Below are 65,550 nucleotides of genomic sequence, written 5' to 3' on the forward strand. Positions count from 1 at the left end.
AGAATCAATCTGTGGCAAACTTCATTTCTTTTAAGAAAAGGCCACAGCCATCCACATCAAGACAGGATCCTCCACCAGCAAAAGTCCAGCTCACTGAAGGCTCAGATGATAGTTAGCATTTTTTAAGGTATGTACATTGTTTTTTGAGACCTAATGCTATTGCACACTTAAGGCTTCAGTATAAAGTACACATAACTCTTATAGACACAGAGAAATAAACTCAGCTGACTCACTGAACTGTGGTATTTGCTTTATTGCACTGATCTGGAACTGAACCTGCAAATCTCCAAGGTACGCCTGTGTTTGCATCTGTAAGATTCACTTACTACTCCAACCAAAACATGGGTTTTTATAATAGGCTTTAATTTTCCTTAAAATATAGCTTCCTTACTAAACTAAAACTAAGCATCTTTCATACCATTTTGATTCTTCATAGTTTGAATGATGGAATCTCTGTTACTTGATCATTTTAAAGAGTTGTTTATGTGGACCAAGTCACGCTGTTTACCATGATTCAAACCTTCTGAGAAGTTCAGGAGCAGCCTAGGACTTTGCAGGTGTTTTTGAAGGCTGGAATTGTCCTGCTTCAAATTTTTCTTTGAACTTTAAGTAGTCTCTTCTTTTATCAAAATATTTTATCTGTTGAGAAAAAAGTGTTTGAAATAAGGGCAAGTTTTACAGCTTAAACGAAGGCACAGATTTAAATGTAACAAATTATTCAATATAAGTTGAGTAAGTGGCCTAAGTGATTTGTATTCTAGAATCATTCTGAATCAATCATACAATGTATGAGAGTCTCCAAAGATGGTGTAGACCAGTGAGCCCTAACCTGTTCTGGGTTAAAGAGCCTATGGAGAATTCAAGTAATCCATGAACCTTCTCCTCGAGAAAGATTCCTGTGCTTGGACGTGTGAACGTTGCCGTGTGGGCTCAGAGTTCGTAGGCCATAAAACTTCATGATTTAAAGACACTGTACAAGTTTTTCTTATCGACTGTTAAGTTCAATAAGTTTTGTAGTTCATCAGCTATGATCAAGTTTATCTCATCCAGAAACACACATTTGTGACAGATGGTTAAAAATTATATTTATAAACTATGAATGAGTGGATAAAACTTGAGTAAATTAAAGACTTCATCTTATTTATATCCTTCTCTTGCCATAGGGAATCTGAAGTATCTTAAAGCCCCATATTCTGAAACAGTAAAAGTACAGTAGAAAATCAAGGTCACAAACAAAACTGTCAAGTGTCTATATAGGTGCTGCTTTGCAGACAAGGCAAAGGCAGAACACCACACATTTTCACTGTCAGGAGAAAAAAAACACTAGTTTTGTTAAAAGCTTTTCTTAGGATTTAATTCTTAAATTAGTCAGTGGAGCCTAAGTGAAAATTAGACTGAGCACGTACACTTGCATCTGCAGCTGGCATGAGAGACAGATAAGCCGGCTGCAGAGCTAACACTTCTCCCAGGGATACGACAGCCATGGAAGGTCCTCACGGTCCCCTCTGAGGGACTAGGGCTTTCATACTGACCAAGAACCCTTGTGCTCAAACCACAGACTATCGGAAATTTGCTCTTGGAGGTTACAGCAATAAAAATGAAACATCCTACCTTTGCCTGGAGGATCCCAGGCAACCTAACACAAAGAAGCAGCCTTGATTTACAGCCCAGGAGCAGGATCTCAAATATCTTTAAGAAAATAGGACCCCGGGGCCCTTCTCAGTCCAGAGCTGACAATGACCTGTTTATTGCAGCCCTGCTTTGAACTTCTCGAAGCACGGCTTCATTTCACTTTTACGTACTTCCACCCCACCCCTAAATCCTGAGGACTCCTTTCCTGTGCCCGGTGAGATGCCCACAGCTCCCCTGGTGTGTGGTCTCCATGGTACCAGACTACAGATTTACCCCGGTGGCTGGGATGGGTGTTCTGCATACAAGGTGCCACAGGAAGAAGTGGACGGCGTCCGGATCTTTGTGACAGATCCTGTCACATCTCCCAACTGCCTGACCGACAATTCCGTGTAGATGTCCTACCAGCACATTGGCCCCAGCTCGGCCCGAACCAAGCTCCTCTTCAAACGCGTTTCTCCTCTAATACTCCTTTCAGTGAACGCACCACTGTCCACCTAAACCCTTCGATCCCACTCCCTCTTCCCTACAGGCCCTCATTTCTCACTCGGATTATCGTAACAGGACTTGAACTCATTTCTCTCCCCTCCTGAATCCATCGGTCACACCACTGCCAAGTGGGATCTTTTCAAAACACAAATCTGATCGTGTCCATTGCTGGAGGGTCTTTCTGGGCATCCCTACAGACTGTAAGATCAACATCCAAACTCCTCAGCAAGACAAACAAGGCCATTCATGGCTTAATCTCTGCCCACCTGTCCGTCCGTTCTGAATCTGCCACCGGCCCTGGAAATGCTGGCCATCCAGAGCTGCTCCGGGGCCCGGATGGGCTGCTTTCTCGTGCGTCATGCTTCCCTGCCTCTGCGGGGACCGCACTCCACCTGAACCGCTCCCCACCCCAGCCCTCCCTCCTCAGTTAGCAGGCAGGGATCCTCAGCACGGGGGCCCGCGCTCTCCCTCTCCGGGCTCACGAGCCAACGGGCACGTGCGGAGCACGGTGTACGTGGGATGCTAGCATCCTCCACGCGCTTACAGGAGATGCAAGACAGTAGTACTGCGAACGCCAAAACGCTGGGGTTTCTGAAATTGATACTGGGATCAAGTCTCTTGGATGATGCTGGAATGATTGATGGATCTCAACCCTGCTCCCTCCTCAGCAATGAACCAACAGGAGACTTTTCAGTCGGCCTGTCACATAGGTTAGGCTGATGAGCGCCATAAAAGCAGCAAAGCGTCGGAGAAGAGTAATTCGTTCTGGTGACACCCAGCATTTTAGTTTGTATGTAACAAAGCTGTACTTGCTGCTTAGCTGACCTTGAACAAGTCACTTCACCTGAGCCTTGGTTCCTACTGTGTAAAACGGACACAAAAGTACTCAGAAGATAGAATGAAAATTAAAGCTAATAAAAAATGCCTCACACAGAACAGACCCAAGGGATACTTCCTTTTCTGACCCCCTTCCCCCATGGGCTTCCCCACCTTCTCACACGGCTCTGGAAAAATCTTTCCGTTTCTCGTCTCTGGCTACCGGGGAAGACGTCAACAGGCAATCCCTGAGCAGAGCACACAGGTGGGGAGGGAGCAGGCTGAGCGCGAACAGCCCTGCCGAGGAACACAAGGGTTGGCAACACAACACCGTCAGATGCTGAAGTCAACTGGAAGAGTCCGCTACGCCACCCCCCTCCCTCCTCTGGTGGGGTCGGCTAGCGCTCGGCAGCCTGTGCCCCCTTCTCCACCAGTACTCCTGTCCTAAAGCCTGGGTGGCTGTCCACGCGGTCAGGCCTCTCGGCTCCCTGGCCTCTTCAGTGGTCTCGTCCTCCGACCTGTCTCGCTCCCAGGATCAAAGCGTCGGCCGTGGCCTTCCCGATGAATACAGCTTTTCCGTAATCCCAATTCTGAGCAGCCACCTCTTCCCTCGCCCTGTAGGACCCTGTTGCTGACAGCCTGAGCCCACCACGTATTCACAGACTCCCTCTGTATCCTCGCAGCTCTCCTTCCTGTGGAACTCAAAACTCTCCAGTGGCTTCCTGTAGCACTCAGAGTAAACGCCACCGCGCCTGGCCTCCCATCCCTCTCTGACCCGGACGTCCGCCCCCCTCTCCTCGCTGTTCCTTAAACACACTGGACCTGCCGCCACTGGAGGGCTGTTGTGTTGTCCCACTTCCCTGCTGAGGATGCTCATCAAGCAAGCCCCGCAAGGAAGGCTGAGGCCCTGGGCTCTGGGGCTGTGTTTGTGCTGGTGTCTTTCACTGAGTAATGGGAGGAGAGGCCTGCTGGGTACGGGATGGGGAAGAGTTCAGACTTGTATATGCAGAGGTCAAGGTTGGTCCTGTGAACATCTAAACCTGTTGAGACAGCTCAACAGGTGCCTCTGGAGTTGGAGAAAGGGCCAGGCTGGAGCTGCGGACGGGGCATCAACACCTGAGACCAGAATGCCTTGGGAGCGCGAACAGCACAGCAGACCATTGGCATGAACAGCCGCACAGGACAGCTCTGTACCAGGCGTGGCCGCTAGCCGAGCAGGAGGAAACTAGGGCAGGGACTCAGAGGCACCCAAGGAGATCGGGCTTCTGTATTTAAATAGACTACACTTAGGACTAAGTTTCTAGGACACCATGAGGCTTGTGCAGGCTATTTTCATGGATCCTGTTCTTGCATGACAGGCACAGGAAGGAGAATGTGGAGAAGGGAAAAGCATGGGGTCTGGACTCAACGCTCCCGAGCTCAAATCCAGCTTCTCCGCTTACAGGTGACTTAGTTTCAATGCGCCCATGTCCTTGTCTGCAAAACTAGGTGCCCGAGAAGAGCGGAGGTGGAGGGCACATGTGAAGTGCCCGGAGCACATACTCAGTAAATGAGCTGCGGGCAGGACACAGTAACCTGGAGAGTGGGCTGGCCCTCAGCCAGGCTCCCAGTGGGAGGGACAGAGAAGAAAGCAGCAGCCCCTTAGGACGCCGAGAACAGAAGCTGCGCCGAAAGAAGGGGAGTGGGAGGGGCTGCTAATCACCAGGCTGGAGCGAAAGCAGTGGCTTTCCGAGGAGAGGGGTGGGGGGGGGGATAAAAACAGGACGGAAGCGTGACTTTCCAAAGGGGCTAAGACGGGGGTTCCCAGCCACGGTTATCGGGGTCACCTGTAGAGTCAGAGCTGTTTCCAAAGCTCGGGTTCTATCTCCAGACATTCAGTCAATCTGAGGTGAGGTCTGGGACACAGCTCTTTAAAAAAATCTCCACCTGATTATCACATGTCACCTGAGTGGAAAATCAAAAACCATGATTTTCCTGTCAAAAAAAAAAAAAAACCAGGTCTCACAGGGACAAAATTCTCCTGAGAAAATGCGGGGGTAGGGTGAGAACAGACCCCACCAACACGCAGGCCCCCAGAGTTCCTGCCCTGTTCTCGGTGACCACAGGGCCAGAGAGCCCAGTGAGAAGGGGACACCACAGGCAGGAAAGGTAGCAGGACCCTAACGGACCCAGGTCTGAGGCAGCCCAAGCTCCCACATTCTCCACCTACTTCTTAAACCAAGAGTTACTCTTGGTGCATCAGTCCTCACGGGAAAACCAGGGATGTATAATATTTTTTGCCTAAATCATTACACAATCCAATCACAAAACCCCACATTGATCATGTTTCTATTTATATGTCAAGTTAGACACGGAGTCTTCACAGGAATCCCACGCGATAGGTTGCATTCTGCTGGTTTGACAGGTGAAGAGTTCATCTAAAGCACGTTCTCCCGACCGCATTCACTCCCAGCCCAGCCCTCCTGCTGTGAGCCCACCCTTCTAGTGCGGTCTCCTGCACACCTCCGGCTCCTCATCTAAAAATGGGGGGTGTGACAGGGAAGACCCTAAACCACGTCCTCTCTAAGATGAGCTGTTCTCACAGCTGTCTGGTATACTTGCAGCAGCATGATGGAGTGGGAAAGCACAAATTCAGGTTCAGAGCTTCCATCAGCCAGCTGAGCCTGACTTAGAATGACAGTTCTGCCACTTACTGACCAATACTGAGCAAGTTATTTCAATGCCCTGACCTGAAGATGCCTCCTCCAGAAACTGCGAGCAAACCACCCATCTGAAAGGATACTGATATAGGAGGGTCAGGCACTTAAGACAGGACAATTTACTGAGCTCAACGTTCCTTTCCTTTTCCAGCCCACTCCCAGACTAGGGCCAGGCAGCACACGGCAGGAAAACTGTCAGGGAGGCATCTGGGGCAGCTGGTGACTGAACCCATCACCCGAACATCCTCCTACTTCCTGAACTATTCTCATATTTTGAGTAAATGACCATATGATTTTGGGTGGGCAACAGGGAATGCTTTAATTCTGATAGCAGCTCTAGGCCAATGAGTTTGCCAACTCTTGCCCAAGATTAAATAGTGTTCTTAAGATCCTGGAGAAATCGACCAACTTAGCGGGTTGGAATTGTTGGGTTACTTACAGGTTTCCAGTGATCTTTAAAGCATCAGGTGACATTTCCCAAATGTCTGCCTGATAGAAGAACATAAAACAAAGTCGGATTACCAGGCAGGGGTTTCTCTGCTGCTCACACAAGCTAGATCTGGGGTGCCCCCCACGCCGGTGCTTCATCTCCCAGCCTACGACGCACACTGTAAGCTCTATGCATTTGAACAGCGAACAGAAACCCATCCGAGCGTGCCTTACCCACTGCTGGGGACAACTGGATTCAAATGAGCTTCTTAACTTCTTGCACTGAGAAGCGTCCTCTGTGTTCTCATCTAAACACTTCCAGTATTCATCCCGGGCTCCCCAGCAAGCCTGTCTTTCTTTCATAGACGGGGCTGCCATTCCTAGTGGGCTCAAGCTGTCGGCCAAAACAACAGTTGATGTTAACGAGGCACTTGTCGTTTCAGAGAAGGCAAGGCACTAACACTCTCGTTCCTTCCCATCCCCCCTTTCTCACAAGTTCTACCGCGGGATTTTAACGACGCAGTTGAAATCCATCAGTTCTAAGTTAACGACACCTTGAGACCACTCGTCTCCTACACTGTGAAACTGGGCCCCCAGCCTGGCGGCGGCTTGGTCTCACGAAGCCCGGGCTAGAACTACGGCTCCCTCACAGTCCTGTCACTCGGAGCAGCTCCTTCATCCTCTCGAGCTTGTCTCCCCACCCGTAAAACGGGGGTAAGCAGGGCCCATTTTACAAGGTTGCCGTTCGAACCAAACTGCTCTACAAATAAGTACACGGGGTCAAAGTGACCCAGCAGGGCCAGGAGTGCTACCCAGGTGTGCAGAAGAGGAGCGCGAGGCGCGCGGAGTCGGCGACCGCCCGGGGCCACATTGCACCACGCACGCCCGCCGGGCCCCACCGGCAAGCCGACCGCTCGCCCTCGCCCGCCCGGCACCAGGTTCCCCGCGGCGCCCGCGGGAGGAAAGGGTCACGAAACCCAACAAACTGGGGGCGGGGGCGGGGGCGGGGCGGAGGGCCCGGTGCCGAGTCCTGGCGCCCGGAGGCTCGCCTCGCCCGCGGGGGATCAAGCAGCGTAGAACTCACCACCCCAAGGAGGCACTTCACGCAGCGAATCAGCCCGCCTGCTCGGAGTGACCCTTACGCGAGCCCGTTCACCCTTCACGGGGGGGGGGGGGGCGGGACTTCCGGCTCCGCTCTCTCTCCTATTGCAGCGACTTCCTGCTGGGCGGGCGAGGGAGGCGGTGCCTGGGGGCGTGGAGGTGGAGAGTGGGTGGGGCTCTGTCGCGGCTCTGAGCCGCCTCAACCTTACCGGTGGGGCCATGCCTCTATCCCCGAGGCTTTTAACAACCGCGAGGGACTGTGCTCCTTTCGTGAATCTAAATTTCTATGTGTATCTCACCCAGCGCCGCCTGGAAGGCTTGACTTTCGAGTCCTGCCGGACAAGGCGGTTTGGGGTGGAAATTTGCACCCGAGGGATGAGCGCTAGACGGAGTGGTTAAAGGTGACAGCTGAATCGCAAGCTTCCTAGATAGAGATATGTAGAGAGGGAGAGGAAGAAAGATGGGGAGAGGGGGCGAGATGGGGGGAGGGAGGGAGGGAGAATGGGAGGTAGAGGGAGGAGGGAGGGAGACACACACGACCCAGGAGATTTGGCAAGTAAGTGAACCAAGCTGCAAACCCGAGGCCTTTGAGCTCCTAGTCCCCTGGTTGAGATTTCGTCCTGGTACATTTCTCAACATCATCACCTTACCTTGAACCCTTGCTGCTTGCTTCTGTGGATGGAAAATGTCCTTTTAGTTGGTATTTGGAGACATCTAGTGAAAGAGAATGTGAAAGCAAAGTTCCATTCTGCTGAGATGTGATAGTTAAAATATGATCCTGGTTAGAGTTTACAGATAGGATCTGTGGACTTGGATCTGAAGCTGTGGAAGGTAATTCAAATTAGTCAGGAGAATGGAGAAAATAAATATTCGCATTTTTGTTTTAATCTTACTCGTGGGTTTTTTTACTCCCCAAACACCAAGGTGTTCCCTCACAGTCCTGTCACTTGGAGCAGCTCATTTATCCTCTCGAGCTTGTCTCCCCATCTGTAAAACGGGGGTAGCAGGGCCCATTTTACAAGGTTGCCGTTTTAAGGAATTTTTTTTAAAAAAGGAATGAAAAGAGCTGCTCCAGGTATTTTGAAAGGATGCTATTTCTAATACATAAGCAAGTTAATATGTCTGAGTAGAATCTTTAAAAGCACGTTTGTGGATAAAGATCAGTCAGTCATCTCGTGTCTGGTTCTCTTAACAGATTCCATGTGCATCATCTAGTCCTGTTGAAGTTCTAAAGTGCTTATAAAACTGAAGAGCACCCTACAGCTCTGCAGTCAGTGCTGGTGTTTGATCCTTTCCAAATTAAATATATGCAGATTTTCAGAGTGGCTATGTGAAGCTAAGTACCACCAAACATATGTTCTACAACATGAAAAGTATTCCTGTAAGTTAGTGGACTCTATAAGATAGTAGAATGCTTTATCTTTAGCAGAGGTGCTCATTTCTTTTACACTATGTCTACCAAGGGCAGTTTATATAAAGATAATGTCTTCTAAATGAAGGGGAGTAAGTCGGAGGGGGAGACGAACCATGAGAGACGATGGACTCTGAGAAACAAACTGAGGGTTCTAGAGGGGAGGGGGGGTGGGGGGTTGGGTTAGCCTGGTGATGGGTATTAAAGAGGGCACATTCCGCGTGGAGCACTGGGTGTTATGCACAAACAACGAATCATGGAACACTACATCAAAAACTAATGATGTTATGTATGGTGATTAACATAATAAAAAATTATTTAAAAAAAAAGATAATGTCTTCTAGGTATGACCAATGAGATATAAAAAGGATGAAAAGAAAGAGTCTTGGATGACTTCAGAGTTGAAAAAAGAAATACATTTAAAATTTTAAGTTTATATGTACTAAACGATAAATATATAAAATAAAGTGAAACTTGACTGAATTACAAAGCAAAAAGTATAGTCATATTAGGTTACTTTAATAAGCCTTTCTCAGTGGTTTTTAAAACAAAAGAAAAATCAATAAGGATATAGAAAATGTGACTAACATTAATAAACTTGACCTAATGAATATACACAGAGCATAACCAAAATTAGAATGTACATTTTTTTGAAAGCAAACAGGGCACCATCCCCAAATCAACTGCATACTTACCTGTAAAGCAACTCTCAACAAATTTTAAAGATTGAAATCATTCAGCACATGTTTTTTGACAATTATGCAAATAAGCTAGAAATCAATAAAGAATTATAACAAATCCATATAAACCCTAGTTAGAGGAGTCATAATGATAATGAGAATATATTTTGAGCTGAACAAGAAAATACAATAGCAATGACTGTGGGATGCAGCTAAAATAGGACTTTAGAGGAAAATTCATAGCCCAAAGTATATTAGAAAAGAGGCTAAAAAGCCTTTAGCTAAACATCCCTTTTCAAGAAGTCAGAAAGAGAGAACAAAATTAAAGAAAGTAAAATGAGAGAAATAATATTAAGAGCAGGAATGAATGAAATGGGAAACAAAAGTAATGTGCCAGAGACCGTCTGTACTGGTACAGGAGAGCAAATTGTGCATACCTCTCCCCTACTCCATGGCCACTAACATCAAATTAGTGGCTTGAAATTGTCCATGACAATTATATTATATCATGTCCATGAATTATATTATTCACTCCAAGGAAATCAACAAACAGGCTGGTGTTTTGTTTTATGTTCGGAGCCAATCTACTAGCAGACCACTGCATACAATGGATTAAAAATCCAAAAGTTGATTCTTTAGAAAACACTAATAAAATTGTTAGTATTGAACAATACAAGGAGAGATGTTAACCTGTATCAGTAATGAAAACCATAGACATCAAAAAAGTTAGGACATCTTATGAACAATTTAATGCCAATAAAATTTAGGTAAATGCACAAATTTCAAGAAGAACACAACTGGCTGACTCAAGAGTAGAAAATAGGAGTCTTCCTAAGCCATAATTTAAATCAGTAGTAAAGAATCTGCACATGCAAATTCCAGGTCCACGGCTCCACCACTAAGTTCCTTTAAACTTTGAAATAATTCCATCCTTATGTATGAGGCTGCCATAACTTCTGTACTAATTATAAAATCCCCATACTTCTGAAACACCAAATTCTTTGGAACTCATTAGGTGAAAAATGTGATTCAGTGACATGAAGCTCTTTCTAGTCATTATTTATATATTACTTAGGTGACTACATGTGTTTTGCTGCAGAAATAGTCATGTTTGAATGTTGGTTTTTGAGTAGAGGTGCTCTTCCAGTTCTTGTTGAAAGTGTTACATAAATATGCTGTATGTGTTCCCTAGTACTTTTCCAATGTCCAAAAAAGTCTGTATTCCAAAACACATCTGGCTCCAAGAATTTCAGATAAAATGCGTGGACCTACAGAAGAATGTTTCGTGACTTTGGGGCCAAGAAGAATTTTTTTCTTTTTAGCCATAAAGAAAAAGTTCAATGAATTCAACTACGTTAAAATTAAGGACTTTTGTTTACCAAACAATACCATAACTCGAATGGAAAAGACAAAACCACAATGTGGGAGAAGTTTGTAAAACAAAGAATTGGTACCCAGGATATATAAAGAACACTTAACGAATCAATAAGAAAGAGAAAATGTATTTTTTAAAATAGGCAAAAGGCTTAAATAGACACAGCACCAAAGAGGAAATACAAATGAGCAATGTAAGAAAGTACCACAGACATGAACATTCAAATCATAGTGCAACACTGTTAGACACCAACCAGACCCAAGAATAATTAAAAAGTCTGACAGTAATGAAAAGATACAGAGGGACAGAGAGAATCTCAAACAGACTCCCTGCAGAGCGTGGAGCCCGACATGGGGTGGATCCCACGACCCTAAGATCATGACCTGAGTGGAAACCAAGAGTCTGATGCTCAACCATCTGCGCCACCCAGGCGCCCCTATACGTCACGATTGTTAAACAGAGTAATTGTTTAGTCTGGAAAAGGTCTTTAGTACACAGAAAGGTAAAAATGATCATACAGACCATTTATAAGGCGATCACTAAATTTTTAACAGATTTAACATTTTATGTGCTCTAAGTCAAAACTCAATAGTCGTCCATGCTGTCACCCGTACAATTAAGCACTTCCTACTGGTCAGCGGTACACCTAAGGCGCAGACACTGAAGAATTACTGAAGAGGTTTGAAACAGAGCAAGAATGGTCCCCACCCTTACCTCCAAGGAGGTCCGGGGTGCACCGAGAAACACGGGTGTATCCAACAGCGCAAAAACAACCAAGGAAAGGGAAATTTTGAGATGTCGATTAGGCAAACAAACCCAAAATAAGGCAGTCTAAGACCTGCAAAGGCCAGATTCCCCCTCTAAAATCTAAAAGACTGTGGGCAAGTAAAAGAAAGCGGTGCCACAAGAGGATTTAAAATGCGCGTCTTGACGCAAAGGGAGTGTAGTCTCCCAGCCTGTCTGGAGGAGAGAGAAGGCGCGGAGAAGTCAGTGTGAGCAGGTGGGAACAGTGCGGCGCCGCCCCCCCCTCCCCGGAGGAAACTTCCTGTGGGTGGATCTCTAGTCAGAACTGAGCAGATCCCCAAACCACTGCTGGGCGGGCCGGACAGACCCAGGAGCACCGCATGTAGATGTTGTTTTTCTGTTGCTGCCCACAGACCTTTATTTATAATCTGTACTGTTTTACAAAACAGTGTCACCGACGCCTACGCGGGGACCAAAACAGGAGAAAGATACCCTGGCTTCAGCGTTGGCTGTAGAGATCCTTCCGAATTTCCTTTAGAGCTCGGTGCGAGCTCCTGGTCTTCTTCCTCCCTTGAACTCTAGTTATGCTCCAAGGGGCTGTCTTTCTCCCTTTATTTTTTTTCTTCTCTTGCATTTTATAATTATGATCTCATTTCATCTTTATAACAGCCCACTGAAGTCGGCGCTCGATTCTCCCCATTTTATAGAGCTGCATTATCCAACAGAAGTATAAGGCAAGCTACGCATGCAATTTTACAGTTTCTGGTAGCTACATTAACAAAGTACAACTTGGGTGAAACTAACTGTAGTAATATATTTCCTTTAACCCAATATATTGTAAAATATTATCATCGGGGTGCCTGGGTGGCTCAGTCGGTTGGGCCTCTGCCTTTGGCTTGGGTCATGATCCTGGGGTCCTGGCATGGAGGCCCCCATCTGGCTCCCTGCTCAGCGGGAAGCCTGCTTCTCCCTCTGCCTGTCGCTCCTTCTGCCTGTGCTCCGACAAATAAATAAAATCTTTAAAATAAAAAAACCCCACATCTTAACTTGGACTAGTCATATTTCAAGTGCTCAATAGCCACCCGCGGCTAGCAGCTCCCCTACTGGACAGCGCAGGTACCGACGACAGACGTAAACTACGAGGCACATTAAGGATGTGGCAGAGTGGAGACTCCGGCTCAGACCTTGTCAGAAGGTTGTGCTCCTAACCTGTACCCTAAGTGAGGGAAGAACCTTCCAGGCAGAGCGGGAGATGATAGAAATGTCCAGAGTTGGGGCGCAGCAGGTCTCTTAAAACCATAAATGGCTGACTTTGGTTGAGACCTAGGATGTGGGGGTTCCCTCTATCACTTGAGCCTACTGTTCTGTGGTTGGAAACAATATCCAACCTTTTTTTTCTCCCCCTTTAAATTCTGACTCTTTTGTTCGCCTCACTCACATAGGGGCAGACATCTGTTTGGCCTCTGCCACCAGGTTGCCGCCAAGCCCCGTGGGGCCTCAGGTCTTGGGTAATGGATCCTGTGCGGTTTGAGCTCCATGTTTTCTCTCCCACCTACCCCACCCTGCAGCCTGCATCATGTGGCTCCATTCCCTGAGAACAAACAGCAAACAGCTATGTGGTCTCTGGGCCTCACTTTCGGGATGTTGGGGGAGGTCTCTGTGACTCGACCCCCAGCCTCCCTGGGCTGACTCCTCTCTGCTCTTTCAGTCAGGCCCCTCATGGCCCTGGTTATACGACTTCTTACCTCTGCCTCACCCTGATGCCCTTCTCCTCCCTGCTCAGCAGCCAATCCCATACATTCTGCCAGACTTAGCTGACCGAGATCCTTCCAGAAGCCTCAAGGATTAGAGACCACATCCATTTTGTGCTTTCCTCTCAGAGCTGTTAATTAACCCTCTCCACTCATTTCACATCCATATTGATCCTCTCAGATCTACCAAGAGCCGGGGTTGATAATTTCCCAATTATTCCCCATGGTACAGAGACATGGAAGACGCCTAGGAACCCACCTGACATTTGCATGAAAGACAGGAAACAAGTAGTGAAAAGAGGAATCGCATTGTTTAATACAGAACATCTCTCATTTGACCCACAAACGCTTACTGAGTGTCTTCGGTACCGAGCCTGACCTACTGGGAAGCAGAGCTAAGTCCTTGCTTTCCATTTGTTCATAGTTGGGTGGCAGGAGTCAGGCATGAAAACCAAAAGCCACAATGTGATAAACATGAATACTGAGCTATGGGCCAAGTGCCGCCAGCATGAAGGACAGAGTAACACCTTCTTCCTGGGAGAACCAGGGACCTTCACTGAGGATGAACTCTGAGCTCACCTCGAAGGTTAAGTGGACATTTTCCAGCTCTGGAGGGGGAAGAGGGTGTTTCAAGCAGAGGGACGCACACGTGAAGGGCCTGGCACTGTCAAAGGGACTTAGGGGTTGCCTCACTGTTCTTCAAACTCACTAAGCCCTTGCCTACTTTAGAGCCTCGTGCTGGCTGGTCCCTCGGGTCCTTCTGCCTGGAACATTTCCTCTCAACCACCTGTTCCCTTCCAAGTCACCCCTCACCAAATCCTAGTCAGATCTCCCTATTTAAGTGGAAATCTGCCCCCACCTCCTTCATTCCCATTATCCCAAGACCGGTTTGAACATTCCATTCTTGCTGCATTGATTTAAGATCTCATATTAATCCATAGGTGTTTGTAATATTTATAGCTCCCCTGGGTAAATCAGTATGCATAAAATGTACCGATTTGTGTTTCTATGAATCTATCACTCATCTAGACACCTAAGCTTATACTGGGTTATTCGCTCAAACCCTATACATTTCTGTTGTTATTGAATTATTTGTTGATTACTCAGAGAGGCATATTAAAATACTCTACGTATGTGCCTATTTCTCTTTTATATTTGTAAATCATTATAATAGCTTACAGCTGTCTTGTTAGGTGTAGAAAATTATATCTTCTACCAATATAAGGTCCCTATCTACTCATTTAATATTTCTGGCCTTGAATTATATTACATTATCTGATATTATCTCATCTACTTTCTTTTTTGTGGCATTTCCTCCGTACATATATTTTTCAATCCTTTACTTTTAACCTTTTTTTCCTGTCATTTGTTTTCATTTTACCTACTATACACAGCATACAGTGACATTTTAACATCTCCGCTGAGAATCTGTTTTTAAATGGGTGACTGTAATATATTTTCATTCACAAGGATTATGAAGATGTTTCAAATTATTCCAGCCTATCCTGGCCTGTTTCTAGTAATTCGGGACAAATGGGGGGAGCCCATGTTCCATATGGCTTGTAAAAGTTATGAATTAAGCTAAAAACAAAATATGTTCGATCCTTTACCTTGACAAATGTAGCTTTGTAGTGGCAACATTACGAAATATGTTTGAACGTATAATTTTTATATGACTAAAGGTGCAAAAATGTCAAAGAAGCCTGAATTAAATTATTACGTATCTGGAGGTCCTGTGGATGGGGGTCTGTTTGGGCTGCTATAACAAAATACCACAGGCTGGGTGGCTGATAAACTACAGAAATTTTTTCTCACAGTTGTGGAGCCTGGAAGTCTGAGATCAGGGTGCCAGCAAGGGCAGATAAGGGTTCTCTTTTGGGTCACAGACTTCTTCTATATCTGCACTTGGCAGAAGGGGTAGGAGCTCTGCGTGATCTCTTTGATAAGGGCACTAATTATATTCATGAGGGCTCCACCCTTGTGACCTAATCACCTCCCAAAGGCCTCAACTTCTGAGGGGTTAGGATTTCAACATATGAGTTTGCCGGGAGTGGCGAGGGGTGGGGGGGAGGAGACACACAAACATTTCAGTGATATTTAATTTATCCAGAAGTATATATTGATTTTACAAAAGGCATTTTCCTTGCCATTATTTCAGCAAAATTACGTTGCCAAATAAGTATTTTCCCAAGAGACAGAGGAGGACGGCGGAGGAGGAGAATCCTGAGCTCATCTCATCCCAGACACACCGAGCCAACAGCCACATTTGTGCGACAAACTGAAAAATGACCCAAGGGCTCCGGCAGAACCGATATTCCATGGTTAATCATCGAGATGAGGCCACATTGAAAAGGGTAACGGGGGCGAAGATGTAGCTGGGAACTAGCTCCCAGGTGACACAGGACAGGCACAGAGAACCCGAAAAGAGGACCAGATACCACCCCGGGCACCCCACGCACCAGAGATCCACACTGGGAAGATGAGTCCCCATAACTCTGGCTTTGGAAACCAGGGGGGCTTAACTTCAGGAGCTTTTAAAATCAGCAGGGCTTACCTCTGGATATTTTAAAAATCAGCAGGCTTAACTCCAAGGGAGCCAGAGTGAGATAGGAAATGGAGTCCATGCTCTTAAGAGCCAACATAATAAATAACCTGGCCTGAGACACGGAACAGAAGCAGCAGTTTGAGAAGCTCCTGGCGTATGCCTAAAGGAGCCTTATTTACTCATCTCAGAACATGTGCTGGAGGGACAGGGATCTTCAGGAGACTTCTCCAAGAACAAAAATGCCGGTAGGCGCATTTTCTCTTCCCCTCCCTGAGCCTCGGTAGCAAGACACTTGCGGACACCAGCCCTAATGCTCCCCACCTAGCTTGCTAGCACCACGTGACCTGCCCCTGGATTCCCCCTGTGGACCCACCCCATCCAACCCACCTAGGCCGGCATCCATCCAAAGCAGCTCCCGCCCTGCCACACCCTGCAGGCAACCCCGGGACTAGTGCTACTCCAAAGCCAGAGGGAGAGGCAGAGATAACCAGACACACCAGGGGATCTGCAGTTCCAGCAGCTGAGCCTTTGAGTGGGCCATGCAAGAGAGAGCCTGGCTGTGGGGTGCACCTATAGTTGCAGCAGAAAGGCTAATTGCAGACCCTTACAACTGCTGACCCCACCCATGGAGGAGCTCACAGAGGCCTCAGACAGACCTCTCAACACTGCAAGGACCAGCCCCTGCCTGGTGGGCCCCAAACAGGCAAAGCAAGTCATTCCGGCAGACTGGGCTGAATGCAAATGTGGCTCAGCCACAACAGTAGAATGCATGCAGCCTAAATAGGAGACCTCCCTGGGCATCTGGTCCTGGGGACCAGGAGGCATTGTGCTACAGGGCACCACAGGAGCTCTCCTACACAAGGCCACTACTTTCAAGACCAGGAGGCAAGGCTGACCTCCCGAATACATAGAAACAGACACAGAGAGTTAGATAAAATGAGGAGATAGAGAAATATGTCCCAAATGAAAGAACAGGACGATATCACAGCAAATAGCTAAGTGAAAGAAAGGTAAGTGATATGTTTGATAGAGAATTCAAAGTAACAGTCATAAAGATATTTACTGGACTTGAGAAAAGAGTGCAAGATCTCAGCGAGACTTCAACAAAAAGACAGAAAATATAAAACAGAACCAGCCAGACATGAAGAGTTCAATAACTAGGCAGTCACCCATCTCCTCTTTCAACATGACAGATACGGCTGTGTCCTTGGTCAAGGACCTCCTGGTGGGTGGAGTAGCCATGGCCATCTCCAAGGCCACAGTAGCACCCATCGAGTGGGACAAGCTGCTGCTGCAGGTGCAGCATGCCAGCAAGCAAATCACCGCAGATGAGCAATACAGGGGCATTAGAGGCTGTGTGGTTCACATCCCCAAGGAGCAGGGAGTCCTGTCCTTCTGGCACGGTAACCTGGCCAATGTCATCAGATACTTCCCCACTCAGGCTCTCAACTTTGCCTTTAAAGAAACACAAGCATATCTTCCTGGGTGGTGTGGACAAGGGAACCCAGTATTGGTTCTACTTTTCAGGGAATCTGGCATCAGGTGGTGCTACTGGTCACATCCTTGTTTTGTGTATTCTCTTAATTTTGCCTGAACCCATCTAGCAGCAGATGTGGGCAAAGCTGGAGCTGAAAGGGAATTCCGAGGCCTCAGTGACTGCCTGGTTAAGATCTACAAATCTGCTGGGATGAAGGGTCTGTGCCAAGGCTTTAATGTGTCTCTACAGAGTATTATCATCTACCAAGCTATAGTTTGGTATGTATGACACTACAAAGGAATGCTTCCAGAGCCCAAGAATACTCATATCTTCATCAGCTGGATGATATCACAGTGGTTGCTGGGTCGAGTTCCTATGCATTTGGCGCTGCTCAGCACCATATGGTGATGCAGTCAGGATACAAAGGAACTGACATCATGTACACAGGCATGCTTGACTGCTGAAGGAAGATTGCTTGTGGTGAAAGAGCCAAAGCTTTTTTCAAGGGTGCATGGTCCAATGTTCTCAGAGGCATGGTGGTGCTTTTGTGCTTGTCTTGTATGATGAAATCAAGAAGTTCACATAAGTTATTTCCTAGTCCCCCTCTCCCCCCCACCCCGTGAACAGGCATGTTGTATTATATAACATATCTTGAGCATTCTTGACACACTGTTGATTATTTATCAACAGCAACTATTTACTGGTTGAAAATGGGAAACAATAATATTCATCTGACCAGTTTTCTCATAAAGCCATTTCCATGATGATGGGTCTCAATTATATTTTTTGTCACCCTGATAAATTTGAAGAAATAAAAAATATCTGAAAAAAGGACTAACTAAAATTAAAAAAACAAAAACACTGGAGGGAATCCATAGCAGTTTAGAGGAGGCAGAAGAACAGTCAGTGATCTGGAAGACAGGGTAATGGGCAGCAACTAAGCTGAACAGCAAAAAGAAAAAAGAATAAAAAATGAGAATAGGTTAAGGGAACTCAATGACATCATCAAGCACAATAACATTCACATTAAAAGGATCCCAGAAGGAGAAGGGAAAGAGAAGAGGGACAGAAAATTTATCTGAAGAAATAGTGGCTGAAAACTTCTCTAAACTAGTGAGGGAAACAGACATCCCATCCAGGAATCACAGAGAGCCTCTACCAAGATTAATCCAAGGAGCTCCACACCAGGACACATGATAATTAAAATGGCAAAAAGTAATGATAAAGAGAGAATTTTTAAAGCAGCAAGAGAAAAGAAAACCGTTACACACAAAGGAAACCCCATAAGGATATCAGCTGATTTTTCAGCAGAAACTTTGTAGGCCAGGAGAGAATGGCATAATATATTCAAAGGGCTAAAAGGAAAAAACTTGCAACCAAGAATACTCTACCCAGGAAGATTACCATTCAGAATAGAAGGAGAGATAAAGAGTTTCCCAGGGATGACTGACTGGTTCAGTCAGAAGAGCATGTGACTCTTGATCACAGGGTCATGAGTTAGAGACCACGTATGGATCTCTAACTCTAAGCATAAAAAATAAAAAAACTTAAAAAAAAAAAAGTTTCCCAAAGTTAAACCAGCCTTATAAGAAATGTTAAAGAGAACTGATTTCAAATTAATGAAAGTAAAAAAATTCATAGGTAAAAGCAAACATAAAGGTAGATTAATCACTTATAAAGCCAGTATGGAGGTTAAAACACAAAGTAGTAAAATCAATTACATCTACAAAAATTAATCAAGGGATACACAAAATAAAAATATGTAAAACATGACATAATATACATAAATGTTGAGGGGGGTGTAAAAATGTAGCACTTTTAGAATGTCTTGAAAATTAAGTAATCATCAACTTAATATGTACTGCTATACACATAAGATTTTATATATAAACCTAACAGTAACGACAAATTTAAAAATCTATATTAGATACACAAAAAAAATAAAGAGAAAGGTATCCAAACATAACACTAAACAAAGCCATCAAACAAGGGAAGAAAGCAAGAGAGAATAAAGGAACAGAGAACTACAGAAACAACTGGAAAACAATAAAATAGCAATAAATATATACCTATCAACAGTTACTTTAAATGTAAATGAACTAAATGCTCCAAAACAAAAAACAAAACAAAAACACAGGATGACTCATCTATGTGCTGCTTAGAAGATACTCACTTTAGACCTAAAGACATGTCCATGCTGAAAATGAGGGGCTAGAAAAAACACATATCATGCAAATGGAAGTGAAAAAGAAGCTGGGGTGGCAATACCTATATCAGACAAAACAGACTTTAAAACAAAGACTGTAGTAAGAGACAAAGAAGAGTACTACATAATGATAAAAGGAACAATTCAACAAGAGGATATAACAATTGTAAATATCTATGCACCCAACATAGGAGCGCCGAAACACATAAAGCAGTTATTAGCAGACATAAAGGGAGAAACTGAGAGTAATACAATAATAGTAGAGAAGTCAACACCTCCCTTACATCAATGGATAGATTATCCAGATATAAAATCAAGAAGGAAACAGTGGCTTTGAATGACACATTAAACCAGACGGACCTAAGAGATACTTATAGAACACTTTATCCAAAAGAGAACACACATTCTTTATTTGTGTATGTGAAACATTCTCCAAGATAGATCACATGTTAGGCTACAAAAAAATTCTCAACAAATTTATGAAAATTGAAATCATATCAAATTTCGTTTCTGACTACAACAGTATGAAACTAGGAAGCAATTACAAGAAAAAAATCTGGAAAGAACACAAATACATGGAGGCTTAACAATATGCTAATAAACAATGAATGGGCCAACCAAGAAATCAAAGAGGAAATTTAAAAATAAATGGAGACAAATAAAAATGAAAACACAATGGTCCAAAATCTTCGGGATGCATCAACAGTTTTTTTTTTCTTTAAGATTTTATTTATTTGATAGAGAGAGATAGCGAGAGAGGGTACACAAGCATGGGGGAGCCAGAGAGGGAGAAGTAAGCTGGAGAGGGAGAAGCAGGCTTCCCACTGAGCAGGGAGCCTAATGTGGGGCTTGATCCCAGGACGCTGGGATCATGACCTGAGCCGAAGGCAGACGCTTAACGACTGAGCCACCCAGGCATCCCTAGCAAAAGCGGTTCTAAGAGGGAGGTTTACACCAATACAGGCCTACCTCAAGAGACAAGAAAAATCTCAAATAAACAACCTAATATTACAATTAAAAGAACTAGAGAATGAACAAAGCCCAAAGCTAACAAAAGGAAGGAAATAATAAAGATTAAAACAGAAATAAATAAAATAGAGGTTAAAAAAACAATAGAAAAGATCTATGAAGCCATGATGTTTTTTTTTTTTTAAAAGAGTAACAAAATTGATAAATTTTTAGCCAGACTCTAGAGAGAGGACTCAAATAGATAAATGAAAAAGATGAAGTAACAACCAATATCACAAAAATAAAGGGGATTATAAGACACTATCACAAAAAAATTATATGCCAACAAATTGGAAAATTTAGAAGGAATGGATAAATTCCTAGAAACACAATCTCCCAAGACTGAATAAAAGAGAAACAGCAAATCCAAACAGACTTACTACTGGTAATGAAATGAATTGGTAATAAAAGAACTCCCAACAAACAAAAGTCCAAGACTAGATGGCTTCACAGGTGAATTCTACCAAACATTTAAAGAAGAGTTAATGCCTGTCCTTCTCAAATTATTCCAAAAAATACAAGATGAAGGAAAACTTCCAAATCCATTCTATGAGGTCATCATTACCCTGATACCAAAACCATAAAGACACCACAAAAAACAAAAACAAAAGCATTTACAGGTCAATATCCCTGATGAACATAGATGCAAAAATCCCCAACAAAATATTAGCAAGCTGAATTCAACAATACATTAAAAAGATCACTCACCATGATCAAGTGGGATTTATTCCAGGGATGCAAGAACAGTTCAATATCATCAATCAACATGCTACACCACATTAACAAAATGAAAGATAAAAACTATATGATTATCCTCAATAGATGCAGAAAAGGCATTTGACAAAATTCAACATCTGTTCATGATAAAAACTCTCAATAAAGTGGATTTAGAGATAACATACTATATGACAAATCCACAGCTGACATCATACTCAATTGCAAAAAGCTGAAAGTTTTTCCTCTAAGATCTGGACCAAGACAAGGATGTCCACTCTCATCACTTTTATTCAGCATAGTACTGGAGGTCTACCCTTAGCAGACAAGAAAAAAATAATAGACATCCAGACTGGTAAGGAAGAAGGAAAACTGTCACTATTTGCAGATGACATGATACTATATAGAAAATCCTAAAGACTCCACTAAAAACCTATTAGAATGGATACATGAATTCCATAAAGTTGCAGGATACAAAATAAGATATAAAAATCTGTTGTGTTTCTATACACTAATAATGAAATAGCAGAGAAATTAAGAAAATAATCCCATTTACAGTGGTATCAAGAAGAGTAAAATACCTAGGAATAAATTTAGCCAAGGAAGTGAAAGACTCTGAAAACTCTAAGATATTAATTAAAGAAATTTAAGACAACATAAACAAATGAAAAGATAGTCCATGTTCATGGATTATAATAATTCATATTTTTAAAATGTCCAGACCGTTGGGAGGAAGGGAAAAGATGGCAGAGGAGTAGGGGACCCTATTCCACCTGGTCCCCGGAATTGAGCTGGATATCTACCAGACCACCCTGAGCACCCACAAAACCAGCCTGAGATGTAAGAAGATCTGGATCTCTACAAACAGAATATTGCAGGCGGTTGGTTTTGAGGTATGAAGCGGGGAGCCGTGATTCCACAGGCAGATATCAGAGGATAAACGGCAGAGGGAGGGTGCCTGGCCGTGGGGATCCTACACCACCAGTGAGCGACAGCCTCACGCGCTGGGGATGGGGCAGAGACTCGCAGACCAGTAGCAGCGGGGAAAGGACATTAGGGCAGCCCCCCAGATTGAAACTAGGAGCAGTGGGGTCGCAGGTGTGAACTGAGAGCGGCTGGCAGTTTTAGAAGCACAAAGGGCAGAGACGAGCCCCAACCTGGAGGCAGGACTGGGGGCGCTGTGGAGGGGTGCACAACCCAGGACGCTGCAGTTTATAGCAACACAGATAGAAACGGAGACAGTGTGGCCTGGAGAGTTCACTGAAGAACAGACTGCAGTCTCTCTGCTCTGAGGCAGAGGGTTGGAAATGGTCTCTTCTGCTCTGACTCGTGGAAGAGACACGGAAAGCTGCCAGAGAACAAAAGCCCCAAAAACTGGTTCCCACTGAGCCCATCCCCTGCCACAGGGGGGCAGGGCAACTGCCCAAACAGGGTTGCCTGAGTAACAGCATGGCAAGCCCCTCCCCCAGAAGACAGGCTGGGAGAACAAGAGGCCAGCAACCCTAAGGTCCCTAGAAAACAGGTGCATCTTTCCAGGGTTCTGGTCAATAATTTGGACACTATACATTCCCTCAACCACCCCTCAACAGAATGACTAGGAGGAGGAACCCCCAAAACAGGAAAGACTCAGAGACTGACTTCTGCCACAGATTTACAAATGGATTCAGATATAACCAAGATGTTGGAGACAGAATTCAGGCTAGCGATTGTGAAGACAATAGCTAGAATGGAGAAATCAATTAATGGCAACATAAAGTCTCTAAGGGCAGAAACAAAAGCTGAATTGGCAGAACTTAAAAATGTTAATCAATGAGATCTAATCTAATCTAGATAATCTAACAGCTAGGGAAAGTGAGGCAGAAGAACGAATAAGCGACCTGGAAGACAAATTGATAGAAAAGAAGGGAAAAGAGGAGGCCAGGGAAAAACAACTCAGAATCCATGAAAATAGAATCAGAGAAATAAGTGACACCATGAAGCATTCCAATGTCAGAATAATTGGAATCCCGGAGGGAGTGGAGAGAGAGAGAGGACTAGAAGATATATTTGAGCAAATCATAGCTGAGAATTTCCCTAATCTGGGGAATGAAACAAACAAACATTCATGTCCTAGAGGCAGAGAGGACCCCTCCCAAGATCAAGGAAAACAAGCCAACACCCCAGCATGTAATAGTAAAACTCGCAAATCTTAGAACCAAGGAAACCATCTTAAGAGTAGTTAGGGGGAAGAGATTCCTTACATACAGAGGGAGGAACATCAGAATAACATCAGACCTATCCACAGAGACCTGGCAAGCCAGAAAGGCCTGGAAAGACATATTCAGGGTACTAAATGAAAAGAACATGCAGCCAAGAATACTTTATCTGGCAAGGCTGCTATTTAGAATGGATGGAGAGATGCAGCTTCCAAGACCAGCAGAAACTGAATATGTGACCACTAGGCTGGCCCTGCAAGAAATATTAAGGGGGGGTTCTATAAAAGGAGAAAGACCCCAAGAGTGATATACAAGAGAAATTTACAGGAACAATCTATAAAAACAAGGTCTTCACAGGCAACATGATGATGATAAATTCATATCTTTCAATAATCACTCTCGACGTGAATGGCCTAAATGCTCCCATAAAATGGCACAGGGTTGCAGATTGGATAAAAAGACAGGACCCATCCATATGCTGTGTACAAGAGACTCATTTTGAACTTAAAGTTACATCCAGACTGAAAGTGAAGGGCTGGAGATCCATCTTCCATGCCAGCGGACCTCAAAAGAAAGCTGGGGTAGCAATTCTTACATCAAATTAGATTTTAAGCTAAAGACTGTAGTTAGAGACACAGAAGGACACTATATCATTCTTAAAGGTTCTATCCAACAGAAGATCTAACAATTGTAAATATCTATGCCCCCAACATGGGAGCAGCCACCTACATAAGCCAACTGTTAACCAAAATAAAGAGTCGTATTGATAACAATAAATTATAGGAGACCTCAATACTCCCCTCTCAGCAATGGACACATCATCTAAGCAGAAACTGAACAAGGAAACAAGGGCTTTGAATGACACACTGGACCAGATGGACCTCATAGATATATACAGAACATTCCACCCTAAAACAACAGAATACTCATTCTTCTTGAGCGCGCATGGAACTTTCTCCAGAATAGACCACACTCTGGGTCACAGATCAGGTCTCAACCGATACCAAAAGATTGAGATTATTCCCTGCATATTCTCAGACCATAATGCTTTAACACTGGAACTCAATCACAAGAAAAAACTTGGAAGAAGTTCAAACACTTGGAAGCTGAAGACCACTCTGCTCAAGAATGTTTGGGTCAACCAGGAAATCAAAGAAGAACTTAAACAATTCATGGAAACCAATGAGAACAAAAACACATCAGTCCAAAACCTATGGGATACTGCAAAGGCGGTCCTAAGGGGGAAATACATAGCCATCCAAGCCTCACTCAAAAAATTAGAAAAATCCCAAACTCACCAACTAACTTTACACCTTAAAGAACTAGAGAAAAAGGAACAAATGATGTCTAAGCCACACATTAGAAGAGAAATAATTAAGATTAGAGCCGAGATCAGGGGGAAGAAAAGATGACGGAGGAGTAGGGGACCCTATTCCAACTGGTCCCCGGAATTGAGCTGGATATCTACCAGACCACTCTGAGCACCCACGAAACCAGCCTGAGATGTAAGAAGATCTGGATCTCTACAAACAGAATATTGCAGGTGGTTGGTTTTGAGGTATGAAGCGGGGAGCCCTGATTCCGTGGGCAGATATCGGAGGATAAATGGCAGCAGGAGGGTGCCTAGCCGTGGGGATCCTACACCGCCGGTGAGTGACAGCCTCGCGCGCTGGGGACGGGGCACAGACTTGCCGACCGGTAGTGGCGGGGAAAGGACGTTAGGGCAGCCCCCTGGACTGAAACCAGGAGCGGCGGGGTCGTGCATGCGATCTGGGGGCGGCTGGTGGTTTTAGAAGCACAAAGGGCAGAGACGAGCCCCGATCTGGAGGCAGGACTGGGGGCGCTGCGGAGGGGCACACAACCCAGGCTGCGGCAGTTTATAGCAGCATGGACAGAAATGGAGATAGTGTGGCCTGGAGAGCTCACTGAAGAACAGACTGAGGTCTCTCTGCTCTGAGGCAGAGGGTGGGAAACGGTCTCTTCTGCTCGGACTCGTGGAAGAGACGCGAAAGGCCGCCAGGGAAAGCCGCCAGAGAACAAAAGCCCCCAAAACTGGTTCCCACTGAGCCCATCCCCTGCCACAGGGGGGCAGGGCAACTCCGCCCAAACAGGGTTGCCTGAGTAACAGCGCGGCAGGCCCCTCCCCCAGAAGACAGACTGGGAGAACAAGAGGCCAGCAACCCTAAGGTCCCTAGAAAACAGGTGCATCTTGCTTGGGTTCTGGTCAATAATTTGGACTCTATACACTCCCTTAACCACCCATCAACAGAATGACTAGGAGGAGGAACCCCCAAAATAGAAAAGACTCAGAGATTATTACTTATGCTACAGATTTACAAATGGATGCAGATATAACCAAGATGTCAGAGATGGAATTCAGGCTAGCAATTGTGAAGACAATAGCCAGAATGGAGAAATCAATTAATGGCAACATAGAGTCTCTAAGGGCAGAAATGAAAGCTGAATTGGCAGAACTTAAAAATGCTATCAATGAGATCCAATCCAATTTAGATAATCTAACAGCTAGGGTAACTGAGGCAGAAGAACGAATAAGCGACCTGGAAGACAATATAATAGATAAAAAGGGAAAAGAGGAGGCCAGGGAAAAACAACTCAGAATCCATGAAAATAGAATCAGAGAAATAAGTGACACCATGAAGCGTTCCAATGTCAGAATAATTGGAATCCTGGAGGGAGTGGGGAGGGAGGGAGGGAGGGAGGGAGAGGGAGGGAGGGAGAGAGAGAGAGAGAGAGAGAGAGAGAGAGAGAGAGAGAGAGAGAGAGAGAGAGAGAGAGGACTAGAAGATGTATTGAGCAAATTGTAGCTGAGAACTTCCCTAATCTGGGGAATGAAACAAACATTCGCATCCTAGAGGCAGAGAGGACCCCTCCCAAGATCAAGGAAAATGGGCCAACACCCCGCATGTAATAGTAAAACTTGCAAATCTTAGAACCAAGGAAACCATCTTAAGGGCAGTTAGGGGGAAGAGATTCCTTACGTACAGAGGGAGGAACATCAGAATAACGTCAGACCTATCCACAGAGACCTGGCAAGCCAGAAAGGCCTGGCAAGACATATTCAGGGTAGTAAATGAGAAGGACATGCAGCCAAGAATACTTTATCTGGCAAGGCTGCCATTTAGAATGGATGGAGAGATGCAGAGCTTCCAAGACCAGCAGAAACTGAAAGAATATGTGACCACAAAGCCGGCCCTGCAAGAAATATTAAGGGGAGTTCTATAAAAGGAGAAAGCCCCCAAGAATGATATACAACAGAAATTTACAGGAACAATCTATAAAAACAAGGTCTTCACAAGCAACATGATGACAATTAATTCATATCTTTCAATAATCACTCTCAACGTGAATGGTCTAAATGCTCCCATAAAACGGCACAGGGTTGCAGATTGGATAAAAAGACAGGACCCATCCATATGCTGTCTAGAGAGACAAGAGACTCATTTTGAACTTAAAGATACATCCAGACTGAAAATGAGACAAGAGACTCATTTGACTCATTTTGAACTTAAAGATACATCCAGACTGAAAGTGAAGGGCTGGAGATCCATCTTCCATGCCAGCGGACCTCAAAAGAAAGCTGGGGTAGCAATTCTTATATCAGACAAAATAGATTTTAAGCTAAAGACTGTAGTTAGAGACACAGAAGGGTACTATGTCATTCTTAAAGGTTCTATCCAACAAGAAGATCTAACAATTGTAAATATCTACACCCCCAACATGGGAGCAGCCACCTACATAAGCCAACTGTTAACCAAAATAAAGAGTCATATTGATAACAATACGTTAATTGTAGGGGACCTCAGTACTCCACTCTCAGCAATGGACACATCATCTAAGCAGAAACTGAACAAGGAAACAAGGGCTTTGAATGACACACTGGACCAGATGGACCTCATAGATATATACAGAACATTCCACCCTAAAACAACAGAATACTCATTCTTCTTGAGCGCGCATGGAACTTTCTCCAGAATAGACCACACTCTGGGTCACAGATCAGGTCTCAACCGATACCAAAAGATTGAGATTATTCCCTGCATATTCTCAGACCATAATGCTTTAAAACTGGAACTCAATCACAAGAAAAAATTTGGAAGAAGTTCAAACACTTGGAAGCTAAAGACCACTCTGCTCAAGAATGTTTGGGTCAACCCGGAAACCAAAGAAGAACTTAAACAGTTCATGGAAATCAATGAGAACAAAAACACATCGGTCCAAAACCCGTGGGATACTGCAAAGGCGCTCCTAAGGGGGAAATACATAGCCATCCAGGCCTCACTCAAAAAAATAGAAAAATCCCGAATTCACCAACTAACTCTACACCTTAAAGAACTAGAGAAAAAGCAACAAACGATGCCTAAGCCACGCATTAGAAGAGAAATAATTAAAACTAGAGCAGAGATCAATGAATTAGAAACCAGAAACACAGTAGATCAGATCAATGAAACTAGAAGTTGGTTCTTTGAAAGAATTAATAAGATCGATAAACCACTGGCCAGACTTATCCAAAAGAAAAGAGAAAGGACACAAATTAATAAAATTATGAATGAAAGGGGAGAGATCACGACTAACACCAAGGAAATAGAAACAATTATTAGAAATTATTATCAACAACTATATGCCAATAAAGTGAGCAAGCTGGATGAAATGGAGGCCTTCCTGGAAACCTATAAGCTGCCAAGACTGAAACAGGAAGAAACTGACAACTGGAATAGGCCAATAACCAGTAACGAGATTGAAGCAGTGATCAAAAACCTCCCAAAAAACAAGAGTCCAGGGCCTGATGGATTCCCTGGGGATTTCTACCAAACATTCAAAGAAGAAATAATACTTATTCTACTGAAGCTGTTTCACAAAATAGAAACAGAAGGAGAACTTCCAAACTCATTCTATGAGGCCACATTACCTTAATCCCCAAACCAGGCAAAGACCCCATCAAAAAGGAGAATTTCAGACGGATAACCCTGATGAATATGGATACCAAAATCCTCAACAAAATCCTAGCTAATAGGATCCAACAATACATTAAAAGGATCATCCACCACGACCAAGTGGGATGCAAGGGTGGTTCAACATTCACAAATCAATCAATGTGCTAGAACACATTAATAAGAGGAGAGAGAAGAACCATATGGTCCTCTCAACTGATGTAGAAGAAGCATTTGACAAAATACAGCATTCTTTCCTGATTAAAACTCTTCAAATTATAGGAATAGAGGGAACATTCCTCAAGTTCATAAAATCCATCTATGAAAAACCCACAGCAAATATCATCCTCAATGGAGAAAAGCTGAGAGCCTTTCCCTTAAGATCAAGAACACGTCAAGGATGCCCACTCTTACCACTATTGTTCAACATAGTACTAGAAGTCCTAGCAACAGCAATCAGACAACAAAAAGAGATAAAATGTATTCAAATTGGCAAAGAAGAAGTCAAACTCTCTCTCTTCACAGAAGACATGATACTTTATGTGGAAAACCCAAAAGACTCCACCCCCAAATTACTAGAACTCATACAGCAATTCAGTAATGTGGCAGGATACAAAATCAAGGCACAGAAATCAGGTGCTTTCTTATACACTAACAATGCAACTGTAGAAAGACAAACTAGAGAAATGATTCCATTTACAATAGCACCAAAAACCATAAGATACCTCAGAATAATCCTAACCAAAGAGGTAAAGGATCTATATAGGAACTACGGAACACTCATGAAAGAAACTGAAGAAGGCACAAAAAGATGGAAAAACATTCCATGCTCATGGATCGGAAGAATAAACATTGTTTAAAAACTATGCTACCTAGAGCAATCTATACCTTCAATGCCATCCCAATCAAAATTCCAATGACATTTTTCAAAGTGCTGGAACAAACAATCCTAAAATTTGTATGGAATCAGAAGACTCCAAATCGCCAAGGAAATGTTGAAAAAGAAAAACAAAGCTGGGGGCATCATGTTGCCTTATTTCAAGCTATGTTACAAAGCTGTGATCACCAAGACAGCATGGTACTGGCACAAAAACAGACATATAGACACTGGAACAGAATAGAGAACCCAGATATGGACCCTCAACTCTATGGTCAAATAATCTTTGACAAAGCAGGAAAAAACATGCAATCAAAAAAGAGAGTCTCTTCAATAAATGGTGCTGGGAAAATTGGACAGCTATATACAGAAGAATGAAACTCGACCATTCTCTTACACCATACACAAAGATAAACTCAAAATGGATGAAAGATCTCAATGTGAGGCAGGAATCCATCAAAATCTTAGAGGAGAACATAGGCAGTAACCTCTTCAACATCGGCCACAGCAACTTCTTTCAAGATTCATCTCCAAAGGCTAGTGAAACAAAAGCAAAAATGAACTTTTGGAACTTCATCAAGATAAAAAGCTTCTGCACAGCAAAGGAAACAGTCAATGAAACAAAGAGGCAACCCACAGAATGGGAGAAGGTATTTGCAAATGACACTACAGACAAAGGGCTGGTATCCAGGATCTATAAAGAACTTCTCAAACTCAACACCCAAAAAACAAATAATCAAGTCAAAAAATGGACAGAAGACACGAACAGACACTTCTCCAAAGAAGACATACAAATGGCTAACAGACACATGAAAAAATGTTCATCATCATTAGCCATCAGGGAAATTCAAATCAAAACCACATTGAGATGCCACCTTACACCAGTTAGAATGGCAAAAATGGACAGGGAAAGAAACAACCAATGTCGGAGAGGTTGTGGAGAAAAGGGAACCCTCTTAACACTGTGGGTGGGAATGCAACTTGGTACAGCCACTTCAGAGAAAGGTGTGGAGGTGCCTCAGAAAATTAAAAATAGAGCTACCCTATGACCCAACAACTGCACTCCTGGGTATTTACCTCCAAAGACACAGATGTAGTGAGAAGAAGGGCCATATGCACCCCAATGTTCATAGCAGCAATGTCCGCAATAGGCAAACTGTGGAAAGAGTTAAGATGCCCTTCAACAGATGAATGGATAAAGAAGATGTGGTCCATATATACAATGGAATATTCCTCAGCCGTTAGAAAGGATGAATACCCAACTTTTACATCAACATGGATGGGACTGGAGGAGATTATGCTAAGTGAAATAAGTCAAGTAGAGAAAGTCAATTATCATATGGTTTCACTTATTTGTGGAACATAAGGAACAGCATGGAGGACATTAGGAGAAGGAAGGGAAACATGAAAGGGGGGAAATCAGAGGGAGAGACGAACCATGAGAGACTATGGACTCTGAGAGACAAACTGAGGGTTTTAGAGGGGAGGGGGGTGGGGGGATGGGTTAGCCCGGTGATGGGTATTAAGGAGGGCACGTATTGCAATGAGCACTGGGTGTTATACGAAAACAATGAATCGTGGATCACTATATCAAAAACTAATGACGTATTGTATGGTGACTAACATAACATAATAAAATAAAATTTTTAAAAAATGTCCAGACTGTCCAAAGGAATCAACAGATTCAAAGCAATTCCTATCAGAGTCCCAACAGTATTTTTCACAGAACTAGAACAAATAATCTTAACATTGATTTGGAACCACAAAAGACCCAGAATAGTCAAAGCAATCTGGAGAAGGAACAACAAAGGTGGAGGTATCATGATCCCAGATTTCAAGAAATACTATGAAGCTATAATAATCATATAGTAAACAGTATGGTACCAACCGCAAATACACTTAAATCAAAGGAAAAGAATAGACAACCCAAAAATAAATCCACGTTCATATGGTCAATTAATCTACAACAAAGGAGGCAAGAATACAATGAGGAAAAGACGGTCTCTTCAATAAATGATGCTGGGAAATCTGGACAGCCACAAAGAAAAGAATGCAACTAGACCACTCTCTTACACCATACACAAAAATTCAGAATGAATTAAAGACCTAAATGTGAGACCTCAAACCATAAAACTCCTAAAAGAAAACAGGCAATCTTTTAGACATCAGCCTTAGCAACATTCTTCTGGATATGTCACCTTAGGCAAAAGAAACAGAAGCTAAAATAAAATATGGGGATTAAATCAAACTGAAAAGCTTTTGCATGGCAAAGGAAACCAACAAAATGAAAAGGCAACCTACTGAGAAGTTATTTTCAAATCATATAAGGGGTTAACATCCAAAATATATAAAGAACTCATACAACTCAACACCAAAAAATCCTTAAATAATCCAATTAAAAATGGGCAGAAGACCTCAGTAGACATTTTTCCATAGATGGCCAACAGGTACATGAAAAGATGCTCAACATCACCAGGGAAACCACCAGGGAAGTGCAAATCAAAACCACAGTGACATGATACTTTATGTGGAAAACCAAAAAGACTCCACCCACAAATTACTAGAACTCATACAGCAATTCAGTAATGTGGCAGGATACAAAATCAATGCACAGGAATCAGTTGCCTTTCTATACACTAAGAGAAATTAGGCAATCAATTCCATTTACAATAGCACCAAAAACCATAAGATACATAGGAATAAACCTAACCAAAGAGGTAAAGGATCTATACTCTAGTAACTACAGAACACTTATGAAAGAAATTGAAGAAGACATAAAAAGATGGAAAAACATTCCATGCTCATGGATTGGAAGAACAAAGGTTGTGAAAATGTCTATGCTGCCCAGAGCAATCTATACTTTCAACACCATCCTGATCAAAATACCAATGACATTTTTCAAAGTGCTGGAACAAACAATCCTAAAATTTGTTTGGAACCAGAAAAGACTCTGAATCGCCAAGGAAATGTTGAAAAAGAAAAACAAAGCTGGGGGCATCACGCTGCCTGATTTCATACTATATTACAAAGCTGTGATCAGCAAGACAGTATGGTGCTGGCACCAAAACAGACACATAGGTCAGTGGAACAGAATAGAGAGCCCAGATATGGACCCTCAACTCTAGGGTCAAATAATCTTCAACAAATCAGGAAAAAAATATGCAATGGAAAAAAGACAGTCTCTTCAATAAATGGTGCTGGGGAAATTGGACAGCTATATACAGAAGAATGAAACTTGACCATTCTCTTACACCATACACAAAGATAAACTCTATGTGTATGAATGAAAGATCTCAATGTGAGACAGGAATCCATCAAAATCCTAGAGAAGAACATAGGCAGTAACCTCTTCAACGTCGGCCACAGCAAATTCTTTCAAGACATGTCTCCCAAGGCAAGGGGAAAAAAGCAAAAAGGAACTATTGGAACATCATCAAGATAAAAAGCTTCTGCACAGCCAAGGAAACAAAACTAAGAGGCAACCCACGGAATGGGAGAAGGTATTTGCAAATGACACTACAGATAAAGGGCTGGTATCCAAGATCTGTAAAGAATTTATCAAACTCAACACCCAAAAAACAAATAATCAAATCAAAAAATAGGCAGAAGACATGAACACTTTTCCAAAGAAGACATATGAATGGCTAACAGACACATGAAAAAATGTTCATCATCATTAGCCATCAGGGAAATTCAAAATCAAACCCACAATGAGATACCACCTTACATCAGTGAGAACGGCAAAAATTAACAAGGTAGGAAACAACAAATGCCGGAGAAGATATGAAGAAAGGGAAACCCTCCTACACTGTTGGTAGGAATGCAAGCTGGTACAGCCACTTTGGAAAACAGTATGGAGGTTCCTCAAAAAAATTAAAGGTTCCCTACGACCCAGCAATTGCACTACTGGGTATTTACCCCTAAGACACAGATGTAGTGAAAAGAAGGGGCACATGCACCCCAATGTTTATAGCAGCAGTGTCCACAATAGCCAAACTGTGGAAGGAGCCGAGATGCCCTTCAACAGATGAATGGATAAAGAAGATGTGGTCCATATATACAATGGAATATTACTCAGCCATAAGAAAGGATGAATACCCACCATTGGCATCGACATGGATGGGACTGGAGGGGATTATGCTAAGTGAAATAAGTCAAGCAGACAAACACGAGAATCATATGGTTTCACTCATATGTGGAACAGAAGGAACAGCATGGAGGACATTAGGAAAAGGAAGGGAAAACTGAAGGGGGGGACATCGGAGGGAGAGACGAACCATGAGAGACTTTGGACTCGGAGAAACAAACTGAGGGTTTTGGGGGGGGTGGGGGGATGGGTTAGTCCGGTGATGGGTATTAAGGAGGGTACGTACTGCAATGAACACTGGGTGTTATATGCAGATAATGAATCATGGAACAGTACATCAAAAACTAATAATGTAATGTACGGTGATTAACACAATAAAAAAAAACTAATGAAGTACAGGACTAACATAATTAAAAAACAAAACCACTGTGATATATCATCTCATACCAATCAACAAGAATGACTCATGTCAAAAAGACAAGAAATAACAAGTATGGGCAAGGATGTGGGGAAAGCAGAGCCCTCATGCATTGGAATGTAAAGCAGTGCAGCCACTATGGAAAACAGTATGGAGATTCCTCAAAAAGCTAAAAAATAGAACTACCATATGATCCAATGTTTCCAGTGCTGGGTATTTACCAAAGAAAACAAATATACTAATTCAAAAAGATATATGCACCCTCATTTATTGCAGCATTATTTACAAAAGCCAAGATATGGAGCAACCTAAGGTCCACTGATAGATGAATGGATAAGGAAGATGTTGTGTACACACACACACGTGCATGCACACAGAATATTACTCAGTCATAAAAAAGAATGAAATCTTGCCATTTGTGACAATATGAATATACCTAGAGGGTAGATGCTAAGTGAAATAAGTCAGTGAAAGAGAAAGACCATATGATTTCACTCATATGTGGAATTTAAAAAACAAATGAACAAACAAACAAAACCAGAAACAGAGTCATAAATACAATGAACAAACTAGTGTTGGCCAGAGGGGAGGGGATGGGAAGATGGGCAAAACAGGTGAAGGGGATTAAGAGGTACAAACTTCCAGTTATAAAACACATAAGTCACAGGGATGAAAAGTACAACCTAAGAAACATAGTCTATAATATTCTAATAACTTGTATGGTGACAGATGGTAACTACATTATAGATGGTAAGTTTGTATGGTGACCGACGGTGAGCATTGTGTAAATACAGAATTGTCCAATCACTATGTTGTACATCTGAAACAACTATACTTCAACTTGAAAAAGTAAATGTAATTTATTCAGAGTACACAAAATTTGAATATATATTCCCAACAGTGTAGATTGAAGTCCATGTAAAGAATTGAAAATTAAAATTATTTTTACATACATTCATAGTATGGTTATTCTAAAATATTCAAACTTTATTAAAATTTAAAAGGTAAAACAAATGATAATCAAGGGCTATGAAACAAAAAGTTGTCATTAAAAGTTAAATTGTATTTAATTTTCTGAAAATTGAATATCAAATGTTTTTATAAAACTATAGCTATTTGCAAGTTTAGTGTACAAATTTCCTCTCATTGCCAAGGTAACAAATTGGCATCACGTTTCATTCTTGTTAAATCTAGACCACTATGCATACACCTTTGATTATGAATTGCTTAACATTGAATATGTTCTTCAGTCACCAAATGCAACTGTTACGAATATCACACTAAATTGTGAGTATCTTTAAAACCGTGAATTGGAACACAAATGGGAGCTTGCCACTCCTGGGAAAAGATATATTATGTTACAGGAATTGATTACATTCATGCGACCCAATAAGAAGGATTTGACCAGTTAATTTAATTTGTTCTCTAACTTAAGCACTTCTGCTGTGCAGATCTTCCCTGGACAGCAAAGCATCTACATGCGGATATCAACAGTATTTGGATACAGTTTCAGATTATATTCGGATCTGTTTCAAGGACCTACACCCAGTCACAAGAGCTGATATTTAGGATTGAGTCCTCAAGCTGAAGACTGGATCCAGTGACTGAACAACCCGTTCTTGTTTTAGACAATCCTCTGAAAAGATAAATCATGCTTTATTTTAAAGACGTCTTATGTTCATTCAATATATTCTTTTTCTGGAAATGCATTTCTGACCTCTGGGTTCAATAGCTTCATTCAGTGTGGGGTTTGCTTCAGTGCTCGGGGAATCATCGTAGTCGATCTGTTCACGTTCATCACTGCTCAATTGTGTCTTAGTCGGAACCCCTTTTAGATTGAGGGGAAAGGATGGGAATTATAGCTGAGTGGGATTCTGTGTGCGGGAGTTCTCCCAGGCCCACGGGTAGGTCCCCTGTGTCAGAACTTCTGCAGGGAATAATCTCTGTGTGGCAGAATCAGCTGCATCATTTCTTTTCCCGATTCAACTTTTCTGGGTTGAGGGGGCCCTGTTAGCTCACCTTAGCTGCCGTCCCATCACCATCTCAACCAAATAGAGCTCTTCCCTGGCAGGTGGATCCTTCTGGTGAGCAAGCACTCTAGGATTTACCCCTAGGGGCACACATTATGACTGCCTGCCTTCCTCTGGCTTAGCTGTTTGCATTAGGATCCAGTGCCCAGCGCTGCCCCTTTATGTTTTGATCTCAGTGTGGCATTTCTCTGGAGCTATGTAAGGGCAGTAGCTTCTACTCTTGACTATACTTTCTCTGGAGTGTGTTTTAAATTGCAGTCTTATTTGCTTAGTTTTCTTTCCATAAGTAAAATCCCATCTTGTTTCTATTCCTGAGAATTCTTCAATACTCCTGACCCTCCATTTTCAGTACTTGGAATGGAAGTACGTACTTCCTCCTTCATTTCAATCTGATCTCTTTCCTTGTTTTTCCCTTCCTTGTTTAAAAAAAAATTCATTTTTTTAAGAGCAGTCTCAGGTTCTCAGCAAAATTGAGGGGAAAGCACAGAGATTTCCTATATACACCCTGCCTCCACACATGCATGCACAGCCTCTCCCCTTGTCGACATCACTAACCAGAGTGGTGCCTTGGTTACAACTGATGACACATAATGATCACTCAATGTCCAGTTTAACGTTAGGGCTCACTCTTGGGGTTATATAACCCCAACTGTTAAATCCTTCCTGGTCATGGTGCATAATTCTTTTTATACACTGTTGGATTCAATTTGCTAATACTTTGTTAAGGATGTATGAGTCAATGTTCATGAGAGATTGTGGTCTGTAGACTTCTTGTAATATCTTACCTGATTTGGGTATTAGGGTAATACTACTGACCACATAGATTGAGTTAGGAAGTATTTCCTCTACCTTTATCCTCTGAAAGAGATTTGGTATCATTTCTTTCTTAAACATTTGGTAGAATTCACTAGTGAACCCATCTGGGCCTGGTGCTGTTTTGGATGGTTATTAATTATTAATTAATTTCTTTAATATGTATAGGCATATTCAAATTCTCTTTATTCTCATGTGAGTTTTGGCTCTTGTGTCTTTCAAGGAATTAGTCCATTTTATCTAGGTTATCAAATTTGTGGGCAAAGAATTATTCATAGTATTCCTTTATTATTATTTTTTAAATTTCTATGGGATCTGTAGCAATGCACCCTCTTTTATTTCTGATATTAGTAATTTGTGTCCTCTCTCTCTCTTCCTTTTTTCTTGGTTAGCTGGCTAGAAGCTTATTGATTCATTTATCTTTTTTAAGAACCAGATTTTGGTTTTGTTGATTTTCTGTTTTCAATGTTATTGATTTCGGCTCTAATTCTTTGTTTCCTCCTGCTTCTTTTAGACGTAATTTGCTCTTCTTTTTTCTAGTTTCCTAAGGTGAAAACTTAGATTGCTGATTTTAGATCTTTCTTCTTTTCAATATATGCATTCAATACAATATCTTCTCTCTAAGCACTGCTTTTGCTACATTCCATGAATTTTGATAAGTTCTGTTTTCATTTTCATTTAGTTCAAAAATATTTTAAAATTTCTTTTGAGATGTCTTCTTTGGTCCATGTGTTATTTACAACTGTATTGTTTAATCTCCATGTATTAAGAGATTTTCCAATTATTTTTCTGTTACTGATTTCTAGTCTAATTCCGTTGTGGTCCCTGTACAGGCAGGGTATAATTTATATTCTTTTAAATTTGTTAGGGTATGTTTTATGGTCCAGAATGTGGCCTATCTCAGCAAATGTTTCATGTAAGCTTGAGAAGAATATCTATTCTGCTGTTGTTGGATGAGGTAGTCTACAGATGTCAATTATAGCCAGCTGATTGATGGTATTGTTGAGTTCAACTCTGCCCTTACTGATTTTCTGCCTGTTGGATCTGACCATTTCTTACTGTGGGTCACCTAAGCACAAGAATCACTCAACTTACTTAAAAGCAGCAAGAGAAAAATAATTTGTTATGTAAAAAGGAACCCTCAAAAGACTATGAGCAGATTTTTCAGCAGAAACTATGCAGGCAGAAGAGAGTGGCACTATATACTCAAAATGCTGAAAGAAAAATAACTTCCAACCAAGAACACTCTACCAGGCAAAATTATCATTCAGAAATGAAGGAGAGAGAGTTTCGCAGACAAGCAAAAGTGAAAGGAGCTCATCACCACTAAACCAGTCTTACAAGAAATGCCAAGCGAACTTCTTTAAGCTGTAAAGAAAGGGGGCTAATTAGTAATAAGAAAACATATGAAAGTATAAATATCACTGGTAATGGTAAATATGTAGCAAAAGTAGTGGATTGATCACTTATAAAGCTAGTATAAAGATTAAAAGACAAAAGTAGTAAAAATAACTACAATAATTAGTTAAGAGATATACAAGATAAAAAGATACAAAATGTGACATCAAAAATATAAAATGTGGGGAGAGGGAGAGTAAAAATGTAGAGCTTTAGAATGCATTAAACTTAATTTGCTATCAATTGAAAACAGACTGTTATAAACATAAGTTATTATAGGTAAGCCTCATGATAACCACAAAACAAAAGCCTATAGTAGATACACAAAAGAAAATGGGAATCTAAACATAAGAGTTAAGAAAGGCATCAAACCACAAAGGAAGAGAGCAAGAGAAGTAGAAAGAAACAGAGTAACTACAAAACAGCCAGAAAGCAATTAACGAAATGGCAATAAGTACATACCTATCAATAATTACTTTAAATGTAAATGGATTAAATTCTCTAATTAAAAGACAGTAACTGAATGGATTAAAAAAACAAGACATATCTACATGCTGCCTATAAGAGACACACACAGACTGAAAGTGAAGTTATGGAAAAAGAGATTTCATGAAAGTGGAAACCAAAAGAAAGATGGGGTAGCTATATTTATATCAAAGAGACACACAGACTGAAAGTGAAGTTAGGGAAAAAGATATTTCATGAAAGTGGAAACCAAAAGAAAGATGGGGTAGGTATATTTATATCAAAGTTGACTTTAAAACAAAGACTGTAATAACAGACAAAGAAGGGCATTACATAATGACATAGGGATCAAACAGGAGAATTTAATATATGGAGTTGTTTATGCACCCAACATAGGAGCACCTAAATATATAATACAAATATTAACACACATAAAGGGAGAAATAGACAGCAATACAGTAATAGGAGGGGACTTTAATACCACTTACATCAGTGGTAGTTAATCCAACAGAAAATCAATAAGGAAACATCAGCCATAAATGACACCTTAGAACAGATGGACTTAACCGATACATACAGAACATTCCATCCAAAAGCAACAGAATGCACATCTTCTCAAGCACATATGGGACATTTTCCAGACTAGATTATATGTAGACCATAAAATAAGTCTTCAGAAATGTAAGAAGACTGAAATCATACCAGGCCTCTTTTCTAACCACAATGGTATGAAAGTAGAAATCAATTACAGTAAGATTGGAAAACCACAAATATCTGGAGATTAAACAACATGCTACTGAGTTACCATTGGGCCAACAAATAAATCAAAAGAGGAATCAAAAAATACTTTGAGATAAATGAAAATGGAAATACAACACCAAACTTATGGGAGTTCTAAGAGGAATTTATAGTGATAAATACCTATATAAAGAATCAAAAGGGGGGAGCTTGGGAAAATGGTGGAGTAGGAGGACCCTAAGCTCACCCTGTCACGTCTCCATGACTAGATATCACTCATTTGTGGACATAAACCAGAGGGTGACCTGAAGACTGGCAGAACAAACTCCACAACTAAATGTGGAGAAGAAGCCCCATCTGACAGGTTAAGAAGGGCAGAAACAGTGGTTGGGAGCTGCCCTCAGGAAGGAGGGAACTGTGGGCATGAAGAGGGGAAAGAAATGGTCCCTCACACCAGGGAGCCCACATGGGGAACATGAATGCCTACAATGTCTAGATTTGCAAACCAGAGGGGCTGAATTCCCTGAGTGTAAATAACCAGTGGGACACGGAGCCTGGAACTTTAAAAGTCAGCTGACACAGCACTGAGCAAACCAGGAGGGTGAGTGATAGCTGGGTCTCTGCCCTTAAAAAGATTGCAGCCTGAGGAGAGGCAACCTAGAAGAGTTTGCACAACACCAGGGGCAAATGAGACAAAGATCTGTTTATACTGATTTCAGAGCATGTTGGGGGACTTTTCTGGGGACAAAGGAGCTGGCAGGCACCATTTTCCTCCCTCACCCCCCAGTATAAACACAGAGCTACCTGCAGGAGGCAGCACTGCTCAGACACTTGCTACCTACTAACCTGCTAGCAGTGCACCCCACCCATGCATTCTGAGGACTTGCCCACTCCGAGCCTGCTGGCCTGGACCCTGGGCTCAGTGCACATTTTGTTAAAGCCGTGCATGTGCCCCGTTCAGCTACCATGCACACACTGCACACCATGCCACTGCCATTCAAGGAATCTGGCATGGGACTAGCAGCTCAAGGCAAATTTTGCTAACATCACCGCCCTGCCCCCAAGCCCTGCTGCAGTCAACCCTCTTTCAGAGCTGGCCCGCCTGGGTCTCACTACCACCACAGGGAGCAAACACAACCCGCAACAGGCAGAGGAGGGTCAGTATAGACGTCTGGACTGAAAGGAAAAGTGACTCAGACACAACAGCAACACAGAGGAGACTCCCCTGAAATGCCAAGTTCTGGGACAGGGGACACTGCCCTGCAGGACAATACAGGGCTCTTCTTTATAAAGCCACTAATTTCAAGAGAAGAAGACATAGGTAACTCTCCTAACATACAGAAACAGACATAGAGAGGCAGGCAAAATGAGGAGACAGAGGAATATTCACCAAATGCAAGAACAGGACAAAATCACAGCTGGGGATCTAAGCAAAACAGAAATAAGTAATATGCCTGTTAGAAAATTTAAAGTAATGATCATAAAGATATTCACTGGACTTCAGAAAAGGGTAGAGGACATCAGCGATACCCTTGGCAAAGAGATAAAAAGTAGAAGATCAGAAATGAAGAACTCAGTAAATGAAACTTAAAATACAATAGATGGAATAAAGAGTAGGCTACAGGAAGCAGTGACCTAGAGAATAGAGTAATGGAAAGCAATCAAGCTGAACAGGTGAGAGATAAATACTGCATAATGAGAACAGACTTGGAGAACTCAGTGACTTCATCAAGCATAATATCATTCACATTATAGGGATGCCAGAAGAAGAGAGAGAAAGGGGGGCAGAAAATGTATTTGAAGAAATATTAGCTGAAAACTTTCTGAATCTGGGGAGGAGAAACAGAGATTCGGATTCTGGATGCACAGAGATTCCCCCAACAAATTCAGCCCAAGTAGGTTCACATCAACATAGTAATTAAAGTGGCCAAACATAGTGATAAAGAATTTTAAAGTTTGCAAGAGAAAAGATGAAAGTTACATACAAGGGAAACTCCATAAAGCTAGCAGGAGATTTTTCAGCAGAAATTTTGCAGGCCGGAGGAGAATGGCACAATATATTCAAAATGCTGAAAGGGAAAAATCTGAAGCCAAGAATACTCTATCCAGTAAGGCTATCATTCAGACTAGAAGGAGGGATAGTATCCCAGACAAACAAAAGTTAGAAGAATTCATGACCACTAAATCAGCCCTACAAGAAATATTAAAGAGGACTATGAGTGGAAAACAAAAATAAATAAGGAAAAAAAAAAGCAAAGAAAATATAGTATATCTGTAAAAATCAGTCAAGAAAAGCACAAAATTAAAAGTGTAAAATATGATACCAAGTATCTGAAATATGGAGGGGAGAGGAGTAAAGAATGAACTCAAAATTAAGCGACCATCAGTTTAATATAGACTGCTATATGCAGAAGATGTTATATATAAAACAAATGGTAACCACAAATCAAAAAATAATAGATATGCAAAAAATAAAGAGTAGGGAATTCAAGTATATTTCTAAAAACCAGCAAACCATGAAAGAGAAAGAGAAGAAAGGATCAGAGAAAAAACCACCACAAAACCAGTAGCAAAATGGCAATAAATACATATCTATCTATCTATCACTTTGAATGTAATGGACTAAATGCTCCAATCAAAAGACATAAGGTGACAGAGTGGGTAGAAAACCAGACCCATCTATATGCTGCCAAAAGAGACTCATTTCAGACCTAAAGACACCTGTAGATTGTGAGAGGATAGAGAAACATCAGGCACTTGGATATCAAAATAAAGCTGGGGTAGAATACTTATATAGGACAATATAGACTTTAAAGATTTTATTTTTTTATTTGAGAGAGAGAGAATGAGAGATAGAGAGCCTGAGAGGGAAGAGGGTCAGAGGGAGAAGCAGACTCCCTGCTGAGCAGGGAGCCCGATGTGGGACTCGATCCCAGGACTCCAGGATCATGACCTGAGCCGAAGGCAGTTGCTTAACCAACAGAGCCACCCAGGCGCCCGGACAATATAGACTTTAAAACAAAGTCTGTAGGGGTGCCTGGGTGGTGTAGTCAGTTGAGCACCTGACTCTTGGTTTCAACTGAGGTCATAATCTCAGGGCCGTGAGATCAAGCCCTGTGCCAGGCTTGGTGCTCAGTGCAGAGTCTGCTTCAGTTTCTCTCTCCCTCTGCCCACCCTGCCACCGTGTGTGCTCTCTCTAAAATAAATCTTTTTTTTTTTTTTTAAAAGTCTGTAAAAAGAGACAAGGACACTATATAATAATAAAGTGATATAAAAGAGGATATAACAATTGTAAATATTTACGCACCCAACATGGGAGCACCCAAATACATAAAACAGTTAATAACAAATATAAAGGAACTAACTGATGGTAATACAAAAATATTAGGGACTTTAACACCCCACTTACATTGATGGATACATCATCCAAACAGAAAATCAACAAGTAAACAATGGCTTTGAATAACACAGTGGATCAGATGGATTTAACAGATATATTCATAACATTCCAACCTAAAACAACAGAACACATATTCTTTTCCAGTGCACACAGAGCATCCTCCAGAACAGATCACATATTAGGCCACAAAAGAAGCCTCAACAAATTCAAAAAGATCTAAGTCATATCATGCATCTTTTCTGACCACAATGCTATGAAACTAGAAGTCAACCACAAGAAAAAAATCTGGAAGGAGTGCAAATACAGGGAGCTTAGATAACATGCTACTAAACAAGAATCGGTGAACCAAGAAATCAAAGAAGAAATGAAACCAAATGAAAATGAAAACACAATGGTCCAAAATTTTGGGATGCAGAAAAATGGTGCTAAGAGGGAAGTTTATAGCAATACAGGCTTACATCAAGAAACAAGAAAAATCTCAATTTAACCTTAACATAAAGGAACTAGAAAAAGAATGACAAACAAAACCCTAATCCAGCAGACAGAAGGAAATCATAAAGATTAGAGCAAAAATAAATAATATAGAAACTAAAAAAACCCAATAGAACAGACTGATGAAACTAGGAGCTGGTTCTTTGGAAAAAAAAAAAAATCAACAGAATTGGTTAACCTCTAGCCAGACTTAGAGAGAAAATGAGTGAGAGAGAGAGAGAGAGAGAGAAAGTACTCAAAATCATGAGTGAAAGAGGACAAATAACAACCAACACTACAGAAATACAAATAATTGTAAGAGAATATCATGAAAAACTATATGCCAACAAATTGGGCAACCTAGAAGAAATGAATAAGTTCCTAGAAACACGTAACCAACCAAAACTTAATCAGGAAGAAACAGAAAATTTGAACAGACCAATTATCAGCAAGGAGATTGAAACAGTAATCAAAAACTCCCCCAAAACAGGGGTGCCTGGGTGGCTCAGCCAGTTAAGCATCCAACTCTTGATTTTGGTCTCAGGATCATGAGATCGAGCCCTGCGATAGACTCTACACTGGGTGTGGGGGGAGGGAGAAAACAAAACAGTTTCCCAACAAACAATAGTCATGGACCAGATGGTTTCACAGGCAAATTCTACCAAGTATTTTAAAGAAGAGTAAATACCTATTCTTCTCAAACTATTAAAAAAAACAGGAAAAAAAAGAAAACTTCCAAATTCATTTATGATGCCAATATCGCCCCGACACAAAACCAGATAAAGACACCACAAATAAACAGAACTACAGGCCAATATCTCTAATGAACATCGATGCTAAAATCCTCCACAAAATACTGGCAAACAGAATCCAACAATATATTTAAACAATCATTCACCACGATTAAGTGGGATTTATTCCCAGGATGCAAGTGTGATTCAATATTTGCAAATCAATCAACATGATACATCACATCAATAAGAGAAAGGATAAAAAAACATGATCATTTCAATAGACACAGAAAAAGCATTTGACAATGTACAAAGGACAAAAGACAAAAGTACAAAAGGCACAGAAAAAGCACTTGACAAAGTACAACATCCATTCATGATAAAAGTCCTAAACAAAGTAGGTTTAAAACATATCTCAACATAACAAAGTCCATTCATGTAAAATACACAGTGAACATCACACTCAATGGGAAAAAACTGAGAGCTTTCCCCCTAAGCTCAGGAACAAGATGTCTACTCTTACCACTTTTATCCAACATAGTACTGGCATTCCTAGCCCCAGCCATCAAACAAAAAGAAATAAACAACATTCAAATTGGTAAGAAGTAAAACTTTCGCTATTTGCAGATGACATGAAACTCTATTTAGAAAACCTGGAACCCTCCACCAAAAAACCGCTAGAACTGATAAAAGAGTTCAATACATTTGCAGGATATGCAATCAATGTACAGAAGTCTGTTGCATTTCTATACACTAATAATGAAGCAGCAGAAAGAGAAATTAAGAAAACAATCCCATTTACAATTGCACCAAAAATAATAAGATACTTAGGAATAAACCTAACCAAAGAGGTGAAAGATCTGTACTCCGAAAATTATAAAATGTTGATGACAGAAATTGAAGATGACAGAAAGAAAGGAGGACATTCCATGCTCATGGATTGGAAGAACAAATATTGTTAAAATGTCTGTACTACCCAAAGCACTCCACACATTTAATGTAATCCCCAATTTTTTTCACAGAACTGGAACAAAGCATCTTAACATTTATATGGAAAGACAAAGACCCTGAATATTCAAAGCAGTATTGAGAAGGGCAAGCAAAGCTGGATGTACAACAATTCCAGATTTCAAGTTATATTACAAAGCTGTAGGAATCAAAACAGTATGGTACTGGCACAAAAACAGACACACAGATCAATGGAACAGAATAGAAAGCCTAGAAATAAACCTACAATTATATGGTCAATTAATCTCTGACAAAGGAAGAAAGAATATCCAATGGGAAAAAGACAGTCTCTTCAACAAATGGTGTTGTAAAAACTGGTCAGCTACACGTAAAAGAATGAACCCGGATCATTTTCTTACACCATACACAAAAATAAACTCAAAATTGGTCAAAGACCTAAATATGAGACCTGAGAAGAGAGCAGAGGCAGTAAGGTCTCTGACATTAGCCATAGCAACATTTTTTCTAGGTAGGTCTCTAAAGGCAAGGGAAACAAAAGCAACATAAACTATTGGGACTACATCAAAATAAAAAGCTTCTGCACAGTGACGAAAACAATCAACAAAACTAAAAGGCAGCCTATGGAACGGGAGAAGATATCTGCAAATGACATATTGGATAAAAGGTTAGTATCTAAAATATATAAAGAACTTATACAACTCAGCACCCAAAAACCACAAATAATCCAATTAAAAAACGGGCAGAAGACATGAACAAACATTTCTCCAAAGGAGACATCCAGATGGCCAACAGCCACCTGAAAAGATGCTCCACATCACTCATCGTCAGGGAAATACAAATCAAAACCACAATAAGATATCACCTCACACCTGTCAGAAGGGCTAAAATCAACAACACAAGGTACAGCAAGTATTGGCGAGGATGTAGAGAAAAAGGAACCCTTGTACACTGTTGATGGGAACACACACTGGGGCAGCCACCGTGGAAAATATTATTGAGGTTCCTCAAAAGTTAAAAATAGAGCTATCCTATGATCCATTAATCACACTACTGGGTATTTACCAAAAAAATACAAAAAACACGAATTCAAAGGGATACATGCACTCCTATGTATAGTGCAGTATTATTTGCAATAGCCAAATTACGGAAGCAGCCCAAGTGTCCATGGATCGATGAATGGATAAAGAAGATGTGAGATCTGTGTGTGTGTGTGTGTGTGTGTGTGTGTGTACATATATATATATATATATATATATGAATATATATATGAATATATGGATATATATGGTATATATATATATTTTCAATCTCCTTGCTGGTAATTGGTCTGTTCAAATTTTCTATTTCTTCCTGATTCAGTTTTGGTTGGTTGCGTGTTTCTAGGAATTTATCCATTTCTTCTAGGTTGTCCCAATTCAGTGGCATATAGTTTTTCATAATATTCTCTTACGATTGTTTGTATTACTGTGGTGTTGGTTGTTATTTGTTCTTTCACTCATGATTTTGAGTCCTTTCGCTCGCTCGCTCGCTCGCTCTGATGAGTTTGGCTAGAGGTTTATCAATTTTATTGATCTTTTCAAAGAACCAGCTCCTGGTTTCCTTGATCTGTTTTATATCTGTATGGTGTATCTATCTACGTCTATACTCAGCCATCAAAAAGAATGAAATCTTGCCATTTGCAATGATATGGATGGAGCTAGAGAGTATTATGCTAAGGAAATAAGTCAGTAGAGAAAGACAAATACCATATGATTTCACTCATGTGGAATTTAAGAAACAAGACACATGAGCAAAGGGAAAAAATGAGAGAGAGAGAAACCAAGAAACAGACTCTTAACTATAGAGATCAAACTGGTGGTTACCAGAGGGAGATGGAGAGGGGAAATAGGTGATGGGGATCCAGGAGGGCATGTGTCCTAGTGAGCACAGGGTGATGTATGGAATCGTTGAATCACTACATTTTATGCCTGGAACTAATATAACACTGCGTTAACTACTCTGGAATTAAGGTAAAAAAAAAAAAAACGAGAAAAATTTCAAACAACCTAATTTTACATCTCAAGAAACCAGAGAAAGAAGAACAAATGAAGCTCAAACTTAGTAAAAGGAAGGAAATAACATAGATCAGAGCAGAAATAAATAAAATAGAAGCTAAAAAGAAAATAGAAAAAGATCAGTGAAACCAAGAGCTGGTTCTTTGTAAGGATAAACAAAATTGAAGAACCTTTAGCTAGACTCACCAGGAAAAAAAAGAGGACTCAAATAAAATCAGAAGTTAAAAAGCAGATGTTAACAATACCACAGAAATACAAAGGATCATAAGAGAGTTCTAAGAACAGTTAAACATCAACAAATTGAACAATGTAGAAAAAAATGAATGAATTCCTAGAAACATACAACTTTCCAAGGTTGAATTATGAAGAAATAGAAATCTTAATAGACCAATTACTAGTAAGGAGAGCAAATGAGTCATCAAAAATGTCCCAACAAACAAAAGTCCTGGACCAGATGGCTTCACTGGTGAATTCTACCAAACATTCAAAGAAAATTAATACCCATCCTCTCTCTCCCCCTGCCACTCCCCCCCCAAAAAAAAATCAAAGAGGAGGGAATACTTCCAAACTCATTTTATGAGGCCAGCATTACCCTGATACCAAAAAATAGACAAGGCCAATATTCCTGATGAACATAGGCAAAAATTATCAACAAAATATTAGCACACTGAACTCAACAATACATGAAAAGGACCACACACCATGATCAAGTGCCATTTACTCTGGGGATGCAAAAATGGCTCAATATCTGCAAAACAACCAATGTAATACACCACATCAACAAAACGAAGGATTAAAATCACATGATCATCTCAAAAGATGCAGAGAAAGCACTTGGTAAAATTCAACACCCATTTATCTCAACAAAATGGCTATAAAGGGATTGCACCTCAACAAAGCAAAGGCCATATATGACAAACCCACAGCTAACATCATGTACAACTGTGAAAGCTGAAAGCTTTTCCTCATAAGGTCAGGAAAAAGATAAGGTTAGCCACTCTCAACATAGTATTGGAAGTCCTAGCCTGAGAAACTAGGTTCAAAAAAGAAATAAAAGGTATCCAAACTGGAAAGGAAGAAGTAAAACTGTCACTATTTGCAGATGACATGATAGAAAATATAGAAAACCCTGTAGACTCCACCAAAAAACCCAATAAATGAATTCAGTAAATTAGCAGGATATAAAATCAATATACAGAAATCTGTTGTTTCTAGACACTAATAAATGAACTATCAGAAAGAGAAAATAAAACAATCCCATTTACATTTGCATAAAGAGAATAAAATACTTAGGAATACATCCAATCAAGGAGGTGAAAGACCTGTACACCGAAAATTATAAGACCCTGGTGAAAGATGACACAAATAAATGAAGAGAAACTCCATGCTCATGGATTGGAACAATTAATATTGTTAAAATGTCCATGCCACTCAAAGCAGTCTACATATTCAATGCAATTCTATCACAATTCCGAAGGTATTTTCAGAGAAATAGAACAAAGAATTCTAAAATTTGTATGAAACCACAAAAAGTCCTGAATAGCCAAAGCAATCTTAAAGAAAGAACAAAACCGGAGGTATCACACTCCCTGATTTCAAACTATATTACAAAGCTACAGGTAACTGGAAAAGTATGGTATTGGCATTAAAACAGACATAGGTAAATGAAACAGAATAAAGAGCCCAGACATAAACCTGCATATATATGGTCAATTAATCTACAACAGAGAAGGCAAGGATATACAATGGGGGAAAGGCCAGTCTCTTCAATAAATGGTGTTGGGAAAACTGGACAGCCACATACAAAAGAATGAAACGGGACCACTTTCTTACACCATACGCAAAATTTACCTCAAAATGGACTAAAGGCTTGAATGTAAATTCCGATGCCATAAGACTCCTACAAGAAAACAGGTGGTAAGCTCCTTGACATAGGTCTTGGGGATGACTTCTTAGATTTGACACCAAAAGCAAAGGCGAAAAAGGAAAACAAACAAGTGGGACTACATCAAACTAAGAAGCGTCTGTTCAGCAAAGGAAATCATCAACAAAATGAAAAGGCAACCTACTTAATAGAAAATACTTAAAAATCATGTATCTGATGAGGGGTTAATAACAAAATATATAAAGAACTCCTACAACTCAATAGCAAAAAAGCAAACATTAAAAGTGGGCAGAGGATTTGAACAGATGTTTCCCAAAGAAGACATACAGATGACCAACAGACACATGCAAAGATGCTCAACATCACCCATCATCAGGGACATGCAAAGCAAAACCACAATGAGATATCACCTCACACCTTTTAGAATGGCTATTTTATATATATATATGTGTATACATATATATGTGATAGTATATATCGATACTATATCACGGAGTAGATATATACAAGAAATAAGTGTTGGTGAGGATGTGGAGTGCACTGCTGGTGGAAATGTAAAGTGGTGCAGCCACTATGCAAAACAGTATAGAAGCGTCTCAAAAAATTAAAAATAGAATTACGATATGATCCAGCAATTCCACTTCTGGGTATTTATCCAAAGAATACAAAAAACACTAACTCAAAAAGATATATACACCCCCATGTTCTTTGCAGCATTATTTACAATGGCCAAGATATGGAAACGAAGTAAGTGTCCATTGACAGATGAATGGATAAAGAAAATGTAGTGTGTGTGTGTGTGTGTGTGTGTGTGTGTGTGTGTGTGTACAATGGAATATTGTTCAGCCATAAACAAGAATGAATTCTTGCCCTTTGCAACAACATGGATGAACTTTGAGAGCATTATGCTAAGTGAAATAAGTCAGAGAGAGACAAATACTGTATGACCTCACTTACGTATGGAATCAAAATAACAAAAACGATCTCATAGTACAGAGAATAGATCGGTGGTTGTCAGAGGTGAAGGGTGGGGGGGTGGGCAAGTGAAAGAGGTCAAAAAGTATAAACTTCCAGTTATGACAAATAAGTCATGGCAATGTAACGTACAACGTGGTGACTATAGCAAATAATACCATAATTGTATATTCGAAAATTGCTGAGAGTAAATCTTATTTATGTATCTGAGAGAGACAGAAAGAGAGCAGAGGGACAAACAGACTCTGTGCTAAGCACAGAGTCCAATCCAGGGCTCCATCCCATGACACTGAGATCATGACCTGAGCCAAAATCAAGAATTGGAGGCTTAACCAACTGAGCCACCCAGGTGCCCCTTAGAGAGTAAATTTTAAAAGCTGTCACGACAAGGGGGCTCAGTGCAGAGTCGGTTGGAGATTAGCTCCCTCTGCTCCTCCCATGCTCATGCTCAATCTCTCTCATTCTCTCTCTAAAATAAAAATAAATGAGATCTTTAAAAAAAAGTCATGACAAGAAAAAAATTCTGTAACTCTAGGGTGATGAATGTTAAGTAGACTTACTATGGTGATCATTTTGCCGCGTATGCAAATATCGAATCATTATGTTAAAAAAATCACTCCAAACTATGCAAGCACACTTGACGTCTGCCTGTACATCACAGCTGCTCATGTCATGCATTTGGCCGAAGACGACTTGTGGCCAAGCCCAAAGTCAGTGTCACAGGGAAATATAGACTGCCCCAAGTGCACTGAGGTGGTGAGTGAACACTTGCTGAATAATACGCCAACATTTCAGTTTAGAGGTGGGAAAGGAAGAAAGAAAGTACTAAATCATGGATCCTTCCCTGAGGAAGGGTGGGCAATTATACCTATCTTGAAGGGTGACTCTGGGTAGCCGAGGGGCAGCAGAAAGGTACTTAACGTCCATAGGCCTACTCACACCGGGTATGCTCTCTGATTGCCTTGAAATGTTGCACAGAAATAAAATTATCCAATATTCACTACTGAATCAAGAGATAACTACTGCAAAAATCAGGCTCGGTTTTTGTAGCAGAAATTGCTCTAGTCACAAACTTGGCTTTAAAGAGCATTGATAGTCACGATTTCCAGATTTACAGCTCTATCCCTGACTTCGCTCCTAATTTCCAAAGTCGTGTATCTAATGGCTTAATAACATCCCCGCAGGAGAGTTATCTCACACTAACATGTCCAAAACCATACTCTCGATTTCCCCCCCAAATCTATTATTCCCATACCTTCCCCATCGTAGAAAATGCAACTCTGTTCATCTGCTTGCTCAGTCCAAAAACCTTAACAGCAATGAACAGGTTGTCAGAAAATTTAGAGTTTCCTGGAAATCACGGCAATAAGCATAGCAGGGGGTTTCTAAAGATGGCTGAAGAAATTCCATTGCTAATGAAAATTTCTTTGAAAACAGGAGAGAGGGAGAGATGGGGGTTGGGGCTGGGGGTAGAAAACAGAACAGCGTCTTGCCTGTGGTGGAGGTAAGCTCGGAAGGAAAAAGTCCCTAGATGGTCCCACCTGATCCCTCCAGCCTACGACAGCCTTTGAGGGGGAAGATGTGAAACATTTCTTTGTAAAGCAACTGCTCTATTTAGACACAGTCCATGTGAAACTGTCTCAGTAGGCTACTCTTTGATTTTCTCCTATAAGAAGCCCCTGTTTGTGAAGATAAAACAGGAAATAGCTCCTTTTCCATTAAACAGACTGAAAATAATAGACCTTCAGGCACTTCTGAGAATGAAATTCTGTGTTCTAGAAACCAGTGTTAATTAAATAGCCAGTTCTAACTCACTGCATACCTTCAGATAGGAGACCTAACGGTTTGCTTCAAATTGCACTATATAAATGGTCAGGTGACCTAGCCCTGGTGTCAATTTTCTTTCCAGGCCCTAGCATAAAGGAGGTTACTTTTCAGAAGGAACCAGTTAGTGAAAAGTTCTTACACCACGGTTAGATGCATGTTGGAAATTGACCATTTTTCTATTCTAATGTATTTATTTAGAAGAGGTAAGTCAGCAAAAGAGAAGCCCAGGTTTCATTAAGCTATGAATAGTTTTTAGTGTTTCCCGGTTTAAAGAGCACGTTCCATGTGTATTAGCTCATTTAACCTGTATTAGCCTGTGAGCTGCAAATTTTATTCTGGCTTTATTTTTTATTTATTTATATATATATTTTTATTATTCTGGCTTTAAAGAAGAGGTCCCAGAGACATTAAATAACTTGCTCATGGTTACAAGGCTGACACATGGCAGTCAAGTCTTTTGGACTCCATTTCCCCCACCCTACACCGTCTATCAACTTTTCTTCCCCAACCCCTGCCCCCACCCCCAAATGGACCCCTGACTGGGCAGCTTTCCTTAAAAAAAGGCCCAAAGGTTGTCCTCTTTAATCAGAAGGAAAGCAAAACGACGTTAGGAGTTGAAGAACATTCTCTGGTTTTCCACTTGTCTAGGAACTATAAAGAGGGGAGTGGAGGGGTAGTGGCCGAAGAGAGGGGCCTCACTGAGCAGCTGGTCCCTGGCCCTGCGAGGATCCTGAGGGTGCGGCTGGGCAGCACCAGGGTCCGGGGCGGAGGGTCGGGAGCAGCGGGGGCGGGAGCCCAGTGCAGGCCAAAGGGAGAGCATTGTCTGTAGAGTTTTCAACATCTGTAGGTCATGTGAACATTGGTAATGGAAAACTCACTAAAATGCAGTCGGGAGGATTCAGCAAGAGGGCTTTCATGCCTTACCAGTCATAGTCAATGGCAGACCCAACAGGAAGAGCCAGACTTGACCTTACAGGGACTTGCTTGTGGCTACCACTCTTCCAGCTGGAGAAAGAGACACTTTCCTTATCTCCCAGGCAACAGCTTGGCCAATGAGAAGCCCCCATACTCGGACTTCCCAGTTTACTCCAATGGATTTTTAGTTTATAACAGCCTTCCCAACTTACCCCTTTTCTCCTTAAAAAGCGTGCCTCTCTCTCTTCTGTTCCCTGGACTTGTCTGGGGGGGGGGGGTCTTGCTACAGCTTGTGTGTCCTGGATTGCAGTTCTCAGTTATTGCCGAATTAACCCATCTTTTGCTGGTAAAATACCTGGCCGTTTTTATTTTTAAGGTTAACAGTAATAACATACATATTATATGATAATATATGCATCACAACATATGTACAGATACATATATGCTTCACACCAGCACTTTCATTACTTATTCCTTTTTTTTTTTAAGATTTATTTCTTTGAGAGAGAACATGAACAGTGCGGGGAGGGGCAGAGAGAGAGAGAGAAGCTGGCTCCCCGCACTGAGCAGGGAGCCCAATGCAGGGCTCCATTCATCCGGAAGACCTGGAGATCATGACCTGAGCTGAAAGCAGTCCCTTAACCAACTGAGCCACCCAGGCGCCCCCTATTGTTCTTGAATCAACACTGTATTCTACCTGGAAGTTACTTAAGTAACTCTCAGTTACAGTCAACCTCTGACATATACAGACTGCTGTGCCCATTCGTTTCAAGAGTAAATTTGTATCAGAATCTGCTGGCTCTGGGTGGCTCAGTTGGTTAAGTGGCTGCCTTCGGCCCGGGTCGTGGTCCCGGGCTCCTTGCTCAGTGGGGAGCCTGCTTCTCCCTCTCTCTCCCTCTGCTTGTGGTCTCTCTGTCAAATAAAAAAAAAAATAATAATAAAATAAAAAAATCTTAAAAAAAAAACAAACAAACAATCGCTGGCTCTCAGCAGAGTTCCCGACCCCAACCCCTGGGCCGCTACATAGTTTTACATTTAAACAATAGGCTTGAACTAAATGACAGCCCAGGGACTATAAAGACAAAGTAACTTTGGTTCTGTCATTCTGTGTGACAGTTTGGACTTCTTGTGTTTATAATTAAGCAGGGGTACAACTGCAAAAGGTCTTGTTTTTTGTTGTTGTTTTTGTTTTTGTTGTTTTTTCTAAGTAGAAATTTTAGGCTCCACATGAAACGTTTTACAGATATTTGAATACATTTAATACTAAAATGTATCTTTTAACTGTTAATTGTCCGAAATCTACAGAAGGAATCAAGAAAATAAAACATGGGTGAGGGGCGCCTGGGTGGCTCGGTTGGGCGACTGCCTTCAGCTCGGGTCACGATCTCAGGGTCCTGGGATCGAGCCCCGCATCGGGCTCTCTGCTCGGCGGGAAGCCTGCTTCTCCCTCTGACCCTTCCCCTGCTTGTGTTCCCTCTCTCGCTGTCTCTGTCAATTAAATAAATAAATAAAATCTTTAAAAAAAAAAAGGGTGAAATAGGTGATGGGGATTCAGGTATGCATTTGTGAGCACCAGCTGATGTATGGAAATGTTGAATCACTACATTGTACACCTGAAACTAATAAAACATGGTATGTTTAAAAAAAGAAAATAAAACATTACTTCACAGGTAGAACTTAATAGTTTTTTGGTGTGAACTTTTAGAAAAGGTTAATTAGGCCCCAAAATATTTGCCAACAGCCAGATTCAGGCTTAAAAGATGGGCAATGAAACACCAACATTGTTCCCTTGAAAACTGGTGCACAAAACGTGCGGTGAAGATTAGTATCTATGTAATAACATAATGTAAGGAAAACTGAGATGCACACGGAATAATCACATTTCCGAGAGGAATACAAAGAGGAATTACAAAAGCAGCGGGGCTTACATTGCCAGAGGAAATCACAAGAGTAATGTTTGAAAACCTCTAGTATTTCCACCAAGAGCTGCTAATAATGTCAATGTTTGTTATAATTCAGTGGAATTCTCTAATTTTTGCAGAAGAAAACCTTCAGAAGTTTTAACAAATACAATAGAAATTTAAGATGGGTTTTCAGATGGAGATAGTCTAGTGGAATTCTTTCAACTGCAGAGACAGTTTGGAAGCTGCTGGAATGGAGCCCTCCAAAAACAAAAATATGGACAATATTGCCATTTCTGGAACTCACTGTGAAATGGGGTTTTTGTGAATATCTGCCAAACTTACACTTAAGACTTTCTCTAAACATTTATATATCTTCCCTTTGTATGAGGAAAATTTGAAATAAATTTAGTAATATGTGGTTTTGATCAGCTACAATTGAAGATAGGTTGACCTATCTGGCTATAACTATCTAAGGAGCATGAATATGTAAAGAAGATAAATTTTGACAAAGTCACTGAAAATTTTGCCCAAGTTAAGGCTTGAAAACATAAATAGTTATGTTGTATATTCATTACTGTGATTGTATATTCATTACTGTGACAGGTCCGTATATAGGATTACACTTGTTTTTCAAAAAATATATTCATGGAGTAAAAGCATTATCCATTTATATTTTTCTTTTTGTACTGGGATATTTATATATTACATTGGTTTTATTGATTATATATATGAAGCCCAATAAAAATGTTCACTAAATTTCTAGTCATTATCACTGTTTCATTTTATGATAATGACTGAACATAATTTTGTGTAGAGAGGAGGAGTATTTAAAAGATGATCAAGGCCAGACGCACCTGGTTGGCTCAGTCAGAAGAGCATGTGGCTCTTGATCTGAGGGTCGTGAGTTCGAGTCCCAGGTTGGGTGTAGAGATTACTTAAATAAATAATTTAAAAAATATGATCAAGTCTCGGTACGAATGTGTTAGAGATAGCTCTGGGTGAGGCACAAGGCTGAAAATGTGGTGGGGGGAATGGATGAAATTCTCAAAACAAGGATTTAGAGGCTCAACTCCCTTCCCTGATACACACAGCCCCTGCTCTCCACAGACTCACACTCACTCTGGAGTCCTGCACTACCATTCCCTCTCTCTAGAACACATTCCCACTAAGTATTTGCATGACTTGATTTCCTTTCTCCCATTAGGTCTCCCCACATCCACAAATATAACACTCTCTGTCACTCTCTATCCCCTTTATCTTATTGTATTCTTCTTAAAGTGATATATTATACATCTGTTGATTTCATTTCCTTCTATTCTCTCCAAGGAGAATCTAAGCCCATGTGATTGGGGACCTTGTCTTGTTCACTGCCTATTCTCAGCACTGTGGACAGCACTTGGCATATAGAAGCCAGTCATTCTGGAATGAATTAATGAATTCACTGAAGAAAACGATCCAGAGAAACTGTGACATGGAGGATACAATAAAAGGCAGGCACAAGGCATGGATCTATACAGGAGATAATTCAGTGAAAATCTGGCTGCTCAAGTGTGTGACCCTCAGCTCCATTCTCTAGCCCCGATTCCATAGGCTAGTGTCAGGTACAGATTTCCCACCTCTCTACTAGGCCTGAGGCAAGACAGTGAAAAATCCCATTGTAGAGAAATCAGGGGGATCCAGAGAAGAGCATTTGAGGCACTGATTCATGAAAGTTCCTCAGAAAGCCTAGCTTGCACCTCGACCATTGCATATGACAGCCCACTAGTCACTGATTCCACTCACCCAACAGAACAAGAAATCAACCATTCAGTGCCTGACTCTTCACACCCAGCCAAGAACCACCTACTGTTTCAAAAAGACTTCCAAAATGAAGAAAGAGACTAGAATAAACAAAGTGTATAAAGAGCTTGAAGTAAACAGAGGACACAGAGAGAAGAAAATAACAAAAAAGATAATTTGTCTTCTCAGAGATTAAAATGTGCATCCCAAAAAAGCAAGATAGAATGTTACATATATAGATGACAATCAGGGGCTAAGAAAAACCTCAGAAACTCAGAGCAGGATAAACATCTTTTTCAAATCAACAGAGTCTTTACCTACATGACACAAATGGTATTAACTGAAAAAAAAAATGCTAACAGACTCCACCAAAATTAAAAACTGATACTCCTTAATGACTTGCTAAGAAATGAAAAGGCAAGCCGCAGACCTGGAAAAAACATCTGTAGTACTTAAATCTAACAAAGGACTGACACAAAACATAAAAAGGCACTTGTACAAGTCAACAAGAAAAAACTCAATTTTTTTTAATTGGCAAAAGACTCAAATAGATACTTTACAAATGAATATACAGAAAGGTCCAAAAAAATAGAAAAAGGAGCTTACCATCAGTAGTCATTAGGAAAAAGGAAACTAAAACTATAACGGGATACTATTATCCTACCACCATGGCTAAAATTTAAAAATACTGACAGTATCGAGTTTTGATAAGGATGTTGAGCCTCTGATATGCTCATGATAAAATGAGCAAACTACCTCAGAAAACTGTTCAGCAATTTCTAATAAATATATACCAATTTATGACTGGCATTCCATTCTAGGTATATAGCAAGGAGAAATGAATGCAAACATTTACAAAAAGGCTTATAAAACAATGTTCATGAACCTTAACTCATAATAGCTAAAAACTGGAAACAACCTACCAGCCCATTAACAATAGCACAGAAAATTGTGTAAGACTGTTGGATCACAGATCTGTACTTCTGAAACAAATAACGCAACATATTTTAAGAAAAAAGAAAAAGAAGAAGATAGCAGGAGAGGAAGAATGAAGGGGAGTAAGTCAGAGGGGGAGACGAACCAGGAGAGATGATGGACTCTGAAAAACAAACTGAGGGTTCTAGCGGGGAGGGGGGTGGGGGGATGGGTTAGCCTGGTGATGGGTATTAAAGAGGGCACATTCTGCATGGAGCACTGGGTGTTATGCACAAACAATGAATCATGGAACACTACACCAAAACAAATGATGTAATATATGGTGATTAACATAACAATAAAAAATTAAAAAAAACAATAGCACAGAAAGATATTATTGTATATTCATACCACGCAATTTTACTAAGCAATAAAAAAAACTATCAACACATGCAATAGCATACATGAATTTCCTAAAAATCATGATGAACAAAGATGTCAGACACAAAATAGTACATATTATATAATTCCGTTTATGTAACAATTTAACAGCCCAAGCTAACCTATGTTGGTAGGAGTCAGAATAGTGATTCCTTCTTGCGGGAGGAGGGTGCTGATGGGCAAAGGGGCTAAGGCAGGTTTCTGGGGGTGGTGGATATGTTTTATATCATGATCTGGGTGATGGTCACATGTAAAGACTTTTCAAGCTGTGTGCTTGTTATTCTTTTCTATGATAGACTTCAGAGTTCAAATCCTAGATCTGCTATTTAGTGGCGACACGACTTTTACCAAGTTATTTATCTCTCTGTGCTTGTTGGCTATGAGTTGTAGCAAGGAAATCTATAATTGATGCTCTATGTCCTTGTGGATTAGCTTTTAAGGAATAGTCATCAGTGCAGTGTCAGACAAGCTTTCAGTTAACAGGTGTTCCCCAAAGATCCCCTGAACAGGGAGCAGGGCATGCTGAGAACTTGTCTATAAAACAGAAAACATATTATGAAACAGAACCCGCCCCGCTGCCCAGGTCCTTCATTATGTTCTTAAGTCCCATGTACTTAGAAGAAAGATCACAGGATCAGTCTGGCTGTGGACCCATTTGCTAATCTCACTGGTGAGAATTGGTAAGAAAAGTATTATAACTAAACTCATCACACTTAATGCAAAAGTATAAAACAACCAGGAAACAACCCATTTCTTTCTCTACAGTAAAGCTCAAAATACATGAGGAAACGAACTCTGTGGGGCACGTAATTAGGGAAACAAGACTATTAGCTATGACAATTCTTGGCACACCTAAATGTTGTTTTTCTGGTAAAAACCACCACCACTGTTAACAGATATAAGTATAAAAAGCTCACCGCTGCTACCAAGAAAGTCACGGTTAGCAATCAAGATGTGGTATTTCTTAGATGATACTCTTTTATACCATTAAAATTCAAGGCATTTCTTTGGTACAGACCCACGGGGTTTCCATGGAAACCTGTTTTATTACCTAGGCAACTAAAGGCTCATGTTAGCAGTGTTAGATTATTTTAAAATTTTCAGAAAATTCAGGTCTACTTAGATAAAAAATCATCCTTCTTGGCTAAGTTAAAACTCTATTTGACTATTCCCCTGTGCCAGATTTAAAACTTTTTATTTAGCCCCAATGAACACAAAAATGAAGTTTCTAATTGGTACTGTGAGTGCTACAACTTTATGTTAGCCAGATAGACATTAAAGGAGTTACAGTTGCCTAAAGGTTTTATGTCAAATCTATTTGCTAAAAATCCATATTTTCTTTGGAGGTTGATTGAAAATCAAGTAACGGAATGGAGTTTTAAGTGTCCAGGAAAGGAAGGACATTGTAGTTTAAAGAAATGCACAGTATCAATAGCCTTATCACATAGGGTTGGTGAAAGGTTTAAATAAGGTAATAAATGTAAATCATGTGTATTGATATAAACAGTAATATCTGCTATTATTGAGAACGGTGGACTGGATGCTTTTATACATGGGTATTACGTAGTTGAAGAGGCATAGCTCAAAAATTTGAGTAATCATCAGCCTAGAGGGAGGTCATACTTTCAGGGCTATGACCAGGGCCATACCTTTTGTACATTTTGTAGGTGAATTAGAGAAGCATATTCAAGATGCATGTCAAACCTTCAGGGGATCTGGGGCTGGAGGAGATAGCTCATAGTTTTCGTGAAAAACTCAAGATCAAAATGATCCCAAGGGACTCGGGTGATGGGCTGGAATCAACAAGATAATATGTAATCATGCTACGGTTCTATTTAATCACTTGCAGTGACTTTCTGTTGCTGACTAATGAATGACCTGCTATCTCAGCATGGCACCGAAGACCCTCTCATTGGGACTTACCCTGTTTTCTGATCTTATCACCTACCACTCTTATGCAGATGCCTAGCTCTTTTTCTGAGCTATTTGCTCTTGCCAGATCTCATCCCTAACATTCTGCCTCTCTTGCTGTTTTGTGTTCATCCAAACTGCCTTGTCATCCACCTGTTTCTGAAAAATGTTATTCGTCCTATTAGGCTCAACTCAAAAAGTTATTTCCTTCGTGAAGTGGTTCCCAATTTCTCCAGGTCAGAACAGCACAAAGTCAGACACCGAGTCAACTGTGTCACACTGCTTTGTATTAGAGGTCTTGGTGACCCTGATCAGTCTGCTTATTAATTTCTAACTTTCCAACAGACGGGAGCTGTTTCCATTACGCAGATTCCAGTTTTGAAAGTATCTATGGAACAAACACATGATAAGTGTGAAATCCTGTTTGTGTTCAAAACAAAACAATCTTGGTTGAATAGGATGGGATGAACGTCCAACTAAATCTTAGGGGTCTGAGTTGACTCTAAGTAGAAGAAGTCATAAATACTGTGGGTACCGAAAGCTAATGTAAAAACAGACTACACTGTCCAAAAGAGAGAACAACTCTTGTGTTACCAGATGTGAGGCAGTTACTCTATATGGACTCAGAGATAATTGAATGTTTAAAGGATTGCTACAAAATAAGCTTGGAGTCGGAGGGAAAGGGCTTCACCTGCAGGGTGGCGAATGATCACTTACCTTGCCGACAACAGCACGTTCCTCATTCTGGAATCTGATTAAATCTCTACACATCCTTGGACCCACAGGGACCAAGGAGCTTGAATCCTATGTCCCTGGTTACGGCTGGATAGGGGACACGCTGGCCAAAAAAGGATTGGGCTCATCTTATGTTGGGAAATAAACATATTGGGGGCGGTGAGGGACAGTCTGAGCACCATGAATCGGGATGGGAGCACCAGAGGGGTGACCTCCATGGGGGTTAGGCTGAAACCCCTTGGGTCAAACAAGAGCCATGAGGGAGGGGGCCAGGGGACGGAGGGGTGGGGGGAGCAGCCTGAAGCCTGCGGAGCCCAGCAGCCTGTCACTGAGGGATCAGAGGAGAAGCATCTCTGTTGGTGCAGTTTGTGTCTTCTGCAATCATTTCTGTTTTCCCTCACCTTGGTCTTTCTTAAAGTTTTTTTTTTTTTTTTTTGTTTTGAAAAAGTAAGGGAAGCCCTCTGGTTTTCAGGTCCGCATGGAAGGAGCTTGAAAGTCACTACCCCCTCCTCACAACAAGTAAAAAGCTAAACAGACTAAAAACAACAACAATAACAACTATTCCCGGACCTGTAAAAGAGGTAAGGACCCAGGGCAAACCACTGCCCCCAAGACTGGGGAGACCGACACATGAATACTGAGAAGACCTACCAGAGCAGCGGCTAACAAGCAGAAAGGGCCACAGGAACCAGGGCTGGGGTAGGAAATCCAGAACGGACTCGACAAATTACCAGAGGCTCAGTGCAGACAACTCAGAGGGTTAAAACCTCCAAGGGACCCCATCCTAGGGGGAGCCCCACAATACTGTGAAAACTTACCTCCAGGATCTTGACCAGGTTCTCACAATAAATATCAGAGAAAATTCTCCTCATGCTTCCGGCAGCAGGGGGGAGAAGGAGCCATTTTAAAATACACCAGGGCACTCTGTCCTTCTTAACAAGGCTGGCCCCCAGGAGAAACTAGTTTACCAGAGCCTAGCCTGCTGGGCTATTATCAGAGCCTAACTGACCAAGAGGGAGGGAAATTGTAGCCAGCTGCAGCCAATTCCCCCACATGGAAATACTCAACTCCAGCCCATGCTAGCCATCCTTTCCCACCTAAGAGAAAAAACTAAGCCTCATTCGAGAAGTCTACAGTCCAGAAGCACAGGCTCACCAAAAGACAGACACCTGATTATAGGACTACAGGATCGTCCCCCTCCCCTCACACCTCGCCATCACATCATTTAGTCATGTAAAGGGAGGTCTATTTACAGCAGTTCCTTTGATCTGGTACATCATGTCCGGCTATCAAGCAAAAAATTTACAAGACATCCCTATAAGGCAAAAACAAACAAAATACAACAAAACTCAAAGGGAGAGAGCAAGCACCAGAACCTAACATGGCAGGGATGCTGGAATTATGAGACCAGGAGTTTATAACAACTAAGATTAATATGCCAAGGGCTCTAATGGATAAAGTTGACAGCACGCAAGAACAGATGGGCAGTGTAAGCAGAGATGGAAATCCCAAGAAAGAACAAAAAAGAAATGGTAGAGATAAATCAAACAAACAACCCAACTGTAATAGAATAAAGAGTGCTTTCGATGGGCTTCTGAGTAGACTAGATACAGCTGATGTAAGAATCTCTGAGCCCGAGGATGCATCCATAGAAACCTCCCAAACTGGGAAGCAAAGAGAATACAGACTGGTAAAAATGTCCGTATATACAATGGAATATTACTCAGCCATCGGAAAGGATGAATACCCAACTTTTACCTCGACATGGACGGGACTGGAGGAGATTATGCTAAGTGAAATACGTCAAGCAGAGAAAGTCAATTATCATATGGTTTCACTTATTTGTGGAACATAAGGAACAGCAGGGAGGACATTAGGAGAAGGAAGGGAAAAATGAAGGGGGGGAAATCGGAGGGAGAGACGAACCATGAGAGACTGTGGACTCTGGGAAACAAACAGGGTTTCAGAGGGGAGGGGGGAGGGGGGATGGGTCAGCCTGGTGATGGGTGTTAAAGAGGGCACGTTCCGCGTGGAGCACTGGGTGTTATATGCAAACAATGAATCATGGAACACTACACCAAAAACTAACGATGTAATGTATGGTGATTAACATAACATAATAATAATAAAAAAGATTGGCAAAAACCAGAAGAGACTATCCAAGGACGTGGAACAACTACAAAAGGGGTAACATATCCATAATGGGAACACCAGGAGGAGAGAGAAAGGAACAGAAGAAGTATTTGGACCAATGACTGAGAATTTCCCCCACATTAATGTCGGACATCAAACCACAGATACGGACGGGAAGCTCAGAGAACATGGTGCAGGGTAAGTGCCAATAAAGCAAACACAGAACAAACAAACAGAAACTACACCTTGGAGTGTCATTTCTAAACTGTAGAAAATCAAAGATGAAGAAAAAAAAGTCCTGAAGGAAACCAAAGGAAAATCACCTTACCTTTAGAGAAACAAAGATAAGAATTACATCCCACCTCTCCTCAAAACCATGCAAACAAGGGAAGGTGTGAAACATCTGAAGTGTTAAGGGAGAAACACCCCACCAATCTGGAATTCTGTATCTCACAGAATCATCCCTCAAAAATGGAGAAATAAATAAAAATTGAGAGAATGAAAATAAGAGGTCAGAAACTTAGATCTACATAAAGAAAGGAAGACCATGGAAAAAGGAGTAAGTGAAGATAAAACAAAAACTTCTATTTGTCTTATTCCTAATTGATCTAGCAGATGATAATTTGCTCCAAATAATAACAGCAACAATGTATTTGATTGTGTATGCTTATGTATATATGTTTACATATGGGTCTCTATGGGCTTTTGTCTGCTTATATGGAAAGGACATGAATGACAGCAATGATACAAGGCATGGGGGAAGAATTAGGATTATTTTATTATTATAATGTACTCACATCACCCAGGACATAAAGTAGCGTTATTTGGAAGTAGTTGGATGGGCTGCAAATGTATATTGCAAACTCTAGGGCAATCACTAAAAAAAAGTTTTCTAAAATAAGAATAACTGATACACTAAGAAAGGAGAGAAAACGGAATCACATAAAATGCTGTTAAAAACCATAGAACCAAAACCACGAAGAACAAGGACAGCTACCTACATGGAACAGACCTGAGCATCCCAGTTAGCTGAGCCCTGCTGTCAGCCTGTTACCAAGCTAGGTCAGCGGAAGTGCAGCCACCTGCCGATCGGTGAGCACGAGCAAACACTTGCCTGTTACAGGTCACTGAGTGCGAGGTGGATTTTTCATGCAGCATTATTGTGGCAATATTTGATTAAGGGAAAAAGCCTAGCTGCCCTACATCCCATTCTTTCAGGGGCTTACTAAGTGACTTCATGGCTGGTCATTGAAACCTATTCTGGTTAAACAAATAGTCTCTGTGAGTTCAGTGGAGAGCTCATTCCAAGTACTGATTGTGAATTTCGAAAAGGCTTTTCTAGAGCTGGTGTGCTATGCCTCAAGAGAGTTACACTCCATCAGGGTTTTCCGCATCTAAAGAATCTTTCCTACTCCCCCACTCAGGGAGCTGCTCAGAGGCTCAGTAGAGACTGGATAGTAGACATTGTAGCTATTTTTACTGGGGCTGTAAAGTGGAACTCTATTGTGTACTGAATTTAACTAGTAGAAGCTCAAAAGAAATCCACTGCTGCAAAACATCATAGATGATGAAGAAATTTGGTTTCTAGTTTTTAGTATTAAATGTTTGAAACACTTCCCAGATTCCTATAGGAGAGGAACAGACTAGGACAGATGAACGGGTGGATATATGCCGAGTCCTTAACAAGCTCATTCATATAAACAGAATTTCGAGAACGGATTTCTCATAAGTGAAGTATAAAATAACCTGGCAACAGCCTAAGAGTCTTGGGATTCCCTACGGTTGAGCTGTTTGGAAATATGTAGTGTTTCCTGCAAACATCTATTATTAATTCTAACGTTAATAAAATCATCCATATAGCATACACTTCGGAGTGCCCATAAAAGTTAAAAGAGTTTCTATTTTTAGTCTTGACTTTCCTGCTTGATTGCTTTTCATCAGAAATCCACGCTGCACCCTCTCTGCCAGACCTTGGCCAGGGCGCTGAAGTGCCTTCCTTATTGATTCCCTGCTGTTTGTGCGTTTGCTGCCTGGATTGATCGGGTCACATCCCTGTATTGCAAGCAGCCCACTCTCAGTTCCATTAGCTAATTTTATGAGCGTTGGCGCCCACGTGCAGTCCTAGGTGGGATTCTAGGACCAGCCTGTGTCCACCTGTTCTGACAGTGTGAAATCACCCCTGCTTCTGCTCTTTGTAAACTGTGCAGATACATGTCTGCACCGGCTTCCTCCTGGAGTTCCATCATGGTGTTTTGTGAAGAAGGGACACCTGCCCAGTGGGGTGTTTAGCGTAAGTTCCTTTTAGCTAGAACTTCATCTGTATTTGCCAGAAAACTGTAGGTCCTTGGAGGGATTATTCATGATTTGGGATCTACCTATCTCTGCAGTCTTATCTTTTGCCACAGATATTAACGGACACACACACTTCATGCACTGTTTATATATGTGTCTATAGATGCCTCGTCTGTATTTACCTAGCTATTTATCTTACGCACTTACGTCCCCAAACTCTATCCAGCATAAGTAGTAATCTCAAAGGCCCTTCTACAGAGCCCGGGAGTAAAGGCCCGTGCAAATACACATGCAAATAGTCATGAGTAGTCTGGCTGAAGTGGGTAGCCACAAGTAGGGCTGGCTGATCTTTGCTATGAAATGCAGGCCTAATAGTGCTGGAAGTTTCTTTCAAGAAAAGGCATTCAAGGGAAATCAGAAATCCACATTTTCATGTGAAATCTCCCAATTTAAAAATGTTGGCTCAAATGCCTTCATGGTATGCAAATTAGCACAGCCACTGTGGAAAACGGTATGGGGGGGTTGGTCCTCAAAAAGTTAAAAATAGAACAACCATGTGACCCAGCTTCCACTGGATCCACTGGATTCTACTTCTGGGTAATGAAGTAGAATGAATGGGTAATGAATGAAATGAAATCACTATCTTGTACAGTATGGTGACTATAGTTGCCAATACTGCATATTTGAAAGTTGCTAAAACAGTAGATTTGAAAAGTTCTTATAACAACCAAAAAAAGTGTGTGTGAAGTGATGGCTATTAACTAAACTTATTGTGGTGATCATTTCACAATATATAAATATATCAAATCATTACATGGTACACCTTAAACTAATAATACAATGTTATGTGTCAAGATATTATATGTCAGCTATATCTCAACCAAACCAGACAAAAGAAAATAAATTCTACATGGAAAAAGGTGCAAATAAGACAACTATGTATGTCGCTATATAAAAGACACGTTGGATGTCACCAATTCTCAACTTTTGGCTATTTTTTTTTGGTTTGTTTTAGAAAGAGCAAGCAAGCGAGAGAGCGTGTGTAAACGTGCGCGTGCGTGCGAGCGAGGAGGCGGGGGCAAAGAGAGAGGGAGAGAATCTTGAGCAGGCTCCACACCCAGTGCAGAGCCTGACACAGGACTCGATCTCACAACCCTGAGACTTTAAAG

General features: G+C 41.3%; 1 protein-coding gene and 1 pseudogene across 3 annotated transcripts; one reads left to right on the plus strand and one right to left on the minus strand.

The window, feature by feature from the left end:
- Positions 1-342: 342 nt before the first annotated feature.
- LOC113923910 (cytochrome c oxidase assembly factor 6 homolog) lies at positions 343-52,349 on the minus strand. Of its 3 annotated transcripts, XR_003520454.2 has the most exons (5): positions 52,281-52,349; positions 7,814-7,985; positions 6,297-6,456; positions 3,109-3,231; positions 343-639 (listed from the first exon to the last, which is right to left on the minus strand). XR_003520454.2 is itself a non-coding variant. In XM_027597170.2 (3 exons), the coding sequence occupies exons 2-3, from the start codon at positions 6,438-6,440 to the stop codon at positions 544-546; spliced, it is 240 nt and encodes a 79-aa protein (XP_027452971.1). In that variant the 5' UTR covers positions 6,441-6,456; positions 7,147-7,270; the 3' UTR covers positions 343-543. The 3 variants fall into 3 exon arrangements, 2 of the variants coding, with proteins under 2 accessions (XP_027452971.1, XP_027452970.2); XM_027597170.2 differs by lacking the exons at positions 3,109-3,231; positions 7,814-7,985; positions 52,281-52,349 and adding an exon at positions 7,147-7,270; XM_027597169.2 differs by lacking the exons at positions 3,109-3,231; positions 7,814-7,985; positions 52,281-52,349 and adding an exon at positions 6,875-7,026.
- LOC113923909 lies at positions 16,856-17,732 on the plus strand (annotated as a pseudogene).
- Positions 52,350-65,550: the final 13,201 nt, after the last annotated feature.

The sequence above is a fragment of the Zalophus californianus genome, chromosome 15 (assembly GCF_009762305.2).
Source record: "Zalophus californianus isolate mZalCal1 chromosome 15, mZalCal1.pri.v2, whole genome shotgun sequence".
Taxonomy (NCBI): Eukaryota; Metazoa; Chordata; class Mammalia; order Carnivora; family Otariidae; genus Zalophus; species Zalophus californianus.

Coding starts and splice junctions, on each gene's coding strand:
- LOC113923910 (XM_027597169.2), bottom strand. CDS start 6,933: ATGTGGCCCCGGGCGGTCGCCGACTCCGCGCGCCTCGCGCTCCTCTTC. Junction 6,457..6,874: donor CTCCTCTTCTGCACACCTGG/GTAGCACTCCTG, acceptor TTTGGCCGACAG/CTTGAGCCCACTAGGAATGG. Junction 640..6,296: donor CCAGTTGTCCCCAGCAGTGG/GTAAGGCACGCT, acceptor TTTTCTCAACAG/ATAAAATATTTTGATAAAAG.